Genomic DNA, 72,089 nt, shown 5'->3' with positions numbered 1-72,089 from the left:
CTTTTAGACAGTTCTAACTAGAACAGTTCTGATCTAGAACTGATTTGGTCAGTTCTACCTAGAACTGATTTAGACAGTTCTACCTAGAACTGATCCTGACAGTTCTACCCTAGAACAGTTTTAGACAGTTATACCTAGAAATGACCAAATCTTTGGTCAGTTCTACGACTAGAACAGTTCTACGGCTAGAACAGTTCTACGACTAAAATAGTTCTACGATTAGAACTCTACGGCTAGAATTGATTTAGTCAGTTCTATCCATAGACCAGTTTTAAGAACTCTCTGTCTTAAATATAAATAAGTCAAAAGAATATAATATATATTAAAAATTTCTCATTTTGCGTGTGTCTTTATTAACGATAATAATAACACTGAATGGTGACCAGTGAGATGCCCTAAGTGCAGTGACGTCATTTAGAACTGTTCTACAATCATGACAGGTTTGGTCATTTCTACGGCTAGAACTGATTTGTTCAGTTCTGCTGACAGTTCGGGCGCATTGCATTTGCGCCAATTTTTTTTTTTTTTACAAAATCCAATCTTTCATTTGCGCCACAAGGTTATATTTCATTTGCGCCAAAAAATAAAAACTGCTTTTGCGCCATTTTACAGGTAACTTTTAACGGAAAAGTTAAAAATATAAATCGTTTTATCATGAATAAATTTTTTTAGGGTATTCCCCCTTGATATCTAAGTAAGTTCATGCTCATTTCTTATACATGAAACTGAGAGTCACTTAGATATAAAACTATAAATATAAAATAAGTCTGTAATTTTTTTATTTTGACCACACATATAGTTTATCCAGTGTGCATGAGTACATCCGGGCCGTTGCTTACAAGTCTTGTGTCAGAACGAACTTTTGGTCTTACTCCAGTGTATAGTGCTTCCTTTTGGGTTTGATGATCTCGTTAATTTATAACAGAATTGTATTATGAAATATCTGTTATCAAGAACGTATCCGTGTATATTGCTTTCATTATGGTTACGATGACTGATTTCGGAGAAATATATTTTATGATGCAATCAAAATTTTTGTTTTGAGGTTATTATGAAAAGTCTCCTTTAAATATAACTATTTGTTTTACTAATTACCTGTATTAACCTGTATCATTGGCGCAAATGAAATGTTTTATTTTGGCGCAAATGAAATATGGTTTGTGGCGCAAATGGGTAGGGTAGGGTAGAACTTTTCTAGGTAGAACTGTTCTAGGACAGTTTAGAACAGTTCTATAACAGATTATTCTGACAGTTCTAATGAGAGGTTAAAAGTGATCTCCACTGTATGTCGAAAAAGGCTTTTTCCTTATTATATCCATGTAAGTTCACGAAGGTTTAACATTGGCCGTAAGATTTTGATGGTTTTTTTTTAATCAGGCCATAATACTACACAGATCACATAGAAATAGTCATGATATTACTTTTATTTAAGGAATGACTTCAATTTGGCACATCATATTACATATGACGAAGTATTGACTCTTTAAAAAGTATTCTTTATTTGATTTGGTCAATAATTCTTAACATGTTTTTGCATCATTTACTTTGGCCACCATACAAATTCAGAAAGTTTTGTGTCTAGGGATTCAATATCATCATTGGCAACAATTGGTTACAGAACATTTTGAATCCTAGGTTGCAGCCAAGGGTTTTCTCAAGCTTATAGGTCCGGAATTTTCCGAAATTCACAAAATCATCCTATTTTGACAAAATATAAAAAATGTGCTGATTTTGAAGCAAAGAATGCACTCTTATGAAGAGATGTCTTTTACCAAGAAAGTAAATCTTTTAAAAACAGATCCATGATTTTGAAATTTTACGATAAAGCTGAAATTCAGGGCTATATTTGGCCTAAAGTGATCATTGTCCTATGCCACCAAAATTGAAGTTTTCCTATGAAAATTACAAGAAAACAAAAATGGTGACCCCCATTTTGTATTTCATATTCCAAAATAACTCGGATCAAATTCAAAGTGTGCAAAATATTTTAGAAATAGGGAGATATGCCATTCGGTATCGTGTTACTTGTGCCATAAAATGTATTGTAAAATCCCGTGGCACATTCCATGCATCTATTTTATTGCCATCCAATGTTTTTTGGTTTATAATATATCTTAACCATTTCCAAAGAAACATTTTATTCTCATAATTCTGTGAGCATTCTTTTTAGACTTTTCTGCATGTATCATTAGAAACAATGGTATATGTCATTTAGACAGCAATCCAACGACACGAATAACTACTATACTCTTATAGGTCACAGCATATGGTTTTAGTTTTATATCATCACATGAAGGATTCTGGGTTCATGTGATAGTAAAATGTGTTTTACCTAAACAAATAAAATGCTTCGCTGGGCGCAGCTTGATACGACCGCAGAGGTCGAACCCTGAACAGTTGGGGCAAGTATGGACACAACATTCAAGCTTGATACAGCTCTGAATTTGGATTGTGATTAAATATTTGACACAGCATAGGTTTCTGACACAGAAAGAATGTGGTCTAAGAACTTGAATTTTTTCAATTTACCTATTATGGTCCAATGTCCAAAATCAAAATACATGGTTAGATTCAGCATATCAAAGAACCCCATATATTCAATTTTTGTTGAATTCAAACAAAGTTTAATTTTGGACCCCAACTTGAACAAACTTGAAAACTGGGCCCATAATCAAAAATCTAAACACATGTTTAGATTCAGCATATCAAAGAACCCCAAGAATTCAATTTTTGTTAAAATCAAACTAAGTTTAATTTTGGAACCTTTGGACCTTAATGTAGACCAATTTAAAAAACAGGACCCAAAATTAAAAATCTAAATACACGGTTCGATTTGGCATATCAAAGAACCCCAATAATTCAATTTTTGATGAAATCAAACAAAGTTTAATTTTGGACCCTTTTGACCTCAATATGAACCAATTTGATAGCAGGGTCCACAAATAAAAAATCTAAATTCATGGTTAGATTCAGCATATCAAAGAACCCTATATATTCAATTTTTGTTAAAATCAAACTAAGTTTAATTTTGGACCCTTTGGACCTTAATGTAGACCAATTTGAAAACGGAACCAAAAATTAAGAATCTAAATACATGGTTAGATTCGGCATATCAAACAACCCCAATAATTCAATTTTTGATGAAATCAAACAAAGTTAAATTTTGGACCCTTTGGACCTCAATGTGGACCAATTAAAAAACGGGTCCCAAAATCCAAAAACTTAATACACAGTTAGATTCAGCATATTAAAGAACCCCAAGAATTCAAGAATAAAACCCCATTGAAATTGATCAAGAAATAAGCAATTTATAAGAAGTATCTTCTTTTGCACAATACTGTGCAATTGAATATTTCTTGCTATTGCGCAATACTGTACAATTGACAATTTCTTACTATTGCGCAATATTGTGCTATTGGATATTTCTTGCTATTGCGCAATACTGTGCAATTGAAGATTTCTTGCTATTGCGCAATACTGTGCAATTGAAGATTTCTTGCTATTGTGCAATACTGTGCTATTGAAAATTTCTTGCTATTGCACAATACATATTATATAATAATTTACACATCCTGTTTGGTGTGTATCTCCTACCATATCATTATTATTTGCTTTTAAATATAAATAAAAAATAACCAACTTAAAATGGAAAATTTTAAAAGAAAAAAAAAGGAAAAAAAAAAAAGAAAAAAAATCCCCCCCCCAAATTTTTTGAACCCCCTTATGATTCATCACCCCCAAACTCAATCCCAGCCTTCCCTTTGTGGTATGGTACCTTGCAGTACAATTTCAGAGAGATCCATACACTTGAACACAAGTTATTGTCTGGAAACTAGAAAAATGCTTATTTTCGGCCCCTTTTGGGCCCCAAATTCCTAAACAATTAGGGCAATTACCCCCAAACTCAAACCCAGCTTTCCCTTTGTGATATGGAACCTTGTAGTACAATTTCAGAAATATCCAAACACTTACACACAAGTTATTGTCATGAAACTAGAAAAATGCTTGTTTTTTGCCCCTTTTTTGGCCCCTTATTCCTAAAATTTGGAGGCAATTACCCCCAAAATCAATTACAGCCTTCCCTTTGTGATATGGAACCTTGTGGTACAATGTCAGAGAGATCCATACACTTACACACAAGTTATTGTCTGGAAGTTACAAAAATGCTTGTTTTTGGCCCCTTTTTGGCCCCTAATTCCTTAACTGTTGGTACCATAACCCCCAAAATCAATCCCAGCCTTCCTATCATGGTATTGAACCTTATGGTAAAATTTCATGGAGATCCATTCACTTAAACTAAAGTTAGAGTGCGAAAACCAATGTGTCTTCGGACGACGCCGGACGACGCCGACGACGACGCCAACGTCATACCAATATACGACCAAAAAATTTTTAATTTTTGCGGTCGTATAAAAACCGCTTCATAAAAAATCAAGTGATACATTTTCAAGAAAAAAGCTACCGGTATTCATAAATTTTCTGGAAAATGTATTCTAGTTTAACCCAACCACATTCTGTATCTGCCTCTCCCAAGTCAGGAGCTTGTAATTCAGTGGTTGTCTTTTGTTGCTGTTACATATTTGTTTTTCGTTCATTATTTTGTACATAAATTAGGTCGTCAGTTTTCTCGTTTGAACATTTTTACATTTGTCATTTCGAGGCCTTTTCTAGCTGACTATGCGGTATGGGCTTTTCTCATTGTTGAAGGCCTTACGGTGACCTATTATAATAGTTGTTAATTTCTGTGTCATTTGGTATCTTGTGGAAGCGTTAAAGATGCTTAGTAAGCCAAAAACAACCAGTGCATAATATTGTTTTCAATGTTTTATAAAGAGAATGAACAAACAAAAAACAATAAATCACGAATCGATCTAGAAATTATGATATTTAGGAATAAAGAGGTAGAAATTGTAAATTCCATCACCAGGAAAGCGTCTACCGCGTTGTTTTGTCGGCGTAAATATAAAAAAGGAGGTGAGGGCGGGAGAAGATGGGAATCTGAGAGGTAAATTAATCCATTCTTTGGTGATTAATTCACGCAAAGCAATACGTTTTGTCATAAATAAAATAAAGATTGCTGACGTGCTATATAGTGCTATGTGCTATGATATTGCCACGTGCTAAACGCTCGAAACAAGTGGGCGTTCGTCAAACAATTCTTTAAGTTGGGTGGGAATAATTGACCAACATGGGAGGAGTCAGCAATTCAAATTACTGTTGAAACAGGTTAAGCGATAAAATTCCTCCATCAATCACTTACTTATTTCTAATAATTAGTTGTTTTGTTCATAGACGATAAATTAGAAGTGACTTACAATAAAAAATAGCGGTTAACCGATAAAAATAGCGATTAACCAATAAATTAATAGCGGTTAACCGATAAATTAATAGCGATTAACCGATAAAAATAGCGGTTAACCGATAAAAAATGCGGTTAACCGATAAAATTAGCTGTTAACCGACAAATATATAGCGGTTAACCGATAAAAATAGCGATTAACCGACATTGAATAGCGGTTTACCGATAAAAATAGCGGTTAACCGGTATATAAATAGCGGTTAATCGATAAAAATACCTTTTGAACCAAATGGTACACCATACCATGGTTGAACGGAGATAAGTTTTCAGTCGCCGTAATGCAATAAATGACCGTTCAGTAGTTGATGTAGTTACCGACACGATAATCTGTAAAGACTAAAGACTATCAGAATATCAGACTTTTTTTTTTTGTGAAAAAAATGTGCAAGCAAATGATTTTTTGTGTAAAGGCAGCTACGCGCCTGCCTTACTCTCTTAACATATTTAATGCGTTCAAAGTTGAATTAAAAACATACATTTGTAAATGGCTTCTATATATATAAATAATAAATAATCTTTATCTAAAAAGGATATCCTCATTTCTTAAAATTAATCCAGAGGTTCCTCAAATGATAATTACAAATTAAATAACTTGTCACCAGATTTTAACTTGAGCAACTTGACAGGTGCAAATAGGTGAGCTGGATCAACTTACCCCTAAGGAGCACCTGAAATCCCCTCCATTTATGGTAGGGTTCATGTTTTTTCTACAAGTAATGCCAAATTCTTTCAGTGGCTTTTTTGTCATGAAAGCTAAAACTTCATTAAAAATATATTAAATAGGCAATAATAGCAATTCTAAGTACAATTTTATTACCAGATTTTTGTAAGTCGGTAAGGTAATGCAAATATTACACTATCAAAAGAAATACATGATACACTGAAATATAGATTTTTCATCTTTGCTTATATCAAAATAAAGTTTTTTTGAGTCCTCTGAATCTTCCCAAGTATAAATGTCTAAATAATCACCCTGTACTGATTCTCCATAGTAGTGCAACTGAATGTTTGAAACACCATTTTTTATATTTTCCTCAAAATTCTTTAATATTCCTTCTTTGCTACAAAGATGTGCACTGTCAACTGCATATCGTGCATAACTTGTCCAATTTGCATGCTCATAGCCGTCTGTATATGTCCAAGTGACCTGAAATCTTTGACGACCTGTTTTTAATGGTCTTTTAAATTTGTCTATTATCAGTGATGATTTCTCTTTGGAAGATTCAGCATATTTTTCTTTCCACCAACTTGGTAATGGAGTTGGTTTTCTTGTTTCTGGATCAATATACACAACTTGATTTAAGTTTGACATTAATTCTGTGCTGTTTTCATCCAAGCTTACAGTTGTAAGAGCATTTAAAGAAGTGTTTCCTATATAACCACCTTGTACTTTTATAAACAAAGGATTATTCAGAATGGACATGTTGTATAATGCTTTTGAAAAAGTCAGTTGACTAGTTACAAGGAAAGTCATGTGATCTTTTGTTAAGTCTTTGAAGTCTCGAAAAGTGCTTCCAACATCATCTATTGCAACATGATGCATGTACACACGAGATGAAGAACATAAACTCATCATTTCCCATAACTTTGGTTTACCTATAAAACAAAGTGCTAAAATGTACTTTTGGTACATCGATCAAATCTATGCCATATATACAATCTGAATCATCTGACTATTAATTTAAGTATTTGGTTAATGCTGTTCACTGGAAAAAAGATAAGAGAGTTTGTGTCGATTCTAAAAAGATTTTGTAAAATGGTACTTTCATTATCACCTGTAAAGCAAAGATGCTAGAAAAAAATCATAGTTTTAAGGTACTGTAATTCAGAAATTAATGCATACATTTATCATTGCTGATTACTGGTAAAAATGTTAGAACTAATTTCAATTGCAAACATTTTGTAAAGGAAAATCACTACTAAAATTATGCATGCAAATTTTTATTATTGTTAACCTGATACTGTTGCATTTTTTGCAATAATAAAACTTTGTCCTCAAAAATCATCAAAATTGAAGTAGACCTATATTTTATTGTCCATGACACTGTATTTATTTTTCAAAAGATTTGGTCAAAAGGTAATTTATTTATCATCACAAAATTTAAAAAAGTTAACATTTTAATGTATTCAACTTAGGGGCATAACTCTTGAAGGGTAAAAAGTAAAATCACAAAAATACTGAACTCCGAGGAAAATTCAAAAAAGGAAAGTCCCTAATCAAATGGCAAAATCAAAAGCTCAAGCACATCAAACGAATGGATAACAACTGTCATATTCCTGACTTGGTAAATGACAAAGCCTGAAAACCATCAAATTCAAACTTGACCTGTATTTATAGTCCATAATATTGTGTTTAGGGGACGACCATTTGATATTCTGGTGGGGGCCAGGAGGATTTGTTTTGGATCGGTTATTTATTTTTGTGAACTAGAAGAAGAGATTATCTATTTTCTGCACTATTGAAGCATGATTTTTCATTTTCATTAAAACAAGGGACTGATTATTTATTTTCACAATTATATTTATAATATTTGAAAACACACAATTTTTAATTTTTTTTTTATTCCTAAATAGATAATAAATGTATAGTCAAATAATTATGTACCATTTAATCAGAATTAAATCTGTGGAAGTGAATTTTCTGAATTCCCAACTGCATTTATTGCATACGTACAAGGTATTAATGTGGGGCTGTAACTAAGCCTCTTTTAAAAGTAATGTCAAACATATTTGCCGAGCGGAGCGAGGCAAAAAAATTCGGCGAAGGTTTTGGGGGCCGCTGAAGGCCCCAAGAAGGTATCGAAAAATGATGCAAAATCGTGCATTCTGCGCGTTTCCCAGATCCTTTCTTAATCTGAAATGCAAGTTCTGTTAATTATTTTTTCGACAATATTTTTGTCTCAAAGCAAATAATATAGATTCAGTGTAAGACTTTTAGTTTTTAGGGACAACATCAAAAGACCAATATGTAGGATAAAGCAAAAAGTGTAATTCACAAACTTAAGTATGTGGCTGCTTTTTTTTTTATAGTGTTTTGGCTTGCAGAAATTTTTTTTAATATGCCTGTCAATTATGTGTTTTTTTTCTCAAATTAAGTTAAGAGGGGCTGATTATCATTGATAAACTATGTCAAGTAAGTTTCTATAACACATTTCAATTACAACTTGATGTAGTTCCTAACTGAGATACAATTTGAAATTCATGTAGTTTGTAAAATTAGATAAAAAGTCCTTAAATAAAATAAAACTCAAGTTTAAAAAAAATTACTAAATTACAAATGGAATGCAACACTAAGAGAATAAAGAAGGGCAATCAATGAACAAAAGACAAACCCTGGAACAGATAAAACACAAAACCACAAACATTATAGACAAATAACACTGAAAACTATAATTAAATGAGAAACATGGATCTTGAAAAACAGGGGCTATGTCAGAGGGTGAACAGAACTTGCTTCTTGCAAGGCATTCGAAGTAAAAACAATTTGATATGAAGACAAGCTTTTGTTTTTGAAATTTCCTACCTGAGGCATTTGCCTCAATTTAGTTACAGCCCTCTTATGAAAGTGAGGTAAATGTTCCTGAGTTAATATACCTCTAGTTAATTGAAACCCATTTTCAGACATTTCAAGTACATTGATATTTATACATTGTATTATAAAAGATTTGGGAAGTTTTTCCCGAAAAAAAAATATGAAAAAAGACGAATTTTGGAAGAATATGGTGCCATTTCATACTTTAGAATAGCATTTATAAAATGGCTTAAAAGACCTGCTGAGTTATTTATTTCAATACATTGTAGGTCAGGTCATTTATTTTCAAACTACCACAGAACAAACCATTCATTTTTGTTATTATCAAGGCTGGGTTATTTATTTTCAAAATCCTCCTGCCCCCCCTCCCCCCCCCCCCCCCCAGAATATCAAATGGTCGTCCCCTTATAAAGTTTCAAAAGATTTGGCCAAGCAGTATAAACATTATCAACTGGAAACCAATGGATAAACTAAATTAAAATTTTTAAATTTTTAAGAAACTAAGGTTTCGACTTCCTCAGACAAAGTTGACCTTAGATGGATTTGGCTATTATCTTTTTGTCCTTTTTGGTTCTTAAACATCATTGGCTTTGTGCATTCACGATGAAAGTAAATTCAGAAAAGTGCTTCAGACTCATTTTGTTTTCATTTTTTATTTGCATATTTTTACATATTTACCTGTTTTGTCATAATCTCTAAATTCAAGACCAGGGTGTCTCATAGTGGCTTCAACTTTCTTGTTATCAGCTGATAAAAGCTGCCAATCTGTACGCTCCATGAACTCTTTTGGTATTCTTCTGCCATAAAATAACATAAAAGTAAGTTGCAGTAAAAAAACATTATGTTAAATGTAAATGTACCAGTGCTTTAGCATGCACATTTTCAGAAAGAACAAAATTCAATCAAGTTGAAGTTTTAATTTGTATCCATACTCCCTCTTATTTGTTATATTTACAAGAAATCTACCCGGAAATTTGTGTTTAATTATAGCCAAGTCTGTAAAGATGTAAATATCAGTGAAAATACACCAACGTCATGTAATTGTAGTAATTCCGAATACACTTATGGCCCCATTTCCCATGATATAACAGGAGTTCAAGGTCATATGAACCCTGCTAGACAGAATGGTACACCTTACAATATTTCCATACACCATATTTACTTGACCTATTGCTTGTAGTATCTGAGATACATAATACAGACTTGACTATGAAAATTTAACCTTGAATACTGATCCATAAAATGAGGTTGAGGTGAACCCTGTCCGACCTGGGCCTACAATGTAATAGATAAAAGTATTAGTCCAAGGTCTGACTGACATGGAGACTTTGCAAGGTTCCCATATACCAAATATAGTTATCCTATTGCAATATACTCATAATAAGTGAGAAACTTCACGACAAAAAAATATACTTTTTTTCAAGCAGTCACTGAACCATGAATATGAGGTCAAGGACAATGGACATATGACAGCCGGAAACTACTTAATATAAAGTAGCTGCATACTACGTAGGCACTGGCTACAATTACCTTGAAACGTAACAATAACAAAAAAGTTATTGTTATGTTGGACACTAATTGCCAGAATGCTAGGTTGGGTTACGAACACCAAAATCAATTGCCTTCACAAATAGTTCTTGACTCTTATTTTTATGTTTTTTTTTCCAAATCAGACATGCTCTTGAATTGCATATTAAAAGCCGACCTGAAAATAACATCGGTAATCGACAGAAATGAAATAATAATAAAAGATGACATAAATTGCAGAGTGGAACTGTTGAGTGTGCAAAATCCACGTGCACATTGCGGCATCATTCGTTTGCCATGGCTACCAAAAACGCGAAGCTGCCATTGTCAATAAAATACACAAATTATCTGTATGCAATATCGTATCATTGAATTATTTATGAATAAAAGTTTTCAAGTTGTATTTCAATATACACAAAATGTAGTACATACATATGGGACGTTACTATATATATATTACAATAACACAACGTAACTATAGACAAAAATATTATTGTTACGTTCGTAATTAATAGACCACTTTCGAGTTCCTTGCATTTCCTTCAAAACTTTGGTTTTAATGAACATCATTCTTGCCTTTGGGGGTATCATCACTTCCTTCCCATGTTGAGCGAGCGGTTAAAAAAAAATGGTGCTATATATTGCACGAATTATTCGGCAAATTAAATTTATATAATTGATAATCAGCACTGCTGTCATTAGGGAATTGTGATTTAGTACATACAGAACATACATTATTTCTAGTTTATCCTGCATAATGACGATCACGAATTACGCTTGATGAACTTTAATAGTGCAGGGATACAGGCGATCCACTCTATCTGGTAAATGACATCATAAAGGTGCGCATAACTGACGAACTTTTCCAGTGAAGGACATAACTCGAAAGTGGTCTATTGGCTGGGGGGGGGGGGGGGGGGTGGGGGGGGGGGGGGGGGGGGGGGGGCTAGGATGAAAAATTTTGTCCTGCATTTTTTTTAAGCTGTAATCTCTGTCCTGCCTTTTTATTTTTCACTCTAATCGGTCCTGCCTTTTTTTTTTTAGTTTATCCTGACTTTTTTTTTTGCAAGTGTCTCATCCTACCTTTTTTTTTACTCAAAACTCCTGTCCTGCCTATTTTTTTCCAAATTTCATCCTAGCCCCCCCCCCCCCCACAAAAATCAAATGGTAGCTCCCTTATTAGACCAGGAACATATATATTGACGGGACTTGACACTACCTGATTGTAGTCGATTTTATCGTCGTGCCATAGTTAATAAAGATACGATACAGAAACGGACATGTGTTAAAAACGGACTCGCTATTATCCTAATAATTTCTGATATTATCAATAAAATGTCATTCAAACTAGTTTTATAGTGATGCTAGTGTATCAAACTTGTATTCTGTCACTTCAAATTTGTTAAAATCGCAAGCATTTCATCACAGAATTATGCAGAATGCAAACCAGGTAATAAAAAAATGGCGGCCATTGCCGCGATGATTTACAAATTCCCAAACTATTATAAAACACTTCACATCAAATAAATCAAACTTATTTTGGTAATTCTATATGACAAAATATATCTACTAAATGATAAAACTTGTATTTATTTACAATTAGAGTTATGTGGTTTATTTGTTGAGCAGTTCTGATAGTTTTTCAGTCAGACGCTACCAAAATCCGTAAATCTTGGGAAGTCTCGGGGAGTCCGAGATTTTATCAATTTTATACTGAAAAGCGTATCAGATTCATTTCCCGTTAGATATACTGTTCCCAGATTAGACCTACATGTACGTTTTCAACATGAGCATAGCCAGTGCCTACAAGGTTGAAGCATCCAGATCTCCCTTCTGAAATATAAAGCTTTATACAAACAGTTTCAACATGTAGAACCTGTGCACTTGAAAATGTGTTTTATTGAGCACAAGTGACTTATTGTCATTTCTTTTTTCTGTTGTCACCGAGTCCAGCTTGCCCTCCATAACTCTCAATGGTACAAGCTACCGGGTAGATTACATGTACCTGGGGACAATTGTGACAATGTCAGAGTTCTCAAATACGATAAAAGGGCTGGACTACGTATTGAATGATTGACTTTGTACTTGCATGATGGGTCTTACACTTTTTGCATAATTTTTCAACAGCGTAGACTTAAAGCCTCGATTTAAAATTAGGTACATTGGTAGTTTTTATACATCTTCCCAGAGACATATATATATATGTCTCTGATCTTCCTAACAATTTCATTTCCACAATAACTTACAGATAACCTGTAGAATTCTTCTTCATTATACTGTTTGAGAAACTTCGAAATGGTTGAGAGAACCTTCCAAACTTATAATATAGTTTGTCACAGAAAATGACCCCTTTCATCCTATTCATTTCTGTTATAAATATATATATTAGGTTGTTTCGACCCGTTTACCAGCTTCGGACCTGGATCTCACGGTTACAGTCAGGATTCTACTTCGTCAAAATTATCTCCCCATTACGCCACTAAATTGTTTTTAATTTGGTTTTCGTAAAAATCATAGGACTTCTGACAGTGTCTTTGTATTAAAATCATTAATAAATAAATATTTACATAAAAATAAAAAGAAAATATATGCATGCTTTGTAGATCTAAGGAAGGCCTTTGACTCCGTATGGAGAAAAGCCCTCCTTTATAAACTTTATAACCTAGGAGTTGGTAAATTTTTTTATAATATTATTAAACAACAATATGTTAACACTAAATCGTCTATCAAAGTGCAGAATCAGCACTCAGACTTTTTTGAAATATCAAGAGGGGTGAAACAAGGAGATTCTTTAAGCCCCTCTTTGTTTAATCTTTTTATAAATGATATTGAAAGTGAACTCTCAAAAAATGATAATTATCCTTTAAAATTAGTTTCTTCTGAGGTAAATTGTCTTATGTTTGCAGATGATCTACTTATACTTTCAGAAAATAAACAAGGTTTGCAAAATAGCTTAAATAATTTAGAAGAATATTGTGACACCTGGCAACTTACACTAAATGTTAACAAAACTAAAACTATGATTGTGCAAAACAAAAACATTAAATTAGAACAATCTTTTGTTAAATATAAAGATATAAATTTGATAAATGTTTCAGAATATAAATTTTTAGGTATTCTTATTAAATGTAATGGCAATTTTAATCATAGCTCTGAAGAACTAGTAAAAAAGGCGAAAAAGGTAATGTTTGCTATTAAATCCTATACTGGTTCTTTAAATAATATCCCTATTAAAGTAGCATGTAGTTTGTTTAATACTATGGTGGAACCAATTGCTACATATAATTCAGAGGTTACTTTTATGGATACATATATAACATTATATAGAGCTGTCCAGAGGGCAAATGTATCCCATAAAAAAATTGACTTTCTTGATTTTACTGATAAAACTTGTTTTGAAAAACTTCATTATCATTTTGTAAATATATTTTGGGAACACGAAAAAATGCATCAAATTTAGCAATTAGAAAAGAATTAAGTCGCTATCCATTTGAATTAAAAATAAAGGTCCAAAGTTTACTATATTTAACAAGACTTCTAAATAATTGTATAAATCCCTTATTATATGAGGCTTTCACTCTATCAAAGAATCTAGACTCAGCAGGATGTTACACATGGTTTACGTATATAAAAAACATTGCAAAGGAAGCAAATGTAGATTTTAAACATATTGAGGAGTGTAAGAATCTAAATCAAATAAAAACACTTAAAACTGAATTAAAAGTTAAACTCCTTAATCATTATGAAAAATTATATAAACATAAATTTGAGAAAATAGATAATAGCAGTAAACTTCTATTATATAAAACATTAAAACAAAGTAATAAAATAGAAACATATCTGAACTCTAATATATTTGAAAATAGACGTAATATCACTAAATTAAGATTAAGTGATCATAATTTATTAATAGAAAAAGGGAGACACCTAAAAATCCCTAGGGAAAACAGGTTGTGTCAGTCCTGCAATACAATTGAGGATGAAAAACATTTTCTTTTGTATTGCAGGAAAAACGCTTCCATTAGACCAGTTTTTATTGAAAAATTAACAAAGGCTAAAAGTAAAGAAAATTTTGATAGCCTCAATGAAAATGAAAAAATGATAAATATTCTTTGCCCATCAACACAAAAACAGGTAGAAAGCATAGGTTCCTTTATTAAAAAGTCATTGGCACTAAGGATAGGGGACTCATAATTGAATTTTGAACTATTTTCATTAGTTTGTTTAATATGATTATACATGCTTTTTTCTTGTCATTAAGTTAATGTTGTTTTTGTCACAAATCGTATAAGTTGGTTTATATGGCAATAAAAGTTTGATTTTATTTGATTTGATTTAATTTGCAATCGTGAAAGTGGAAGCCATTTTTAGATACGACTGCGCTGTCAATTTAGATTTGAAAACCAATACATTTATCCACAATGCTTCATTAAGACTCTTACATGACAGTTGTATTTTAAAAGACAAATATCTACTAGCTATTAAGCATCATCAAGTAATTGTATATCTAAATATACAATTCCTTGGCATCATTTAACGTACTTTTAGACCTTTTGTCAACGTAAAACAATTTTCTGATCGGTTGCAGGGACATATATTCAGACGTGATCACGTGACTTCCGGTCGGCATGGTCAAGATTTTTCTGCTCCTGCAAAAAGTCAAAAAAAGATAAGTTTTCTGTGTGTTTTTGTGAGTCAGTTGTCAAATAAGTCAAATATTCTCAGTAAATAAGTCATAAATAACTGTATATAAATGTAAATATGGATTAATTAGTGACGAATAGTGAAAAATCCTCTTTGAAAATTGTGCATTGACACTAGGCCTGTTGCCGCCATATTAGATTTTTTTTTTTTTTTTTAAATTGAAATTTTGAATATCCGAATTTTGACATTGCATAAACAATAGAAATTCATGTCATTGAACAAGTTAATAAAAGAATACAAAAGGGTTTATAACCTATTTAAAAGGCAGGGCCATTCAAGAGAAACCGTGCTTTTCACGGACAGCAAGGGGTTCAGTGTAGATAAAGTGGTCCCAGACAGCGTCCGTGGCAAGTTCCACATAGTAGCCAAGAGCGGAACTACAGCCACCACTGATGAACACTTAAAAAACCTCTTTGCAAAACTAGAAGAACTGAAACAAAAAGACCCAATCATTCTTATCTGGTTTGGAACTTGTGAGATTACCACAAAGGGAAAATACACATACCTAAGAAATTACCCCTATCAAAATATAGAGTCAATACTAACAGGCTATAGAGAACTAAGAGACAAGATACTTACAAGATTTAAATATGTCAAAATAATCTTTCTTGAATGCCCATATTATTCAATCTCCACATTTAATAAAACAATCAGAGAAGGGAAGAAAAATAAAGACATATTAGAACAAAACAACAATCAGAAAAAACCAACAAACTACTCCTTAGTAGTGAAACAGTATAGTGGTACCAGAATTGTAACAAAAAAGGAAAGAAACAAGAGGCACTACCCGGCATTAGTTATTGATAAGTCAAAAGGGTTTAGATCAGTAACACAAGCAAGTAGCATGGATAAAGAATTGTGCTACCAAGTAGACTACTACAATAGTCAATTAAAATTACTCAAGAAGTATAGAGCACCCAGATTTTCACAAGACCAAATAATATCGAACAAACCCAAAAACAAAACCAGGGTGAGGTACAGGAAAAACTATAAGTTATTGTCAGACGGCATCCATCCAAATAGATCACTAGCTAAATTATGGGTTTACAAAATGGTGGAGCTGTCCCTAGAAGTGTCTGAAACCTGTTAAGGAGGAGTGACTGAAATAGGGAAGCCCTGTTTCAGTTGCATAAAGTAAAAGGAAACTGTTATTATTATATATATATATAATAAACCCAGATAGGGAAGCCTTGTCTGGGCATATTAATTATTGGGGAGGCAAGACAGAATAGGGAAGCCCTGTTCTGTACATAACGAAGTGAAATATTGACTCTATAGATAGGTATTTCAGTTCCATAGACAAGGAAGCCTCGTCTTCAAATTTAAAGCAAAAAAGAATATTCTAACAGAGAAATAATAATTAAAAAAAAATTTTAAGTAATAGGGAAGCCCTATTACGTAGAGGTAAGCCTAGTTTTATTTAAAACGGGAACAGAAAACAAGGAAGCCTTGTCTTCTGAGTAAGGGAATGGAATATATACAACAAGGAGAAATAAAAACAAAGGAAGCCTTGTTTTTTTTAAGAAAAAGGTCAGTGCTAAAAATTTAGGAGGATAAGGAATCCTTGTCCTGAAAAATAAGTAAAGAGAGATAGTTATTGAGGAAACAGGGAAGCCCTATTTCTATCATTTGAGAGTGCAGTCTATGTCAAACGGATGGGGAAGCCTTGTCCCGAAATAAATTAAACACGTGATAGGGAAGCCCTGTCAAAATTAGGATAGTCTAGCTTCATTTGAAATCGAATTTTAGACAAGGATAGGGTAGCCTTGTCCTTTAAATCAAAATACAATTAGGATAGTCTAGCTTCGTCTGAAATTCAACAATCAAGGATAGGGAACCCCTGTTCTTTAAATAAAAGTAGAATAAAATAAAGAACTACAAATTAAATTGGTGTAAGGAAGCCTTATACAATTCCTCAGCCAGGTAAAAAAAAAAATAATAATAAAAAAAAAAAAAAATAGAGAAGCCCTATTTTTATTAATTAAGAAGTATGGCGTCAACCAGAAAAAACAGTACCACAGGCCCCAAATCGTCACAAAAAACAAGTCAAGATGAGGATGAAGCATGGACATGCGCAAAATGTACCAAAATCTTCAGGGAGCCAAAGGCTCAACTTATGGAATGCCAAAGGTGTAAGGAACATTTCTGCATAACCTGTCTAAAGAAAACAAAAGCGGAATACAGCATGCTATGTAAAACAGATGCAATGTGGTTTTGTGGGAAATGCAGAATAGTCATGGAACAACATGCAGTCACCGATATTGAAATAGAAAGAAGGTGCAAACAGATAATGGAGAGTTATGAGGAAAGAATTACATCACTTGAAAAAACAGTTGAAAATAAATGTGACGAGGATAAAGTCAAGGAGATTGTTAGAGAGGAAATAAAAAACTGCAATGACGATATGGTAAAAATGATGGTACAAGAGGAAGTTGGCAAAATAGAGGCACCAATCATAGAAGAAAGTTGTAATGAGGAAAAAGTAAAAGCCATAATAACAGAAGAAATAAGCAAGATACAAAAGCCAGACAATAAAGGAGATAGCGATTCCATAAACAATGAGGTGGATAAAGCAGCCAATCCTATAACAAGAAAGGAGACTGTAACAAATGTTCTTGAAGAAATTAATGAGAGAAAGTCAAGAGAAAATAACCTGATCGTCTTTGGGATCCCTGAAATAGATGACGAGAGCAAAGAAGTAAGAGATAACACTGACAAAGAAAAACTAAACGAGCTCTTTACAGACTGCAAAATAAAACTGGATAAGGAAAATTTGAAAATGGTTAAAAGACTTGGGAAATTTAACAAAGAAAAGCTAAATAGACCAATCCTAGTAAAATTACCTAGTGCAGAACCTAAGATTACCCTATTTAGAAACATCCATTATATAAAAACAAACCCAAAATACGAAAAAGTGGGAGTCAGTAACGACCTAACCCAAGCAGAAAGAGAGCAAGAAAAAAGATTGTGGGATCAAGCAAGAAGACAAACCGAAGAAGAGATTTCGGGGGACTACCATTTCAAAGTAAGGGGCCCACCTTGGGCAAGGAAGGTTGTCAAACTAAGGAAGCTAGACTCCTAAAAGATAAAAGAGGAAAAGAGAATGTAAATAATTTTAATGGTAAGAAGGTTTTTAAAAATGTAAAAACAGATAATTTTACAGTTTTACCCAAATTAAGCTGTATATACACAAATGCAGACCAGTTATTTAACAAGCTGCCTGAATTAACAGTAAGAACAAGAGACGATAAACCAAAAATAATTGGTATTACAGAGGTTAAACCTAAAAATAATCGGTACAAACCAGGAATTTCAGAATATTCTTTAGCCGATGTATCCGATTACAACATGTTTGGTAAAAACCTAGACGTTGACACAGGCAGAGGTCTTTTATTGTACATAGATAAACAACTGGACGCATCACAGGTCCAAATGAATACAGAATTTCAAGAAAACTTATTTATTAAGATTAATTTAAACCAGTCAGACCAGCTATTATTAGGCCTTATATATAGAACACCATCAAACAGATCACAGGAATACACTAAACAATTAAATACGCTTACCACTGAAGCTTGTAGTAAAGGCTACTCACATATCCTATTAATGGGAGATTATAATTTTCCTGAAATAAACTGGGACAGTTGGAATTCACCAGGTGAAAGTACAGAAAGTAATGAATACAAATTTTTAGAGAATCTACAAGAAAACTTCTTATTTCAACATGTTACAAGACCAACAAGATGGAGGGGTACCAATACACCCCATACCCTAGACCTGATTTTAACAAATGAGGAAAATATGATCTCAAATTTAGAATACCAAAGTCCACTGGGAAAAAGCGATCACTGCACTATGAAATTTGACTTTAGTTGCTATACAAATATTAAAAGTAAACCAAAAATAATTAAATTATTTAATAGAGGAAACTACATGAAAATAAAAGAAGAACTAGATAACATTAAATGGTCAGAATTACTACAAAAAGAAAATGATATAAACGAAAACTGGAGATCAGTTTTAAGTATAATTCAAGATATGGACAAAAAATATATACCAACAAAAGAAAGGAAACAAATCGGTAGAGGGAAAAACAATTTTCCAATGGATAAAAACACCATAGATAAAATTAAAAGGAAAAACATCCTCTCAAAAAAGATAACGCACAATAACGACCCAGATGTGAGGAAAGAATACAATAAGATAAGGAATCAAGTAAAAAGTAGAGTAAATAAGTTGAAGAGGGAATATGAGAAAAATCTGTCTGAAAAAGCTAAAGAAAACCCAAAAGCTATCTGGAGTTATATCAAGTCAAAAACTAAAACCAAAGAAGGAATTGGGGATTTACACCTGGATCCAGAAGACACAAAATCAGATAAAACGGAGGATAATAGCAAGAAGGCCAAATTACTAGTAGAATACTTTTCCAGCGTATTCACCAAGGAACCTGACGGAGTAGTGCCATCACCAACGCCGGTATTAGTAACTAATGAAATGTCAAATCAGAAAATAAAGGAAGAAGTAGTGCTGAAACACTTAAAAGCATTAAAAATAGATAAATCTCCAGGTATGGACAAACTACATCCTAGGCTGCTAAAAGAGATCGCTGAATCATTGGCAAATCCTTTATGTATTATATATAATCAATCACTTGAAAGTAAGACAGTACCTAACGATTGGAAAAATGCTATGATAAGTGCTATATTTAAAAAGGGTAATAAGTCACTAGCCAAAAATTATAGACCAGTCAGTTTGACATCTGTAGTATGCAAAATAATGGAGAAGATATTGCGTCAATTTATTATAGAGCATATGAAAAAGAACATCTTATTCTCTAAAAAGCAATACGGATTTATTGCAGGGAGGTCAACTGGTCTTCAATTATTAGAAGTGATTGATAAGTGGACAGAGGCATTAGATCAAGGTTTAGACATAGACTGCATATATACTGATTTTATGAAGGCCTTTGATAAGGTACCTCATAAAAGATTAATAGCCAAAATCAAAAATCTAGGTGTCAATGAAGATATAGTAGGGTGGATAACAAGCTTCTTAGAAGATAGGAAACAAAAGGTCATAGTGAATGGTGAAGAATCAGACTGGGCTAACGTTACATCTGGGATACCCCAAGGATCAGTACTAGGACCATTACTTTTTGTTTTATATATAAATGATCTTCCAGACCAAGTGGATTCTGATGCATACCAATTTGCGGATGATACCAAGATCTTTAGAATAATAAAAACCCAGAATGACAGACAAATTCTACAAGAAGACCTTAACAAGATGGAATCCTGGAGTGACAAATGGCTACTAAAATTTCACCCGGAAAAATGTAAATATATGAAAATATGTAAGAAATCTAATAGCACTGACCAACCATCAAATAATAGTCTTCTAAACCATCCAATAGCACAGGTTAAAGAGGAAAAAGATATAGGAGTCCTCATTGACTCAGAACTCACCTTTGAAAATCACATAATTGAAAAAGTGAACAAGGCCAACTCCATATTTGCAGTTCTTAGAAGAACATTTAAGTACTTGGGAATTGAGACATTCATGCCATTATACAAAACCATGGTTAGAACCCACCTAGATTATGCCAGCTCAGTCTGGTCCCCATACAGGAAAAAAGATATCGACAAAATAGAAGGTGTCCAAAGAAGAGTAACAAAACAATTACCAGGTCTCAAAGACATGAGCTACCCAGAGCGACTTAAAAAACTAGGCTTACCAACATTATCGTATAGGAGAATAAGAGGGGATATGATTGAAACCTTCAAAACAATGAATGGATACTACGACAAAGAAGTAAGCTCATTTTTAAGAACGGCAGACGATTCTCAACAAAGATTCAGTAGCAGGACCAACAGTAATAAAGTCATTCATCAAAGATTCCAAACCAATATCCGTAAACACTCTTTCTCTGTTAGAATTGCTAAAACCTGGAACAAACTACCAGATGAAATAACAAAGTCACCATCAATAAATGCATTTAAAAACCGATTAGACAAATTTTGGTCAGACGAAGAGATATACTATAATGACTACAGAGCAGAAATATCCGGAAGTCACGGACAAAGCAGTAATAGAAAAACATTAAATTACGAGTCTGGTGAAGAGGAACCTTGAGGGATCCTGTACTGGAAATCAACTAAAAGTAACTATAAGTAACTATAAGTAATATAATTTAAAAGAAAATCTACGCGACATATTTTAAGAACTAAAACATCATGTAATGTATGGTATTGGTCTGTCGTCGTCTTCATAACCTGTGATTGCTTTGGTGTACGGTAAAATATTTTAGCTAATGTTTATCATATGCACGGGAATTTTTACACAAGGATTTCTGGTCTTGATTACAGTAAATAGATTATTGACAAATACCACACAGGGAAAAAAACCTGATAGGGCAATGGCGGCAGTTTTCGACCACTTAACGGTAAATTCGATTATGACGTCAGAGAAAAAACAATGTCATCTTGACGTTACAAGTAAACATCTTTACATATTGGCCATTATTTTCGTCGAAGAAACGATACATATTTTTTTGATAATTGCATTAGTAATGACTATTTTAACATTATTAAATATTCGGGTATTTTCGAACATGGTCGGGTATTTTCGACCACGGTCGGGTATTTTCGACTACTTTATAATTTCCTTCCGTCATATCACTGATTACATTATATTATGGTTCGACCCCAGAATCAATTGGTCATCAAGTGTTAATTGATAACAATTTTGCCGTCGTAAGTGGAGATAAACGGCCATTTTACTTCTTAAAGTGATACCGTTTCGATATTCACACGAACATTACAAGTTTTGATCAGCGACTGATATTATTCAGGCAGTCCTTCAAAAAAAAAAATCCAATGTTGAGTTTCTGAAAATTTCGAAAGACCTGTTTGAAGCGGCTTTCAGAAGAAGAAATGAACGTCTACAACTGCTTGCACGGGGCTTGTGAATACTCGTGCGTATTTCAATTAATTGTCGTGATCTGTATTGATAAGATCACACTGATGACTAGTTTGTGTGCTCTTTATGTGAATAATTATAGTGTTGTACGTCGTGCTATTGTTCATTCAGTGTGCCCTACTAACGGTCCATATTTGATTGATAAAGAACACGAACTTGTACATGTATTGAACTCCATTTTTTGAAATGGGGATCGCGCCGGGGCACACTAGGTATACCATGGACATTATTTTTGTTTGTTTTAAGGCACTAAGGGGTCATCAAAATGAGTGATGTTCGATCTTGTCTTCCAAAATAAATGGGACAATGTCCTATTACAAATAAGACTGTCAAAATTAGGCTGATTATTATTGGATGCTAGGATTGAACTTGAAATAAAAAGACAGGACCAGCAATCATAGTAAAAACATCCTGCACGAGCAGATTACAAGATAGCTTCAAAGCGCATAAAAGTCTGGGTAGAACTTTCAACGGAAAAAATCTTGATCTAACACACATTATCCCTAGTCCTATAATATAAGCCTTTGTAGGTTCATATCGTCTTCATTCGACGTTTTTTATCGGAAATTTTTTTTACTATCAATGCCGAACCAGTAAAAAAAAATATCCGATAAAAAAAATCCAATGAAGACGATATGAACCTATGAAGGCTTATATTATAGGACTAACATTATCCCCCTCAACCAAATAAAAATAAAATAGTTTCTCTCTAAAGTTAATTTTCAATTGCTTCTGGTAAGTAATATATTAACTTGAAATTACGACAGATACATACAGATTATAACGTTTACGATATTTCAGAGTTTAACGTTGCCAAGCGCACAAATCCAAGCAGAATAGTCGATGACGTCATTGTTGTCCAATGAAAAATTAGTATGAAAAATTAAAGTACGGAAAATATATTTATAAAACTATTGACCGGGGTAATAGTCTTTGAAACTATTGACTGGCAAATAGTCTGTGGAATGAAATAGCACAACTATTTCATTCTTTTTTATATAGAAAAAACATACTGAGGTATAATAATATTTACTATTATATGTCTCTGTCGGTTGTCAGGGGGAATTTTCGAAAGTTTTAAAAGAAAACTAAAAATCTAATTAAATATTTTGAGGAAGGGCAGTCTTAATATTTTGTGGAAGGGCAGTCTAAATATTTCAGAGGTTGAAGAATTATTTCCCCACACATTTTTTTTTAAGTTATGCATTTTTAAGATCCACTTGTAAAGTCTGTCGTCTGGTACTTTTAGTAAAAAATTGTTATTCAAACACACCTACTCTGTTGTTATTACTCATTAGAAAGGTACATCATTTGGCCCATACAATGCGTATATTTCATTTTTTAGTACTGTGAGTGACTCTTAATGTAATTATATCCACCTGTAGCCTAAATATATAAAAATCAAAGTACTGAAGTACTGAGCATCGGATGACCGCAAGTTCTTGTGGATGGTCACAAGCACTTGTCTCAGAAAAAAAAATCACATCTGTATACCTGAAAGTGAGGTTAATGTACAGCGATATATTTTTTTCTGAGACAAGTTAGAGCGTGGATAATGAATATACGACAGGGAATTCAACGTCACCGTAATAATTATTATATTGTAGTGATACAAATCAGTAAACTCTGGTTTGTTGTTATATATTATATTAAGTTTGTATATAACAGTTACATGTACACAATATAATTTTCATCCATTTGTATATCATTCTATTTTACTATTCTAATAATAGTGCAGTTTAAGTGCATGGTGGACACTCTTTTGTAATAATATGATTTTTCTGATAGATTGGATTTGAGCAGGCATTCATATTTTCCCGCAAAACGTTCTTGAGATATTCTTCCGCATGCGTTAACACAATTTTTTTTGTACGTGTGCATAATATTATCAATGATTTTTTACTTATATATATATTTCTAACGACAAAACATTTTCATATTATTAATTTATGTTCTAAACAAACATGGATATTTTATGAGTATTCATTTAAGAAATGAATTTATAACAAGCGACAAGGAATGTTATTTTGCACTCGATAATGTCCGCGTATTTATAGATCGGTTACCAGTCAAACACGAAAGTTACGAAAGTAGAAATCTCGTCGACAACAATACATCGGAATGCCCTCACGGTCATCGCGATGTAATAATAGAATCTGAAGCGAGATGATGTATCAAATATGTTAACTTTAGAGCCTCCTCATGGGTTTTTTAATTATGTGATTACTTTGCCGTTTTTATAGTGATTATTTGATTACCAGACCAAATATTTCATGATTATTTGATTATCTTGTTAAAAAAAATAATTAATGATTATGTGATTATATTGGCAAAAAAATTGTGATTATGTGATTACTTGGACAGCCCCGTGAGGGGCCTAACTTTATACGTTTTCAAGACAAAACAGTCAACTCCAACACGCCTGAACAGAAAAGGTGTAGTCGATTTTCTCTTTTCGATGAGATTATTGCCCATTTTTAGGATTTTTTTTTCACAAAAAAACTGTCGTCGGGGGCAGAGAAGAAAATGAATGCTTTATAAAGATCATTCTTTTAACTTTCTGTGGAATTTTTTTCGGCGGAATTTATGCTTATGCACATGTATTTGTACCTACCACAATCGACTGGTATGTGTAAATTTGTCTTTAATTTAAAAGTTTACAAATATCTTGAAGTACCATACTATAATTTAAGTAAAAACACTTATATAAGATGCAAATAATCCTAAATTATGCACCTACATTAAACTTGTAAAGCCCATAGATGATAGAAACAGATGTAAACAATTCAAATATACCGACTTTGCCTTTTTAACTTTCTCTAATGAAGAGTTCCTCTTCTTTTCAAGTTGGTTAATTTCAACTGGATACCAGCCTGGTTACCTTTACCTATACTGTATTCGCCATCTACATCAGATGAACCACTCATAGTGGAACCACTGGCACTGTTGTCTTTTCAAATTTGTCAGTGTTTAGATTCTAGATGACTCCTTATGGATTTTTTATTGGTTGACACAATATGTGAATATCCTCGGAAAAAGTAAAATAACAAAAAATACCGAACTCCAAGGATAAATTTAAAACGGAAAGTCTCTAACTATAAAATCAGTGCACTTTATTTATTTCTCTTATTTAATTATCAATTATTGAGTTAACGATATCAAAACAAATACTCTGTACGCACAGGCAGCTTGTCTCTGAAAAAAATTTCCTATATACCTTAATTTAGCAGGTATATATAGGATACTTTTTTTCAGAGACAATGGCCTGTGTCTGTACACTGTACATATCCAACCAACACTATATCTACAAAATTACAGTTCCCATTTCTGAAGGGACTGCAACTTAAATGTCATCACATATGCATCTTGCCCATACCACATAACTGCTTCAATTAATTCAAAATCATAAACTGATGCACGCCTTTGGTGCAAACTATAACATAGTCCAGCACTAATCTTCTCAATTTGAACATGTTGTTGAGTTGACAAAAAATGAAAATTTGAACAGTCAATAATTAGTTGTAGCAGAGACATATAATATTATATGTCTCTGGTTGTAGCAAGTTTTCACTGTGCTCTCATGAAATAGTTCACCAAACACGTCCCACATATTATGTCCATAAGATAGCATATAAATTTGTCGATGAGCGGAGACCTAATTTCATCCTATGCTTTACATTTGATTATTAAAAGTGTTGACGATTTTCAGATTCATATTTACATAACTGACAGATTAGAATTACAGAAAGTCTGCTAAATTTTGCTCTGTCAGCAAGCTTGGATTTTATGTTATGTACATCATTTAACAGCAAAAGGCTCTGCATCCCCACTTGGGCACTAAATCAAATATTATGAGTCTTGGCAATAATTGTGTCATTAATATTAAATAGTTTTAAATATAAATAAGAAGATGTGGTATGAGTGCCAATGAGACAACTACCAATTCATTAAAGTTGAGTTTTCTTTCGCATCAGGTTTTAGTTTTCTAGCTAAAAGAAGTTAAAAGCGTTCAAGACCAACTTTTTCCATTTGTGTTTGCATGGAGGATTGTCTATTAAATCACAAGGAGATGGTAGTTCATACTTGTCAGCAATTTCCACAATTTTTATCAACCAGCTATTGGAGTCCTTTATTTTTTATGGCCAATTAATTACCTCCTGCATTTTGTGTGGCAGTCTATTCATTTTCATTCTCACTTCTGGAATATTGATTATTTGTAGTTCTTACAAGAAAAACATTTTCATTTAACTTTTATTAATTCAAAGATTTCATTCAGAGGAGCATTCAGGGGGCAGCGTAGAGGGATTGTCCCCCTTTTGATTGGAAAATATCTAATTTTTTACCATAAAATCGTCCAAAATTTTTTTGCCTCGTTACGATCGGCAGTAATGTAACTTTATAGAAAATATCGTTGCCTATTGTTAGTAGATTAGTTTCTATCAATCTAACTTAAGCAGAAAACTTAACACTGAAAATTGCTAATAAATTCAACGTCACTATACCATGTCCTAAGGGACAGGGCCTCAAAATAGTCCTCAAGCTGATATGTATTGATAGTAATACAACTTCATACACAATATCATTGATCTATCACAAGTAGATCCTAACAAACTAACTTAAGCAGAAAACTTAACATTGAAAATTGCTAACTAATTCAAAGTCACTAGACCATGACCTAGGAGACAGAACCTCAAAGTAGTCTTCAAACTGATATGCACTGATAGTAATGTAATTTTCTATTAAATATCAAAGAAATATCACAAGTAGTTCTTATCAAACTTAAACAGTCGCCGTCGCCGGAAAAGCAATCACTATGTCTAGCTTTCCACGACTTTCGTCGCAGGCGAGACGATAAAACCATTGTATATATATATACTAGTATATATATCTGACAATGCAAACAACCCAAAGCCAATGATTCCCTTTAAACTGGACCAAACACAAACTTTAACATATAAGCAATACAAACGTTTCAAAGTCAATGAACTATGATGAAGGAACAGGACCATAAAATCTCCATAAAAATTGGACGAGCAAATGCTAAAAGGATTGCATACCAATACGTTTCCACAGAAAAAGGTCTGATCTGATAAAAGATGTATTTAATAGTCTCATTTGTAACAACTCTTTATATGAAGAATATGTAGATGGTTTCTTGCAAAGCAAATTTTATTGCCAGCACCAACATATCCTATTTTTCAGTGATAGTTCCTCCCCTTTCCAACAATTTTTAACTAATTTGCAGAAGGTACATTTGTGATCTATTATTTATTATATCATCTTGAATATAGATATAAGAAGATGTGGTATGAGTGCCAATGAGACAACTCTCCATCCAAGTCACAATTTGTAAAAGTAAACCATTATAGGTCAAAGTACGGCCTTCAACACGGAGCCTTAGCTCACACCGAACAGCAAGCTATAAAGGGCCCCAAAAAAGACTAGTGTAAAACCATTCAAACAGGAAAACCAACGGTCTAATCTATATAAAAAACGAGAAAAGAGAAACACTTATGAACCACATCAACAAAAGACAACCACTGAACAACAGGTTCCTGACTTAAGACAGGTGCAAACATATGCAGCGGGTTTAAACGTTTTAATATGTATGAAACATTTGCCACAGTACAGTAAATAAGCAACGTCGGGGCAGCTGTATAGCTGAATATATGGTATAGGTTGGACTCATTGTTGAAAACCGTATCTTTGCTTAAATCTGCATTATTTGGACTCTGGTGGATAATTGTCTCATTGGCAATCATACCACATCTCTTTAATTTATTACAATTGATAAAATTCAACCAATCAAGTCTACTCGAGAGTCTCCTACCTGTAAACTTTGCTTTAAGTATTCGCTGATGTATGACATCTCCTTTATACCAATTTCTCCTTATGTCATGCATTGGCTATCTTCATACTTTTGACTCTGTAGATTCTTTATTTGATTTTATTTGATTGTCGCTATTAATCATTTCTTGCAAAACATAAAAACATGAATTAGGATTAACGAATAGGCATAACTTTTGAAAATATTCATATTAAACTAGGTAGTTTTGACAGTATAATAAAAATAAACACCTCGGGTCAATAATTTTTATAATGAATTTGCAATACAAATAATCAGTACAAAGAAAGATAACTCTGTTCATTTTAGATGACAATATTCAAAATACCGTACTCAAATATTTCCTACTTGAAAAGTGTGGTTTTTCATGTTTTGGACTTATAAAATTATGTATACAAAATTTAAACCGTAGGATATTTTGAACTCATCATAAATCATACATCTTAATATTTAACATATTAAGTTCTACCTAATATTCTACTGATAATTTATAACAACATTGTATTAGTACACAAATAAAGTAGAAAATGTTATTTGAAAAAAAATATTAATTTATGTCGGCCCCAATAAGACTCTTGTGGCATCCCTGGCATCCCTTTAAACATGGATTGCCAGAAGCTTGTATTAAAACCTGCTTTAACACACTTTTTTTCTAATATTTAAATAACTTTCTAAAAGTTTAAGAGAAGAGGCAAAGACACTATAGGATTTTAATTTTAGTAGAAGGAGGTCATGAGGTAGGCAATCAAAAGCTTTGGACAAGTCCATTAATATAGTTGCCACATATTTATTCTGATCTAAAGTCTTTTTTCCAGTCTTCAATTATTTTTAATGATTATGCTGTTTTACATCCGTATCCTTTTCGAAAAGCTGACAGAAAATGTGAAAAAAATGAGTTGAAATATTCAACAAATTTAGTTACTATAGACCTCTCAAACATTTTTGAAATCATTGGCAATATACTAACAAGTCTATAGCTACCTTTATCTAGAGTGGTTGATTTTTTATGCAGAGGTATGTATAACTTGTGCATTCTTTAGTTTGTCTGGGAAACAGCTGAATCAAATTATTTATTTATTAATTTAAAAATTGGATAGGATAATTAAGATTCAGATAGTTAATTTTGAAGAAATTCCATCTTTTCCTGTTGCATTTTTAATATTAATTTCATTGATTTTTTTTTTTATTTTACAAACTCAGAATTTACTGGGCTAAAATAAAGTTCTTCTTTTTCTGGTTTGTTTTCTTTAATTACTTTAATGCTTTGATGTGTTCATCAATAATTGTATGTATTGAGCCAATATATCTTTGGCAACATTTACAAAAACGTTATTGAAGATTTCGGCAACTTCCTTTTGATTATTATTTTGATTAATTATTTTGTTGTCTTCACCGATAAGAAAAGATCTTTTGAAAATTGTGAACCTTTATTGGTTAAGAAGGGCTTGACTGTTGGCCAAAAACGATTGCTGCTTGGTCCTCCAACACATCTTTCCATGAAATAGATTTTGGTGGATTTCTTTTGTTTTGGTAACCAAATTTCTTTGTTTTCTCTAAGATTCCCAATTTACTTTATTTTTATAATATTGATATTTTTTATATGCTTTTCTTTTTTTAATGCATTCCCTGCATAAGTTTGATTCATAAAAGGGGCGGTTTGTTGATGGCTTTTTTCCCCATAGGTATATGTTTGTCAATAACCTCCATGAAGTCTCAAATTTTTCACATATGCTGAATTAACATCTGGCGATTCTTCTATCATAGCGGTCTACTTACAATTTTGCCTTTTGTTGAAATATTTGTAGATATTGTTTTGCTTATCATTTTTAGATCTTGTCCTGCTGATCATTTTGCTATGAACAATTTATCTTTATCTATTATAGTTTTCAGAATTAAAAAGGAAAACACAAAAATTGGTAAAAATCATCAATTAGGGGCAATAACTCCTTTAAGGGATCGACCAACGATTTTGGCCTTGTCGTCTTATTAAAGTGTAATTTATGTCTTGAGTCAACTATACACCAAATACCAAATGACGTAGGTGTAAGCTACTATTGGTCATCATTCAATCTGCAGCAATGAGCAAACACAATACTCTATCGCAAGCTATAAAAGGCAACGACATGAACAAATGTTTAAAACAATTAAAACTAGAAACCTTTGTCTGATTTAGATTTATTGCAGGGCCATAATGCATCTTCCCCTGTAATGTTACACATATGTAAATTAATGTTGACTTGAATGACTTCAAAAATAAATTCGCTATTTGACAATGTCCTTTCTTTTAAATTTTCACAAAACTGGTTCAGCAACATCCAGCAAAATGCCATTATATAAATAACACATAGCTGAGAGGGTGATAGAGCAAATTGTTACCCCGAGAAAACATTGTCAACTGTTATTTAAATTATTATACTGAATGTTCTGTTATTACTGTCTATTGAATTTCAAATTCAAAGTAATAAACTATGTCGTCTTGTACATAACAATCATCCGTATTTATTAAAGCGCAAACTTGAGCAAGCGTCTCTGTGAAGGGTAATATAGTATTTGCCATGGAATAGAGTAAATTGTCTCCCTCGTATTAACCAATCAAAATCTGGCATTTTGACGTGAAGTATAATAATCAAATTTTGACCAATTGAGTCAACAGATTTTTACTTAAAGAACCGTAGTTCAAATCAGGCAAATAACTGACGTTTGTGTCATTCAAGTTTTATGCCCCCCCCCCTCCCCCCGTCGTAGGCAAAAGGGGCATTAAGTGCTACCTTTGACCGTCCGTCCCATTTTTGTTTCCGCACTCGAACTTAAAATTTCCTCATCCAAATTTTATGAAACTCATACGAAATGCTAAGAACTTAAACTCGCAGACAGAGTTCTTATTTGGGCAGTGAGTCACTTACTGTTCTAGAGTTATGCCCCTTTATAACTCGGAAAATTGCAATGTTTTAGTTTCCGAACTCCAACTTTAGTTTTCCTCATCTAAATTTCTGAAACTCATCATACACAAGGCTATAAAACAAAAATTGCAGTCACTTACCGTTCTAAAGTTAGGCCCGTTTATAACTCGGAAAATTGCATAGCTTGAGTGGGGGCATTCGTGTCCTTAGACAAATTCTTCTTTTATTAATAGTATGCAGTGGGTGCTTTTCTTATAAGAGGAATTTAAATCAACTATTAGAGTAAAGAGGGGGGCAAGGGGGGTTCCAATAACAGCAAAACAGCAAATTGATTTGGCTTATAACTGATAACAAGGAATTGAAAAGGGATAAAAACATATAACAGTAAATGAATAATTAAAATCAGTCGGGTCCAGGACAAATCCAGTATATATCTTATTATAATCCTTTGTAATGCATTCCATTTTCTATGAACATGTTTTTAGAGTTATATATCTAGAATTGGTTTACTCAATGTATGATAATATTTTTTTGTTATGGAATACTTTTTCAGCATTTATTTTTGTACTTTTAAAGAAGCGCACACATGCTTGTAATTTAAATAGTGAGTGTATTCTTAGAAAAGAATCACAGAGCTGAGTCTGTGTTCCTTATTATATAAAAGGTGTTTAGGTTAACTTGTCGTATTGAACTAGGATTTAATTGCCATCCTCATCAGGTATCCCTGGCCATATGTTTTCCTTTTTGTCGAGTCTGCGACTTTTGTCGCAAAAGCGAGACATAGTGATCACACATTCCGTCGGCGGCGTCGTCGTCAGGGGCATCCACAAATATTCACTCTGTGGTTAATGTTTTTAAAATTTGAATAACTTTCTTAAAATATCCTGGATTTCTACCAAACTTGGACAGAAGCTTGATTATAATCATAAAATAGTATCCAGAAGTAAATTTTGTACAAAAAAATAATCTTAATTTATCCGTATGTTACTTATAAATGGACTTAGTTTTTCTGCCAGTTTACATTACATTCACTCTGTGGTTAAAGTTTTTAAAATCTTAATAACTTTCTTAAACTATCCTGGATTTATACCAAACTTGCACCAAAGCTTGTTTATGATTAAAAGCTTGTTTCTAGAAGGAAATTTTGATAAAATTATTTCTTATATTTCCATATTTTACTTATGATTGTATAAATGGACTTTAATAAGTTTTTCTTTCAGTTAACATTACAGTCTGCAGTTAAAGTTTTTAAAACATTTATTATATTCATAAACCATCCTGGATTTTTACCAAACTTGGACAGAAGCTTCTTACAATCAAAAGATAGTATCTAGAGAAAATTTGTATGCCCCCGCCGTTGCGGAGGGGGCATTAAGTTTTACCCTTGTCCGTCTGTACATACGTCCGTACGTCCCAAAGTTGGTTTCCGTTCTCTAACTTCAGTTTGCCTCAACCAAATGTTATGAACCTTATACACAATGTTTATTACCACAAAACACAGATCAAGTTTGAATGTTGGTGGTGTCACTGTAACCGTTCTAAAGTTATGCCCTTTACAAACGAAAAAATTGCTGAATTTTTCGTTACCGTTCTCTAACTTTAGTTTGCCTCAACCAAATGCTATGAAACTTATACACAATGCTTATTACCACAAAATAAAGATCAAATATGAATTTTGGGGGCGTCACTTTAACCGTTCTAGAGTTATGCCCCTTTACAAATGAATAAGTGCTGAATTTTTTAGTTTCCGTTCTCTAACTTTAGTTTGCCTCAACCAAATGCAATGAAACATACACAATGCTCATTACCACAAAATACAGATCAAGTTTGAATATTGGGGGCGTCACTTTAACCGTTCTAGAGTTAACTTATGCCCCTTCACAAATGCAAAAATTGCTGAAATTTTTATTTCCTTTCTCTAACTTTAGTTTGCCTCAACCAAATGCTATGAAACTTGTACACAATGCTTATTACCACAGAATACAGATCAAGTTTGAATTTTGGGGTTGTCACTAAATTTTCTAGAGTTATGCCCCTTTACATATGGAAAAATTTCCGTTCTCCGAGTAAATTAAGTTTGCATCAACCAAATTTTATGAAACTTATACACAATACGTATTACCACAAAACTCAGATGTACAAATTTGGGTAGGGTCACTTTTACTGTTCTTCAGTTATGTCCCTTTTTAACTGTATATGATATGCAAGCGGGGCCATCATCTGTGTCCCATGGACACATTTCCCATTTATTTAATAACTTTTTACCCATTTTGTTGAGCCTGCGACTAACATCAAAAGTAGGCGAGACACTAGTTCTTGGTTCCGCGGAACCCTTACAAATGTTTGTAATATTTTAAAATAATTGTTCGAATTTAATATGCACATACAGGGAAACAAGGATCGTTATCCCTATACGTAAAAATCAAGATAATTCTAAATACATGTTCATAGAAAAAGGAATTTATTACAAAGGATAATAATAATATATACTGTAATGGTCCTGGACCCAACTAATATTAAAATGTTTATGTGATTAAATATAAGAAGATGTGGTATGAGTGCCAATGAGACAACTCTCCATCCAAGTCACAATTAGTAAAAGCAGAGACATATAGTACTATTATATGTCTCTGGTAAAAGTAAACCATTAATAAACGTCGAAGAACGGTCTTCAACACGGAGCCTTGGCTCACACCGAACAGCAAGCCTTAAAGGGCCTTTAAAATGACTAGTGTACTCAGTGTAAACCCATTCAAATGTCTATATGTTAATTGAATCCTTCTCCGAATACGGGACCACCATGTTACTAGTGGAAAGATCCCAATTCAATTTCTACTGAAGATTGGCTGTCAAAATGCTAACATTCCAATTTTCAATAACAGTTAACAGCAAATACATTCTCACAATAACAGATAACAAAAAAAACTAATCGTCCAATAACATCTAACAAGGAATAAGACAATAACAGCTAACAGCAAATATATTTTCAGAATAACAGATAACAAAGAATTAAATTGCCCCAAAACAGCATAACAGTTAAACCCCTTGCCCCCCTCAGTAAATTCTAATGAGATAAGTTATCATCTGTTAAACAGAAAAAAAATGTTTATGTAAAAAATCAAAGTCATTTAAAAAATTTAGGACTTGATAGAGGGCACTGATAACCAGGGAGGAAAAGGGGGCTGGTCAAAATAGTGAATTGTTAATGCCCACAATGGTCAATATTAGAAAATTTTATAGAGTTTTTGCGAGAAAAAAAAAGAAGAAAAAAAAATCAATAAAAAAAGGCTGTATGCCTTATATTCATCCCCACCCCATCCTGAATATGCCTTTTATTTGTCCAAAATACTTAACAATTGGCATATTCCAACTACAAATCATTATAATAGTGTCAGCAGATGAGCATCTGGATTACATCAGGTAATTTCAGTCCACAGGCATTTCAGGCATGCTTAAGAAAAACTTACATAACTTGAAAAAGAAAAAAGTGGGCACTTTGAAACCAGTAGCAAAAAACTTGAATGCTTACTCAATTTTATTTTTTAATTAACCATATAAACTTTAATATTAAGAATACAATATACATTATATTACTGTCAGTCCAGATTTGCGTATACATATGATACAAATGAGGTCTTATTCTTTAATATTTCCAATTCAAATTCCTTGACATTTTCCCGTTGCCACCGCAACAGATTACAAAAACATCATCACTGATAAAAATGTTTTTTATGATTGGCAACGGTATAACTTACCTTTGTATTTGAAACGAAAAAAAATTTTCTAGTCACACTTTTGCTCTAGGTGGCCTGCAAATGTGTTTATTTTTGGTACGCTCTTTGGATGTCCAGACACGGTTAAAAGGAAAATTTGTCTCTTATACATATTCTCTAGGACACGACACAGCAAATCATTTAAGAACATTTTAAACTGAATCTATTTTTTTTTTTTGCACATTCAAGGTCTGTACAGTATAAAGCTCAATGCTTATTGACATGGCCTCTTAAGATGATCGCTGGTTACTATAGTCAGAGACATATAATATTGTATTATATGTCTCTGCTATAGTGTCATCAGGAGGCTTTCCATTTTTAAATGAAAATACGCATTCCAGTACTTCATCCTCATTTACCATCTGTAGTGGGTCTTTTTTTTTTAGTAAATATTACATGCAATAAACATTTACTACAAATTAAGACCCACTACAAATGGTTTTCTCAATTCGCCCTCCACTTTCTGCTTCCTAGAGGTGTAGGGTAGCGGAATCTGTCGAGGTTTGCCAATTGATCAAGGAAGATTTCATATATTTTAGCCAATGATAAAAGAGAAGTTTTGTAGTCTTATAATAATTAGTATCTAGATATTGACATATGTCATATTTTCAGTGCAAAAGTATAGTTAGCATGCATTTTTCAACTGATATTTATAGTTTGTTCTTATGTTGTACTGTTACACCACTGTCCCAGGTTAGGGGGAGGGTTGGCTCCTTTAACCTAAACTAGTTTAACTCCGCCACATTCTGTATGTGCCTGTCCTAAGTCAGGAGCATGTAATTCAGTGGTTGTCGTTTGTTGTGAAACATGTTGGTTTTTTGTTCATTATTTTGTACATAAATTAGGCCGTTAGTTTTCTCGTTTGAATTCGTTTTACATTTGTCATTTCGGGCCTTTTATAGCTGACTATGCGGTATGTGCTTTGCTCATTGTTAAAGAAAAAAATTTGTGACCTATAGTTGTTAATTTGTGTGTCATTTGGTCTCCTGTGGAGAGTTGTCTCATTGGCAATAATCATACCACATCTTCTTATATTGTGTCCGCGGATACAGGACACGTATATGGCATCATTTAGTGTATGGGCTAAACTTTTATGGCCTTTGTCGATTGGGTGATACACGTAAAAACTATACTGAATTATTATCTATTCGAGATGGCATCTATCATTATTACCGTTACTAACTTGACTGCGTACATCAGGGCGACAAAGACATACAGCAAATGGAACGCAGCGGCAGAAACAGTTGAAGTGAATTTTGGAATAAATATGTTTTATAAATCCTTTTATTGATCATATGAAATCAGACATCTGAACAGAACACAAGATTTCGATATTAATAATTAAACCCATGCTCTTCGGTTTCTATGCGATAACCTGTTACTGTTACCTATTCTATACATTCCACCTTTATCAGATGAACCACTTCAGTCAAGCAATCTTCTTGAAGTGAACCCCTTATATTTTGAAATTTGAATTTTTGGCACTTCCATTTAATGTAGAATTCTTCATTATACACTTACATACACAAATGCACCGCCACCACACTATTATATATATATTCAAAGCCGGTATACAGGTATATACAAAGTCACATTTAAAATATAAAACTTGATCGACTCAGCAATTGTCATTTTCACCTTTATCACACTTATGACTCCTTTATTCTTCGTTAAAATATATCCAAAGAATATACATTAAAATCTGAAACTTTTTTAACACGTTACCATGACAAACGGACTTTTCGAACACAAACATTTGTGTTATCTTATATCTTTTTTAAGTTTCAAGGAAAGCAGCTGCTATAAATGGAGGAGGCTGCATGTATTAATTTTATCATGCTTCTCACTAACTGCAAAGTAAAATGCTGGGGTGTTTAACACCTATCATGGCATAATACCTTGAGGATTTGTATAGTAAGACCTTCTTACTATACAAATCCTTGATAATACTGAGCAGGAGAATATTGAAAAGAAAATTGAGTAAATCGAATTCATACCGAAAAAAAATTAAAAATCAACACTGTTAAAGTAGCCGAATTTAAACATGGCATGCCCTTAAATATACATGTACTTCCAAAGTAAGCTCTCGTTTGAGCATTGTGTGGTTAGATCCAACAAGCTACCCTATTGAAATAAATGTACAAGATGAAGATTATTATCATAATTATGTACTCTACAATCAAATTGCTACCCAAGGATCTGAAATAGCTACCTTACTAGAATAGAATTTTAAACCTCTTGATTTTTTTTATCAAATAATCTGTATCATATTCTGAGATTTCAACAAAGGATTTTTTACATCAAAATTCTAAATAATTCAATTTAAAGCCAAAAGATCATTTTGTTTATCTGACTTCATTATTTACAATTGTATGAAATTTGTTTACTCTCCTCTACTTTGCCACTTTCCATAAATCAAAAAAATTTTAAATCTGGGCCTTTCAATTAAAATTGTCCATACCATATAAAATTAAGGAGATGTGATATGATTGCCAAAGAGACAACTATCCACCAAAGTTCAAATGAAGTAAATGTATTTCATGTTAAATTTATATAATTTTCTGATACAAAAATCATTCAGAGTTAATTTGTGTATGAAGTGGATACAAGTATTCCCTTATTCCTATGTTTCTTTAATGATTTGGCCTTGAGTTTATGGTCCTTTACAACAAAACTGTATTGGCAGACGGACATGCAATATAGTTTTGATTATAATTTTTCTTAACAATTTTCTTGGAGTTTGGCACATTTTAATCATAAAATTATCTTTTCCCATGCAACATTTTAAGTAATATTTTGTAAAAATTGAAAATGAGTTGCCATTGCTATGGACAACATTTGGTAGCTAGGGGGCAATAACAATGTTTTTGCACAAAAATTGAGCAATGAATTTTATGCAATAGGAGCAAAAATCTAGATTTTGAACAAAGGCAGTAATCATTTTACACCCACTGCATGGTAGGATGACTATTAGGTACATCAAAAAAACAAAAGACGGGATATTTCTTAAATGATGTTTGCATCCTTCATAGAAATATTTTAGTCAAGGATTTGTATAGTAAGATACTATACAAATCCTTGTTTTAGTCAAGGAAAAATAACAAAATAAAATGCTCCACTGGGCACAGCTTGATACAACCTCAGAGGTCGAACCCTGAACAGTTTGGGCAAGTATGGACACTACATTCAAGCTTGATACACCTCTGAATTTTGATTGTGATTAAATATTTAACATAGCATAGGTTTCTGACACAGAATGAATGTTGTCAAAGAACTGAAAAGTTTGAAATTGGACTTTTACCTATTGGTCCAATATCCCAAATCTAAATACACAGTTAAATTCAGCATATCCAGAACCAAGAATTGGATTTATTTATTTATTAATGGACGATATTAGCTAAGTTTTTTAGGGGTTTGCTTCATAACAAAAATTGATATATATATATATATAGCATTCTGAAAATTAATTTATAAAGAATAGCAAACAAATCTACCACAAAGTTCTTCCAAAAAATTACAAATTAAATGAAAAAAACAATTTTCAAAATATTATTAATCATTAATACAATGTCTTTATAAAATCTATAAAACTTATAACTTTTATTATTTTTCAAAATATCTAGTAATGAACATTAAATTTCAAACTATATTTATACACAATTTCTTCTCTAAAAATAGAATTTATGCTGTACCTATTTTTAACCATGAATCTACTTACAATTGCAATACAGCTCTGATTTTAGATTGTGATTAAATATTTGACATAGCATAGGTTTCTGGCACAGAATGAATGTGGTCTAAAAACCTTAAAAAATTTGAAATTAAGATATTTATCTATTATGGTCCAATATCCAAAATCTAAATACATGTTTAGATTCAGCATATCAAAGAACCCATTGAATTCAATTTTTGTTAAAATCAAACTAAGTTTAATTTTGGTCCTTTAGACCTCAATGGTGACCAATTAAAAAACGGGGTCCAAAATCCAAAATCTAAATACACAGTTAGATTCAGCATATTAAAGAATCCCAAGAATCAAAGACTTTGAATTTTGTTTTGTTTTTGGCCCCTAATTCGTAAATGGTTTGGGCCATAGCCCCTAAAATCAATTCCAACCTTCCTTTTGAGGTGTGGAACCTTGTGGTACAATTTCATAATTATCCATACTCTTATACACAAGTTATTGTCCTGAAACAAGAAAATTGCTTGTTTTTGGCCCCTTTTTGTTCCCTAATTCCTAAACCGTTAGGACAAAAAACCCCAAAATCAAGCCTAACCTTCTTTTTGTGGTATGAAACCTTGTGGTACAATTTCATAGAGATCTTCACACTTATAATCAATTTATAGTCTGGAAACCAAATGTCTTCAGACAACAACAACGTCATAACATTTTACGACCGCAAAAATTTGCAGTCATATAAAATTCTTTTTGTCTTGAGGAACAACAAATAGATAAAAAAGTAAAACATTTATTATCATGTTATAAAAACAAGATAAAAATAGTAACATGTATAATATTTTGTTCAGATGAATGTAATATAAGGTGATTGCAGGGAATTGCAATTTGATATACCTTAGTTTATTCTATTAGGTCACCCTTGTATCCCTCACCTAATACTAGAAGCTACAAGGAGCCTGTATTGTGCACCATGAATAGGTTGCACAAATATCAATTGAAGGTAAACATCATTTAATTTTTAGAGTTAATTAAATTAGTTCCATATGTTTATGATTTGAATAACACTTGTAAAATGTCAACAATGTTAAATATTTATTGATGTTTGTGCATCCCAGTATCTACTCTATACACATATTAATGACTAACATAAACATATAAACCTTTAGGCAGTTGAATTGGCACCTAAAACAAAACAAAAACTTTTTCAGAAGCCCAACTGAAAGAATTATAACAGGGCTTTAACTATCCCCAGCCCCACCACCTTTGAAAAAAAAAAGGAAAATAAGACAGTCTTGGTACATTCACGCCAAAACTGCAAATGAGGAAAAATAAACATGTTTAATGCAATCATCTGAACCATTTAAGTAAGTAAGAGCAATTTTTTTTGGAACCCAGAAAATTGGGCTTGGGTAACTATTGAATTACCAGTCTAAGAAAGCAATTGGCCCATTATTCAGATTTTTTTTTAATGTTTTGTCAAATAATCTGGGTTTCAGAAATAGTGGAAGCATCGGTTGAAGGCAGTTGGGTTCATGAGCCATACTATGGTATCTTAGGAACAACAAACTTTCTATTACCCTAATAAGCAGTCAATAAGAGTATAGTGCGATATCTGAAGCAGAGTAGAAAACTTTAATTTTTAAAGTCAATACAAGTAACTTAAAACTATGACAATAATAACAAACAAGTACGTATACTTAAAGTCCAGTCTAAAAATATGCAGTTTGTATTTATTGCTCAAAATAAAACTATATACTGGAAATAAGATTAATGTTTACTGAAAACCATTAAAGATAAACATTAGTTTTAAACCCAAGGCTTACTAAAATCTTTCCATTTATGTTTTATTTATAGTAGTAGTTCCATGTTGGTTTGCAGGCATGTATATTAGAATTTACTTTGGAACTACACACCATACAGATTTTTGTTGTCAAGTTTAACTGCAATTTCACAAGTGGTATTAGATTTTATTCTAAAATTAAAAATAGTTTATGTTGTACAGCTCATACTTGCCCTTAAGATAAAGGAAGCTAAAAATGTTGATTAAATAATTTATCTGTCATTGTCTGTCCTATTCCAACTATTTTTGGAAGAAAAATATGATTTTTTTTCAGAAATACAATGAAATCATTTATCTGGATACAAAAACATGTCATATTTGTCTTAATTAGACATGAATCATCCCACGGATGCTTCCTTTCAGTAATAAATCCAGTGATGACTGTAACTAACCAACCTAGAGGTTGCCATTACTATAACTGTAAATAAAACTGGAGTAAAATAACAATTTTTATCATTTTTACTACAGTTGCACATTTAATCATTTTTACTACAGTTGCACATTCAATGAGGATCAAATATTGGTCATTCTTCTTGCTTGAAATCCTATCTGTAAGACTATAGTTACTCTAGTTTCATGTGATAAGCAAGTCAACAGTCCATTCTGGTACCATCTCACTTGATAATATGATTAAAATATATCTTAATTAACTTGTCTTAATTAAACAAAACATGGTCTGTATCTTCACAAAGGTGTTTTTACATTGTATATTGGATGAAGACATGTATATTATAAGAGACAGCCTTTCATGACTGAACATAGTTTTACATTATTGGGACTATAAAAGATAAAAATTTCACATGGATGCCATGCAAGCAATACTGATTCCTTGGAGTCAAAAACACCAGCCACAGCAATAGTTCACAAAGACTCTTGGTTATAAACTACAGAAATTTTAGTGCAAGTCAATCATAGTCTTGTTCAGCTTTGAAGATCTTGCAGTCCACAAACCATATTTGCAGGTAAAGCTTTATCTGGAAAAAATAAGCAACACAGTTTACTTTTGATATTACATTTTGAACCAAAACTAGTTTGAGATAAATGCACTGTTTGCTTGAACAATCTCTATGCTGACTATACTGTATGGCTTTTGCTAATTTTTGAAGGCTGTACGATGACCTATAGTTGCTTACATACAGATCATTTGGACGAGTTGTGTCATTGGCAAAAATACCACATCTCCTTAATTTTATAACAATAATATTTAGAATTAGGTAATCTACTGTAAAAATACCTTTTTCAGGGGTGTATTTATTTTCACTAATTTTGCAAAACTAAATACAAGCAAATACATATGCAGCTTACATGCATATCAAAACCATTGATTAAAAATGAACGTATACATCTGAACATGCATGTTTACCTTGTTTACCTTGTTTACCTTGCATAACCAAAATTGAACTGTGAAACTGTTAAAACGTCATCAGTGATACATACAGAAAACCAATTAAAAGGTAACAAATAATGCTCCAAAGCCTGAGACTACTATAACCAAGTAGTTTCAGCCCAAGCCAAATATGACAGCTTTTTTGTGTAACTTAACAACTTAATCAGATAATAACCTATAAAGAACAGATGACTGTTATAATGATTGAATAATCCTAGTTAATTTAATTTCGTATTGTTAATCAAATGAAGACCTAATTAATGAACATTTGAATATTTTAAGTCTGTTATTTAAGTTTTGATAGTTTTGGAGATACCACGAAATTAAATAAATGTGAATTCATCAGTGAAAAAAAATAAGTGCACACGAAAAAAGTACAAACCAGTATACAGTAACTCCACAAAAAAGGCCAAAGAAAAATATCAGATTATGGAAAACTTATGTACATTAATGTTATCATAATTTTGTTCAAAATTTATTTTTAGAATACTGTGGATTCATTTATTTTCGTGGGTACCAATTTTCGTGGATTGAGGAAAACTTCCATATTTGTGGATATTTGATTTCGTGGTTTTGCTTTAGTCAGCATATTTTTATATGAAACATTTGTAATTCGTTGAACATTTAAATTCGTGGTTTCCCTGTACCCACGAAATCCACGAAAATTGGTATCCAACAAATAATAATGAATCCACAGTATGCAGGGAAATTTATGGGGGTAAAATGGGATTAAAACCGTTATCAAGCTACAATGAACAAATCAAAAATAAAACATGTGAAAAAACCTGATATACTGTAGTTTTCCATAAAATTGGTCCTAAATCATCATGTACAGGCATTTATTAGGGGTCAGTTGATAGATGAGTCATATGAGTATGTTTGTAGATCTTGAATGGCTGATCCTTAATTATGTTTACACTTTCTGTCTATTTATTATACTTTTCAAGACAATAAATGAAGACGAAATGGTAAAAGATTTTCCCTAAGTGGCAATTACTCCTATAACAAATCTTCCTATTATTTTGGTAGAAATTGAAGAAGTAGATCTTGCCATTTGAGCATTTTTGCTCTCCTCTTATATCTATCAGTATCTTTAAACTTTTGAATAAATAAAAACAAAAATTGTATTTGTTGAAAACAATTTTCCATAAGACAAAATGATATAAATGTTTTCATTTAAATAAACAGTCTTACAAATAAAATTGCAATTTCATATAAAAACTTGTTAATTTCAGTAAAAATCAATACCAAATAATTGATAATCCTTGATGATTGGCCTTAAACTCTTACAATGTGAAAGCTGATAAAATCTTGATCCATTCCTATTTACTGTAAGGGTATTTCTTCTCAATAGAAAACAATGGCTGTGTCAAGAAAATATAATGTTGTGTCTTTCTTTGACTATAAAAGTGATTAACAATTAGGTGTCATAAAATTGTTTAAAACATTTAAGGTAGATTTACTGTTTATTGCCATCTTGGATTGTAAAATAGCAGTACACAATTGGTCTACTTCTTTGCTTGAATCTGCAAATTTTTTAGACAGATTGGCAATTAATGTGTAAGACTGTTTATCTAAATTAAGAAAAATAAGTAATTTATTGTATTATTTATACTATTTTTACAAATACTAAATATTTGTTTTTGTTTGAATAAATTTTTCAAATAAGACATTTGAGGGGAGATAACACTTATTAGTAATAGTAAAATTTTTATAAAGAAATATTAATGAAATTTTGATTTTTTACTTGTAGCAAGAAAACAAGTTTGGTGCATGGCTTCCAAAACAGTCGTATTGTCCGGACTTGACCGTTAAATCATATTTTTGACTTGATGTGCCGAGCCTGAAACGGACATATAACGATGGTTTGCCATTTTAACATAATTCAGAAAAAATTGAAGTTTATGCGATCTTTTTGACCTGACCTTTTGCCTTACACAACCACACATTTTCGGTTATAAAAGTGACATGATGAATAAGTACTATCAAAACAAACCCAACTTTAAAACCTTCTTATTACAATCAATGTTAATTAGTTGTCTGACAGCTAAAATTAATTTACCTGTTCAGGCAACAGGTAAACTATTTTGTACCGGACATTGATTGTCTATCTAAATTTCAGCAGTTTGTGTCTAATTAATTTAGTCAAAAAGATTTAGATTATCAGACAGGAATACCTATATAAATATGATTTGATAAAAATTTAAAAAGTAGTAATAAAGGTTTTAAGCGAAAAAATCTTCAGAACAACATTGTTTGAACTATACCCCGTTCACACTATGCCTTTTTAAACTGGGTTCGACTAGAATTAGTTAATCCGGGTAAAATTTAGGTCGTGTGAACGCCTTAACTTGGGGCGAATTCAGATTAAAATTACCCCTCATTTTAGGTGGAGTTTATGTGGGTCGAACCCGGGTTTATTACCTCGCTTCTATATGTGAACACAAAGTGAAGTTAATGTGAGGTTGTTGCTATGGTGACATATGACATTTGCTTAAATAGGTCTTCAATGTACAACGTAATTATTGTGTGACGTCACATATCGAATGACGTCATATTTTGACAGAGCTATACCGAAGTTACTGGGTCACGAACTATTACCATATTAAATAAGAGGCAGCAAGAGGGATATAAGTGTATTTAGCTATGCTGAAATACCTGCATAATGTCAAATGATGAAACCTATAAGATTTCCGTCGCATTTTTTTTTGGGGGGGAGGAATGGGTGCAATTTGGATAATTAATTTTGTGATTAAAAAAAAAGGTAAATATGTACAGTGGACAGAGGGGGGTTACAAATTTGGCGCTTAAATGTTGAGAGGGAAAATCTTTGTTAATGTACACAGATTTTAAGTATCGGTCTCTGGTCTGTGTTTTACCATTGTAAAGTCAACATCCTGTATTAGAAAAATGTACTTTTTAAAAATGAAAGTACAGTTTTTGACAGCGTAATTTTGCATAAATAAAGAGTTTAAGGCAGATATTAGTACGCTGATGTTGCACACTTCGAATGATGCACTGTCAATTTAACAGTTTACGTCAGAACATAGATTTATATCAAAAGTCAAGATTAATATTGTTTTTAAGTCAATCATTGTTTATATGATGCTCAGCTGATTACCATGACTGTCTTTTGTTACTAAGTCTTAAGAGATTAAAATTGGGAAAAAACAAAAAATGTCCGGCTGGCTTAACATTTTTTGGAAGCCTGGTTTGGTGACACCATTTTTTTCTTTTTTCTTTTCTTTAAGCATATTATAAACCTATATTCCCATATTTTATTTCAAAATTCTATCTCATAGATTTCTTTTTAGTCACATTTTTTTTTTTCATGAATTGGGCAATTTTGCATGACTTAAAGCTTGAAAAATAGCACTTTGACCCATTCTTTTTATTATATTTTTGAAAAAAAGCATGGCAAAGAATAAATGTGACTGAAAAACTTGAAATTGGACTTTTACCTATCATGACCCAATTTCCAAAATCTAAATACACGGTTAGATTCAGCATATCAAAGAATCCCAAGAATTCATTTTTTTTTAGTTCAAACAAAGTTTAATTTCGGACCCTTTGGATATCAATGTGGACCATTTTGATAAAGGGGCCCAAAATCCAAAATCTAAATACATTGTTAGATTCAGCATATCAAAGAACCACATATATTCAGTTTTTGTTGAAATCAAACAAAGTTTAATTTTGGATCCCGATTTAGACCAAATGAAAACTGAAATCAAAAATCTAAATACATGCTTAGATTCAGTTTAGCAAAGAACCACTTGAATTCATTTTTCCATAAAATCAAAATAAATTTAATTTTGGACTATGTGGACCAATTTGAAAACTGGTCCCAAAATCAAAAATTTAAAATACACAGTTAGATTCAGCATGCCAAAGAACCCAAAGAAGTCAATTTTTTTTTAAAATCAAACAAAGTATAATTTTGGACCCTTTGGGCCTTAATGTGGACCAATTTGAAAGAAGGCCCAAATTTGAAATCTAAATACATGCTTAGATTCAGCATATCAAAGAACACCAATAATTCAATTTTTGAAGAAATCAAACAAAGTTTTATTTTGGACCCTTTAAACCTTAATATGGATCAATTCAAAAACAGACCCAAAATCCAAATTAAAAATACCCAATTGAATTCAGCATTTTCAAGAACCTCAATGCAAGAATTCAAGACTTTGAATTAAACCCCATTGAAATTGCTAAAGAAATAAGCAATTTATACAAAGTATTACAAAAGAATTATTTTTGGCCCCTTTTAACTAAACCATTAAGGTCATAACCCCTAAAATCAATCCAAACTTTATTTTATGATATAACACCTTGTGGCACAATTAAATAGCAATAAATAGACTTATACTCAAGTTATTGTCCAGAAGCCAGAAAATCCTAGTTTTTTGGCCCCTAATTATTAAACAGATTGGACCATGACCCCCCAAAAATCAATCAAAACTATCCTTAATTATTAAACAGATTGGACCATGACCCCCCAAAAATCAATCAAAACTTTCCTTAAGTATGGAACCCTGTGGTAAAATTTCATAGAGATCTATACTCTTATACACAAATCATTGTCCTGAAACATGAAAAATGCTTGTTTTTGGCCCCTTTTTGGTCCCTAATTACTAAACAGCTACAACAATAACCCCCAAAAATAAATCCCAACCTTCCTATTGTTATATGGAACCTTGTGCTAAAATTTAAGAGATCCATGCACTTATACTCAAGTTATTGTCTGTGAACCAGACAAATAATTGTTTTTGTTAGGCCCTTTTTGGCCCATAATTCCTAATCAGCTATGACAATAACCCCCAAAATTAATCCCAACCTTCCTATTGTGGTGTGGAACCTTGTGCTAAAATTTAACTGAGATATATACACTTATACTCAAGTTATTGTCTTAAAACCAGACAAATAATTGTTTTAGGCCCCATTCTGGCCCCTAATAACAAAACAGCTACGACAATAACCCCAAAAATCAATCCCAACCCTCCTATTGTGGTATGGAACCTTGTGCTAAAGTTTCATACAGATCCATACACTTATACTAAAGTTATTGTCTGCGAACCAATTTATTTTCTATGAACCAGTAAAACTGACCTTTTTTGGCCCCTAATTACAAAACTGCTAAGACAATAGCCCCCAAAAATAATCCCAACCATCCTTTAGCAGTATGGAACCTTGTTCTAAAATTTCATAGAGATCCATGCACTTATACTCAAGTTATTGTCTGCAAACCAAAATGTCTTCAGACGCAGACGCAGACAACACCATAACATAATATGTACGCAAGTTGTATAAAAAAAATCTATCTGAAGAAATATATACCGATGATCCACCTTAAATCTATTGACTCACCCTGAAACTGCTGGACACTAAAGAACCAACAACTAATTAATAAATATTTTGACAAAAGTAAGTATAAAGCATGAATATTCATACCAATCTGTTTTGGATATGGAAGGTTGAGATTCTCCATAATGTTTTTGAACTCTGCTTTTGATTTAGTCAGTCTTGGATTCAATGTTTTTTCTTCTGCCACTGTAGTTACTGTTTGTCCTGACAAAATACCAATAAGAAGATTATGAACTATTAATGTATACATAGAGATCCAATGCAATGCATATAGAAGTAACAGAAGGGAATATTCTATTTAGTATTTATTTTCTTGTTCAAGCAAAACAATTGAATTCAGATTAGGACTGCTAAAACATGAAATTTACTTGAATTTATGAATTGATGTAATGAAATGCCAGAGGTTTTCCCCTCTTTTTTAAAGCAGGGGTATAATTATTTGATCTCATTTGTGGTAATAAGCATTGTGTATAAGTTTCATAACATTTGGTTGAGGTAAACTTAAGTTAGAGAACGGAATTGAAAAATGCCTTTGACTCAGTGACCTCAATATCAAAAGGGATCTTCCTCTTATTGTATGCCAACATATATCCAAGCAAGGTTGCAATCTGACATCATATTTGATTTAGAATCCGAAAACCCTTTTTCTGACAAAATTTTGGTACATCTTTATTAACTATGATCATGACCTTGCACCTCAAAATCAATAGGGATCTTCCTCTCATTATATGAGGGTCTGGATGGGGTGGGAGGTCCTTCGTTTCTGCATTCTTTAAATTTTTAGGCCATTTTTCTCTATTCTTTATACTTTAGCAACCATTCTCTTTTCTTTATTTTTTTGGTCTATTCTTTATTTCTTTGGTCCTTTATTCTATATTTTCCCCATTATTCTCTATTCTGTAAACCCCATCCAAACCCTCTTATATGTGACCATATATCCAAATAAGGTTGCAATCTGATATATATATATATTTGAGGCAGCATCCTGAAATCAAAATGAATGACAAACTGACTGTGTATGATAAATCATATAGATATGATAAATCACCAATGTACAACTACAGTCTACAATTAAGCAGATCTTGCAATTCAAAAGCTTCTACAATACCTGTATAATCATGTGCTGGAAACAGGCGAAAGTTAGATGGAAGGCTAAAAATCTGTTTATGAACTGATTCATACAGTGTCTCGGAATTTCCTAAAATATTAAAAACAATAGACGTTGTGTTTCACCAATATAAATGCGATGAGCTTCGCATAAACTTTGAGCGATAGGATTAACTAACATGCTATATATTCATCCATCAAAATGTAGGGTTTTTATTTTTTTCTTCAAATAATTGTTGAAAGATCTAAAGGAGCTTCTACTCATGATTAATAAAAAGTCTATATGAATTTAGTGAAATTAATTAAATTTTCAAATAAATTTACACAATGTGATTTGTTCTCTTCAAACTTTTTGCATCTGATATCAAGATAGGTAAATGAAACATATCTTGATGTCAGAAGTTATTGTATGTCATATCGTTTTTTCGATATTTGGTGTAATTTTCGATTTTCTGTTACATTTATTCACAACTTTTAAAAAGTAGAGACAATTTAGAGCTTGATATATTGTATAAAGACCTGTCAATTGTTGAAGACTGTATGTCAAGGGCTTTATCAGCAGCTAGGTATAGCTCATTTGCATATAATTTGCATGCTTTTGCAAAATATAAAATTCACACACAGAAATGTCTCACTACTTTACTAGTCATGATTAGACTTATAAATGTTGAAAGTCTGTAATATGAAGGTTTTATTACAAGAATCATATAAACTTAACATTATCAATGATCCATAATAATGAGGTCAAGGTTAGTTGAACCATACCAGACATTAATGTACACCTTAAAATCATACCATACACCAAATATAGTTAGCCTATTGCTTATATAGCATCTGAGAAACAGACCTTGTTACATTACAAAAACTGAACATTGACCAATGAACCATGAAAATGAGGTCAAGATCAGAAGAACCCTGCCAGACATCATGTTAACAATGCAATCATTCAATACACCTGGCATGATAACATAACATTGACCAATGAATCATTGACATGAAGTCAAGGTCAGATGAACCCTGTAAGACAAGACATGTACACCTTACAATGATTCTGTACACCTAATATAGAGGCCCTACTGCTTATGCATGGTATCTGAGAAATAGAATCAAACCACAAAAACTTACCATTGTCAAATGAACCATGAAAAAAAGGTCACAGTCAGATGAAACCTGCAAGACAGACATGTACACCATACAACAAATACAGCTGATCTATTGTTTATACTATCTATCTGCGAAACAGACCAAACCACACAAGCCAGTCAGACATGTACACCTTACAATCATTCCATACACCAAGTATAGTCAACCTATTACTTATGGCGAGTAAAAACCATGTATTTCTGAAGAAAAAACTCAGCATGGTAAGCGTAAATAGTGTGTGGACTTAAATAAAAAAATGAGAATCATCCACATCCAATGCATGGTCATATTTCAAACAAAATGCTGATTCAATAAATGCTGTCCCAAGCAATGCACATATTTTATCTGTCCAAGGGCATAAACTAAAATTTTTTTGTTGATCTATACAACTTTTTATAAATATTGTCGAGAAATGAAGCCTTTAGAGCACTCACCATGCAATTTTCATATAATAATTATTTCCAAGGGGCATAAATCTTTTAAAATTTATTGATCAGCACTGATTTTTCGAACTTGACTGAGACATTGCTAATATAAACCCTTGATATAAATTTTTTTATAAATATCTGGCAAGGATTGTAAACGTCAGAGTGCTAACAGTGCAGTTTTCTATAGAATTTACATTTCTAAGGGACATAACTCCTGAAAAAATATTTTATCAGGGCTGATTTTCGAACTTGCTGATATAAATCTTCGATATAAGTTTCATATCAATTCTTTAAGAAATGTAGGCTATAGAGTGCTTACAATGCAATTTTCCATATAATTAGTATTTCCAAGTAGCATTAATCTTTTAAAAATAGTTGATTGGCACTGATTTTTTAACTTGTCTGAGACATTGCTGATATAACCTTTGATGTAAATTTCATAAAAATCTGGCTAGAATTGTACATGTGAGAGCACTTACAGTGCAATTCAACAGAAATTAAAAATTTCCAAGGGGAATAACTCCTTAAAAAGTAGTTGATTGGCATTGATTTTTGAACTTGTCCGAGACATTACTAAATAAACCTTTTATACAAGTTTGATAAAAGTATGACAAGAATTGTACATATGAGAGTGCTTACAATGCAGTTTTCCATATAATTAATATTTCCAAGGGGCATAACTCTTCAAAAAATTGTTGATCAGCACTGATTTTTGAAACAGTCCAAGACATTGCTAATATATATATCTTTGATATAAGATTGATAAAATTCTTGCAAGAATTGTACACTTGAGAGTGCTTACAAGAGTGGATGTACGGACTGAAACCTGGTATTTCTATGTCAAAAATTGTGAAATGGAAATTTAGGAGTACAGGTCGTACAAGTATCAGTGACATGAACAAAACAGAATGATCTAGGAGAGACTATTATAATAACCTTCAATACGTCGCATCATAAAGAATGGCAGATTTTGTCTTTGAATATCAACTTTAATACTGGTTAACTGGTTAGGTAAAAATGTTTGATTGACAAAACTTTTTTTTACCATTTTAAATTACAAACTGTTCAAGCTTTGACAAAGCACAAGCATTGGACAATGTTTATTTAAGATTGAGTGTAAGGTTGAGATGTGTCACATGGTGTGTTACATGTTTCTCCTGTCATATTGACCTTTGACCACAAGCCTTGAAATTATTTAAGAATTAAGCTCTTCCCTAGATAAGCATTGGTAATGGTATCAAACTGGTTTATATTTACATAAACTGTGATCATTTGTTAAAGTGATAAAATCAGACATTAAATAAAAGAAGAATGTGTCCATTGGACACAGATACCCCGCTTGTAAATATGCAAGAGTCAATGTTCTAATCCAAACATACTGACATTTTGTTTTCTTTGAAACTTAATGACATTTATTTCTGTTATTGAATGTGCAAAACAGCAAATTTGGCAATTTTTTCCACAACACAAGAACGATGAAAGTGAAGCCACCCAAATTTGAATTTGATCTGTGTTTGGTGGTAATAAGCATTGTGTACAAGTTTTATAACCTTTGGTTGTTGCAAAGTAAAGAGTGTGGAAACGGCAAATTCAGCAGTTTTTTTCATTTATAAAGGACATAACTCAAGAACCATGAAAGTGAAGCCACTCAAATTTGAACTTGGACGGTGCTTGGTGGTAATAAGCATTGTGTATAAGTTTCATAACATTTGGTTGAGGGAAATTAAAAATAGAGAACAGAAACTAACTTTGGACGTACAGATGGACGGACGTACCGACGTACAGATGGACAAGGGTAAAACTTAAAGCCCCCACGGCCCTGGCAGGGGCATAAAAACTCTAAATTACTTGAAACTTGTTGTTTACAATAAGTGAAACCAAATTTCACCCGTGCCAGGTGCAAATAAATGTATCCCACAATGAGAAGACAATCAGCACTGAGGCAATGTTTTCTTTTCATACTTTGTTGCCAAAAATAGTTTTCCATAGCAATTAATGTCATAAAAATGTAACCAATTCTGTATTTGTCATGAATATGCATCAAGGTATGGTGTTCTTATTAGAATCAAGGAAACAGTGGAATATAATAACAGTTAAAGTGTACAGTACTTAGGTAAATTTAAAACCAAAAGGCATGGCACTGGTTTTTTACAACCTTTTTGGTATATCATGTCATGTCATGATTTCTCATTGCCAAAAGTTGACTACTATGATTTATTAATTAGTTGTTAGCCTAACAACACTTTTGAACAAACGGGCCCAGGAAGCCAAAAAAGGAACATATAAATTTATTTTTTAGACTTTTACATATATTTTCTCTTCATGCTCAACTTGCTGGTTAGCAGCAAAAGAATTATAATGATTCACATCAGCCAGAGGCTTGTTTCAAATTGTAAGATAATAAGAATTAAATTTCTAAAACATCTGGCAACCACAAATATTTTCTAAAATTTGTACAAACCTTCCTGAAAATCTGTTCTCCCACAACCTCTTACTAAAAGGGCATCACCAGTGAATGCCATTCCTTTGTCATGCCATACATAGGTTAAGCAACCTGCAACAGTTTATAATTATATTTTTAAAAACAAGTGTTCATGTAACTTAGAAATTTATTTAAATAAATTTTGAGTAGAAGAAATACAGCTGGTTCACATCTTTATTTATTTCTATTTATATATTATAAACAGGCTATTATTTAAACTTGGAATTATTTTTAATTATGGAATTTGCATAATTTCTTGTGCTTGAAATTTTTAATAAATTCCATGTTTATTCTGTATTATAATGTTTTGAGCGGTGCATAACACTTTCCATACAATGTATTTTGTATAGATAGTGTTGTGCGCCGCACAGTACATTCTATTGAAAATGTGCATTCTTCTTTGTAATAGAAAGTGTTGTGCGCCGCACAGAACATTAAAATACAGAATAAACATGGAATTTATTAAAATTTTCAAGCACAAGAAATTATGCAAATTCCATAATTATAAATAATTCCAAGTTGAAATAATAGCCTGTTTATAGTTTTTAAGATATTAGGCAATAACGCAAAACATTGATAAAAATTGTCATTAAAGGGCAATAACTCTAATAAGTAGTCCCTATATCGACTTATTTGTAGATCTTGTCTTGCTGATCATTTTTTAATTTAAAAGTTTTTGTCTATCTATTAAATTTTATGAGATAATAGGCACAAAAAAAAGTTTAAAATATTTGAAATCAAGCAAAAATATTCTACTTTTGTAATAATATGAGTAATAATAAACTAAGATCACATTAGTTTGTTCATTTAAATGAAAATTTTTATTAGTAAGTTGCATTCCTGCATTGAAATTTGCTGACCTAATTAAAATTCTAGACCTATTGTGTTCTGCTATTTTACAATACAAGATGGTGGAAGACACCTATACCACCCTAAGTTATATATAATTCAAACACTTTAAACCAAACATTTATTCCTTATTATAATACTGACACTGACCATACATAATTTGAACCTTCTTATTCAACATATTCTTGTTTAAACAAACAATTTATTATTTGCCATGTATAATTTAGCATACACTTCAAAGTAAATTGTAAAATTATGACTATTTACTAGTCTTAATATTTCTTACAAAATTTGGTAGACTCTTACTAAATAAACGCACCATTTGTATGACCAGGTGTGCTTCTTACTTCTAAATGAAAAGATCCAAAGTCAATCTTGTCACCATCAGATAACTTGACATCTGCCTTTGCATTGCTGACATTAGATATCATACTTTCACATGTTGGAAGTTTCTTTTTAAGTTCTCCAGATCCTGTCACGTGGTCTGCATGAACATGAGTATTTACTGGGAAAATATCACAATATTACCTGTAGAGTTAGGTTTACCTTAATTCACATACACACACAGAAAATTAACTTGCCCTTCCAAAACAAATATTTCATTTTCCTAAAGAAAAATGTTTTATAAAATCATATAATTCTGAAATATGACATAGGAACCATAAAGGTAGTATGAACCAGTGTTGCTCACCTGGATCTATGCGCATCTTTAACACTGGCCTCTCTCTAACATTAAAGACTAGAATATAATTCATGAGTCATGACATATAATTTTTGTTGATCTTTTTGTTTCGTTGATCATTTTTGCTGTTTACATTTTCTCCCAATTTACAATAAATTTTGCCCAAATTGCAAAAAAAAAATGTGAAAAAAATCCTCATTTAAGGGCAATAACTCCTAAAGGAATCATCTAATGATTTGGTCACATTGGCATTTTTGTAGATCTTCTATGGCTGTTCATTTTGCTGTTCACAACTTCTATATCTATAATAACTTTTGAAATAATTGGCAAAATTTATAAAAAAAATAACTCTAAAATTGCCTTTTATGGGCATACGATACAGAAAAGATCCTCATCGATTTTTCCTTCAGATTTTGACACATAGTCAATTTTGATATACACTATCGAAATATGAAAAGAAAAATATACCTCCATGTCCATGACTTACTTTTCGAGATATATTTCAGCTTGAAATATGCATGTTTTGTGTAAAAATACAATCTCATTTAAAGTACTTTTTTTGATTTTTACAGTTATTCTCCATCTTCAATAGTTTCGACTAAAAAGGGTCAAAATCCTCATTCAAGGGCTAGGATTGGAATGACAATTGAGGTCATGTTTAATTATTTGTAGATTTCATATTGCTTATCATTTTTGTATTTAAAAGTTTCTTTCTATCTACTTATATAATAAACAAGGAATTGTTTGAATCTGGAATAATTTTGAATTCTGGAAAATTGATTATGGTAGAAATGTATGATGAAAACTAACCGTGCATGGCTAAGGTTAGTTAGTTCATACTGAAATATCAGTGAAAGTAAAATTAACCTTAGCCATGCGTGCATGGCTAACCCTGTTTAGTTGGGTTAGTTTTCACCATACTTTTTATATCAATTTTCCAGAATTCAAAATGATTCAAGATTCAAATAATTCCTTGTTTATACAGTTTCTGCAAAAAAAACACACCAGGGAAAACATGATTTATTTATTACTAGTAGTTAGAACTGGATTTAAACTAGCTTTCAGTAACTGTGAGTACTCTTAGATCTTAAGATTGTTCCTTTGTTAGTTATTTTTGTGCCTCATGCCAATCTGATAATAGTATAGCCATTTCAAACCGATTTTAAAAGTTTGTTCATACTCTGCTGTAACACCACTGTCCCAGATTAAAAGGAAAGTATGAGTACTCAAAACATGTTTAAATGTGCCTAGCCCCAAGTCAGTGGTTGTAGTTGGTTGCTGTCTGTAATATTTTTTTGTTTTTGTTTATTGTTGTATCATTAATCAGGCTGTTGGTTATCTCATTTGTCAATGAATTGATTCACACTTTGTCATGATCTGGATCCAAATTATTGTCCCATAAACCAGTTATGTCTGTTTGGGTTTCTCAAACAATTTTGTCAATATGATTAAATTTTCAAACAACTATTATACAAGTGGGAGGTTTAGCTAGCTACAAAATCAGCTTTAACACACCATTTTTTTTTTGGAAAATGTCTGTACCAAGTGAGGAATATGACAGCGGTTATCCATTCGTTCCCTTGGTTGATATACATGAAGTTGAGTATTTGGTTTTGTCAGTTTTCATGCACTTCCTCTTTTTTAGTTTACTTCAGAATTCGTTTTTTGTTTTGTTTGTTAATACTTTTTTTGATATGTTTCAGTTTCTCTTTATCTAATTAGGTTTCCGCAAAAAACACACAAAATGTTAAAAATTGACATTGAAGGGCAATAACTCCTATAAATGCCAACTGATGATTTCGACCATTTTAATTTATTTGTAGAACTTATTTTGATGACTAACTTTAAACAGTTTCACTCGATCTACTAATTTTTTTCAAAATGTACAAAAATTGGTAAAAACAAATCATTCAAATACTTCAGAAGAGAAGATTTTTAAAAAGTTAACTGACGATGGACACCAAGTGCTAGAAAAACCTCACACTTGTCCACTTGGCAAGATGAGCTAAAATTCAAAACATTGTATTTTTATCCATAATACAAAATAGACAGGGCTTGACTTTACATCTACAGCTCTGGCCTTGCGGTCATAAAACTTTCCAGCACGATAATCATACTCAGACTCAGAATTCAACCAATGAAAATACTGGATTTGTCATTTCGAGCACAAATTTTGTACTCCAAGTACTGAGTAAAGTTTTATGACCGAGGGCCCAGGAAGTTAAAATCTACAGTGCTTGACTTTATATTTTCTCAGTTAAGACTTTACATCTCCAGAGCTAGACTTTACATCACCTCCGCTAGATTTTACATCTCCAGCGCTACCCTTTATATCTTCAGAACCCCAAGTTTTATTGGGGAATAGAAATATTGTCACTCTTGGTCTTTTTCCGACTGGCAGTAAAACCTTTGCCAAAATTTTGTTGTGTGGGATTGACAAATTCGCAGCCACGTCTTTAGAATGGGGACGTTAAATCTGATGCCTCATGTAGAGAGAGTGCCATGCTCTTGCACGTTAAGAGCCCTGCAACAATTTTTTGAGGGGTCAGTAGGTGGCCTGTTGTAAGGCTTAATTTGTGTCACTATCCAATTTACCCTCACTTTCCAGCAGCAGTCAAAATTTATCGCCCTTCATCCTACCTTTTTGTATTTATTTTAAATATGTTCTTGTACTGAATATGCATGAACTACTTGCCACTGGATGTTAAGTAACCAACAATCAATTAATTATTTAAATCTTAAGTGCTAGATTTTACATCTCGTTTGCTAGAATTTAAAAATCACAACTCTCTAGTATCTGTATTAGACCAAACAGGGCTACGTACAAAAGTAGTTATGTCAAAACTTGACACAAGATAAAATGACAAAAATTATACAGAAGGTTCATGAATTTTGACTGTCGTATCTGATTGACACTTAGTTGGTTGAAAGTTGAATTCAACAGAAGATCTCAATATTGTTCCAGAATATCATAACATTTTAAAATTCCACAAAATTTATTAATGATTTCAATACACATTTATATCAAATCTATTAAAATTGAAAAAAGGTCCGATTAACCGGTTAGCGTTTTTGGTATTAGATATTTGGTCCATCCGACGGTTAACTGGTTAATCGTTGACAACACTATTTATAACATATTAAGCTTAATAAAAATATTTTTGTAAAGAAATAGAAAAAAACATTTATTATATGTTTATATTGATTTAGAAGAATACCAATATACTGATATATATGTTAATTTTATTGATGATCTTACTGTCATTTATTCAATAAGGGAACGACCATTTAACTTCAAGAGGGGGGTTATGGTTTTTTCCTAAAAAAATATTCTGATCCCCATTTTCATGAAAAAAAATGTTGTGGTCAAGCAGACTTTCTGAATCCAGATTTTCCCCATACCTTATAGTGTTAAATTTTGAAAAAAATAATTTGATTGATAGCATTGAAAAACTAAAAACAAATTCTGACTCATAACCCCCCCCCCCCCCCCCCCCCCCTTTAAAGTTAAATGTCAAAGCTAACTTACTCTGCTGGCCACACTTACCTCTGGGAGAAAAATCATCCCGATGTCATTTTATATTACATTGGTCTAAGTAATAGACAAGACAAGCTTTGATTTAGTTTTTATAGCATGACATTCTCCTATTTAACAAAAAAATTCCAAGACTGACAATAAATTGATGAAAAGTCGACCTATCCCATTTATATTTTTTATATCTTATACCAGAAAGCTAAACAGGAAGGCCAAGTAAAGTTTTTTTTATCACTTAACCATTTGGTTGAGATTTGAAGGTTTAACAGGCATGTCATTAGAAATCTGGACCGACTATTTTCTGCTATCTTATTATCCTAGATGGCGGAGGACCCCTATACTACCTTTCAATGCCAAATTTTGAAATATGTGATGTTTGTCAGAGGGAAATATATATCAACCTACTGAAAACCATCTAAGTCACCAGACCATAATCATGACAGATGACCCAGATGTTTTATTTGTTGTCACAACAATCCCATCTTCCTTTATGACCTTATCCAATTTTACTTTTTATGAGCAACATGACAGGTGACACTAGTGAAGTACTCCCATTTTTTGGTGGGGTCTAGTATTTGGTTTTTGACTGCTCCCTCATATTTATAAAAATGAAACATAAAACAGATTTTACAGATTTCTTTGACTAATGGTTTGCCTCTTATACAATAAATAAGCAATAAGATTTAACAATTTGTATCATTATACCACACCAAGATACAGAAATTGGGTATCATAGTCATACCTGCATATTTGAGTTCAAGTCCGAAATCTTTGATGATTCTTGCATCTCTCTCTACCATCTCTATAACTGGATCAATAATGATAGCTTCCTTGGTGACTGGGTCACCCAAGATATAAGAATATGTAAAGGACTTGTAGTCTAAAAGCTGAAAAAAAATGTGTATTTTTTTTTAATATATATTCATATGAAAAAAAAATTAACATAAAAATAGGAAGTTCACATTCATTGGCATTAGTTGAATTTTAGGACTTCAATTATTTTGTTATAAGGTCAAATATGTCAAAACTAATTGTGTTTTACCACATAAATTACTCTCAGTACAGACAAAACAGTGCAACTGGAAAAGTTTTTAAGCTTTTTAAAGACCTAGATAATAAAGTTAAATGCATTTGTGTAAATAAAAACTTTCCTGGATTTTGATGTGCCATTTTGTCATTGCTACAAAAGATGTCAATTTATATATCTAAGTCCTGCCAAGCCTTAATTCTTTTCCACTTACACAGATTTATCTGTAAATAAATTTCATGGAGTAAACACAGCATTTTTTCACCTAAGGTTTAATGATTAACCTAAAGTTTACCTCATACATTTGTCAATTTGTCATACTAAACAAGGAACAGGTCAGCTTAAGGACAACTGGTGTCCATAGGAATACCAGCGGACTGTTATAATCTCCATCAAACAAAGAAAATATATATGTTCTCAATAAAAAAAATTAGCATCTTTGATAAGTCAGTTTCAGAGTACTTTTTATCGGAGCATTTGTCTTAAAATGTATGACTTCATAATACAAAGATATTTATATCTAAGGAAGCGATCCTTTCACTTGAAACTTGAAAAGTTTGACTAATTCTTTCAGTCTTTAAATTTCAAATAAGAAATGCTAGTGTTGAGGTTGGAGAAGTCCAAAGATAATTACTGGGTATTGCAGAAGAACAGGAATTTTGATTGTATTTATTCCAACAGATCTTCACAATTATTCCTAGAATCAACGACTGATCGACACATTATCCATATAGAAGGAAGCTTGAAAGTAACCATGAAGCCCTCTTTTGAGTGCTGATAGAACATAGATGTTTTTTGCAAATAGGGTTCATGGAGCTTTTGGCAAATCCAGTTATTAGGTTGCTTGTAAGGACACTTACCAGTATGTAAGTTGAGTATCCAGTGGAAGATCCATGTCTTCATCTTTGACTGAAATTCCAAAGGAACATAAAACAGACCTATGATTGTGAAGGATTCCTCTTAAACAAGAGTAATTGGCTCATATGTAAAACTAGATTATCTTTTACTAACACATGGATGACCTCCCATAAAAAAACTACATGAAAAATGCTGGTCACTTTGACTTAAATGTTGACCACCATTGTACTTTACAAATAGACTTTGGTGCTGAAATATTGATACAATACTGTACCTTAAGTTTCTTACAAATTGAGCACAGGATCCTAAAACAAAACTCACCAAAGTCACCCTGGTGTGAAATGTGTCATAGTTACCAAACTGATGTTCTGCTATAGTGTTGCACTATACATTAGGACTGCAAGGGAAACTTAAATATCACTGACTTAAATGCATAAAACATTGTATTGCCATAAGTCATTGTAAGTTTGAATGTTCTTGAGAAATGGAATGTACAAAAGAAAAACTCCCCATTAGTTACTCAAATGAGATATTGGCGGGAAAAAATACCAAAATGTTGCTGACCCATCTTGAAACAAGTCAAGATTGCTGACCCAACCAATTCCCAAAACTGCCCGTCAGAAGTCCGAGCAATTTTGGGTTATGTCCCCAACCAGTCCTAAAATCAGGAAGTTGGAAGTCAGAGCAATCTCAGACTATCTTGTAATATGATGATGATAGTAATGTTTTATCATATAAATATGTGGCTATCTGTATCAAAGAATTCTGAGAAATGGACCAATATGTAAAACTTACTTACAATAAAATGATTGTTGTTTCAAACAAGAGTTCTGTAGATGTCAAATATCCCAGACATGCTATCATAGGTTTCTAATAAATGAATTCAACAAAACAAAATATAATAAAATGCTCCGCTGGGCACAGCTTGATATGACCGCTGAGGTCGAACAGTGAACAGTTGGGGCAAGTATGGACACTACATTCAAGCTTGATACAGCTCTGGATTTGGATTGTGATTAAATATTTGACACAGCTTAGGTTTTTGACAAAGAATGAATGTGGTCAAAGAGCAGAAAATTTTGAAATTGGACTTTTAACTATTCATGCTATTACGGTCCAATATTCAAAATCTAAATACATGATTAGATTCAGCATATCAAAGAACCCCATATATTCAATTTTTGTTGAAATCAAACAAAGTTTTATTTTGGACCCCGATTTTAAAAATCTACCGGTAAATACATGTTTAGATTGAGTATATCAAAGAACCCCTTGAATTCATTTTTTGATAAAATCAAAATAAGTTTAATTTTGGACTATGTAGACCAATTTGAAAACCGGTCCCAAAATCAATCAAATTACTGAAGTACTGAACATCAGATGACCGCAAGTTCTTGTGGATGGTCACAAGCACTTGTCTCAGAAAAAAATCACACATCTCTATACCTGAAAGTGAGGTTAATGTACAGAGATATATTTTTTTCAGAGACAAGTTCGTGCCTGGATGATGAATAAATGACAGGGAATTCAACCTCACCATAATAATTATTATATTGTAGTGATACAAATCAGTATACTCTGCATGGTTTGCTGTTATATATTATATTAATATTTGTATATAACAGTTATAGGTATATATAATTTTCATCCATTTGTATATCATTCAATTCTACTATTCTAATAATAGTGCAGTGCAAGTGCATGGTGCACACTGTTCTGTAATAATTCGATTTTTCTAATAGATTGGATTTGAGTTGGCATTCATATTTTCCCGCAAAACGTTCTTGAGATATTCTTCTGCATGCGTTTAACACAATTTTTCTGTACGTGTGCATAGATATTAATGATTTTTTTACTTATATATATATTTCTAACAACAAAACATTTTCATATTATTAATTTATGTTCTAAAAAAAATATTTTTATGAGTATTCATTGAAGAAATGTATTTATAACAAGCGATAAGGAATGTTATTTTGCACTCGATAATGTCCGCGTATTTATAGATCGGTTACCAGTCAAAAGCGAAAGTTACGTAAGTAGAATCTCAACAATACATCGGAATGCCCTCACGGTCATCGCGATGTAAAAATCTTAATACACGGTTAGATTCAGCATATAATAAAATGCTCTGCAGGGCGCAGCTTGATACGACCGCAGAGGTCGAACCCTGAACAGTTAGGGCAAGTATGGACACAACATTCAAACTTGATACAGCTCTGAATTTGGATTGTGATTAAATATTTGACACAGCATAGGTTTCTGACACAGAATGAATGTGGTCTAAGAACTTAAAAATTTTAAATTGGACATTCACCTATTATGGTCCAATATCCAAAATCTAAATACATGGTTAGATTCAGCATATCAAAGAACCCCTAGAATTCAATTTTTGATGAAATCAAACAAAGTTTAATTTTGGACCCTTTTGACCTCAATGTGGACAAAGTTCATAACGGGGCCCAAAAATCTAAATACATGGTTAGATTCAGCATATCAAAGAACCCCATATATTCAATTTTTGTTGAAATCAAACAAAGTTTAATTTTGGACCCCGATTTGGACCAACTTGAAAACTGGGCCCTTAATCAAAAATCTAAATACATGTTTAGATTCAGCATATCAAAGAACACTAAAAATTCAATTTTTGTTAAAATCAAACTAAGTTTAATTTTGGACCCTTTGGACCTTAATGTAGACCAATTTGAAAACGGAACCAAAAATTAAGAATCTAAATACACGGTTAGATTCGGCATATCAAAGAACCCCAATAATTTAATTTTTGATGAAATCAAACAAAGTTAAATTTTGGACCCTTTGGACCTCAATGAGGACCAACTTAAAAACGGGGCCCAAAATCCAAAAACTTAATACACGGTTATATTCAGCATATTAAAGAACCCCAAGAATTCAAGAATAAAACCCCATTGAAATTGATCAAGAAATAAGCAATTTATAAGAAGTATCTTCTTTTGCACAATACTGTGCAATTGAATATTTCTTGCTATTGCGCAATACTGTACAATTGACAATTTCTTGCTATTGCGCAATATTGTGCTATTGGATATTTCTTGCTATTGCGCAATACTGTGCAATTGAAGATTTCTTGCTATTGCGCAATACTGTGCAATTGAAGATTTCTTGCTATTGTGCAATACTGTGCAATTGAAAATTTCTTGCTATTGCACAATACTTATTATATAAAAATTTACACATCCTGTTTGGTGTGTATCTCCTACCATATCATTATTATTTGCTTTTAAATATAAATCAGAAATAACCAAATTAAAATGGAAAATTTTAAAAGAAAAAAAAAAGGAAAAAAAGAAAAAAAAAGAAAAAAAAAAAATCCCCCCCCCCAAATTTTTTGAACCCCCTTATGATTCATCACCCCCAAACTCAACCCCAGCCTTCCCTTTGTGGTATGGTACCTTGCAGTACAATTTCAGAGAGATCCATACACTTGAACACAAGTTATTGTCTTGAAACTAGAAAAATGCTTATTTTTGGCCCCTTTTTGGCCCCCAATTCCTAAACGTTTCAGGCAATTACCCCCGAACTCAATTCCAGCTTTCCCTTTGTGATATGAAACCTTGTAGTACAATTTAAGAAATATCCAAACACTTACACACAAGTTATTGTCATGAAACTAGAAAAATGCTTGTTTTTTGCCCCTTTTTTGGCCCCTAATTCCTAAAATTTTGAGGCAATTACCCCCAAAATCAATTACAGCCTTCCCTTTGTGATATGGAACCTTGTGGTACAATGTCAGAGAGATCCATACACTTACACACAAGTAATTGTCTGAAAGTTACAAAAATGCTTATTTTTGGCCCCTTTTTGACCCCTTATTCCTTAACTGTTGGTACCATAACCCCCAAAATCAATCCCAACCTTCCTTTCGTGGTATTGAACCTTATGGTAAAATTTCATGGAGATCCATTCACTTAAACTAAAGTTAGAGTGCGAAAACCAATGTGTTTTCGGACGACACCGGACGACGCCAGACGACGACGACAACGACGACGACGCCAACGTCATACCAATATACGACCAAAATTTTTTTAATTTTTGCGGTCGTATAAAAAAAACCCAAGAATTCATTTTTTTTTTAATCAAACAAAATTTAATTTTGGACCCTTTGGGCCTGAATGTGGACCAATTTGCTTTCTGTTTCTCTCTTTCTATTATATCTCAACCTGTTATAGTTTTTATAAAAAAAAACACAGAATATAACAAAAAAATTGTCATTTATGGGCAATAACTCCTATAAGTCGTTTACTGAAGATCTCTTGAATGATTTGTAGATCTTGTCCTGACTAGCTGATCATTTTTGCTCTTCAAAGATTCTCTCCATTTATGAAAGTATTCAAGATTAAAGCCAAAAATGTACAAAAAATATGGGTAAAAATCATCACAGTCAATTGAAGATTTCAGCCATGTAGATTTCTTTATAGATCTAGTTTTGCAGGTAATGTTTTGTTATTAAAGGTTTCTCTCTATTTATAATTGTTTTCAAAAACCAATAAATAACATTTAAGGGTCATAACTCCAATAAGCAGTCGTCTAACTATTTTGATAAAAATCAAGACTAAATTTATATGAAGATTTTAACAATCTGAGCATTTTTTCCCATGTTAGATTTGCTCTATCTATCTATCATGCTTATTTGAAGAAGACAGCATTATATATTGGGACATGTAACTAAGAATATTTTTCAATATCATTGGCCTCACAAAATTAAATATTATTAGGGGCACTCCTCTGTTCAGACATTGGTCTACTATCTATCTAACACCCCTTAGGATTTTGATATTGATAAGAATAATACAAGTAATAGCTTTTCTAAAAAGCTAGCCGTCTTTAGCTGATGAAAGTGGAAAATGTATTCGCTTTGTAGTTTAATTCATTCAGAATAGCCATGTATATAAATCATGATAAATTGTAGTGGATTACAAAACTTATAAAAGGCTTATACATTTTTTTAGATTTACCAAAATCTTTTTTGGGGGAATGTATTAACACTGGAAAAGGAGGGGTAATGTCTTAATCATCTGTGTTTGTAGCAACCTTTTGAACATATTTTTTTTATTTCAGTTTTTTCTGATAGATGGACTTAAGTCTTTTTCAGTTAACATTTACAGTCTGGTATTAAACTTTTTTGGACATTTTTAAACCTTCATGGATTGTTATGAAACTTTGACATAAGTTAATCTTCAAGACCAGGAAAAAGCATCTAAAGAAAAAGTTTGAAATTTTTTTAAAATTCTTTATACTGATAAATGGACCCACTTTTTAAGTCAACATTACACTATACACTGATAGAAGCAATCGCAGGGGAGACACAGTGTTCCGCGGAACCCCTTACGAATTGTTTGCTATTAAGATATTTTTATGCCCCTGCAACTAAAAGTTGGGGCATATTGTTTTACCCCTGTCTGTCCGTCTCATTATGGATATATAGTTATTCCACATAACTCCTCCTACAGTTTGAATGCTTAAGGAAGTTTTCACTTTGCTGGTTAATTGTCTCCCAGACACAATTATATCTCAAAGAAAGTCCTACATTGACTTTGTTATAATACAGTTACTTCAGAGTGGAGTGCGGGGGCATCACTTTGACTAGTTTTACGTGTATTCACAACTAGGCTACATATTATAGCTAGACTTGAGAGGTTAAAGAACTTAAAATATTGTAATGACATGTCCATTGTAAAAGACCGTATGTTGAACTTAATTGCTTAAAATATGCTAGCATACATGTATAATTGCTTTTATCGTCTGAGAGTAGTTTCGTTTTATTCTCCCTTTGGAGCCTTTTCTAGTCTTCTGTTCTTCAACGTGTGCTATCTTGATAGGAAAAGCTAGGGAGAGCTAGACAACGTCCAACCCAGCCCACACCTGGATCCCCTAAAAATCTTGGGGTATGTGGAATTATTATAATGAGTGGAAGGGATGAGCCGCTGGTCGAGAAATTTTAGTGATATATATAACAAGGTGGATGATTGTGAATCTGAAACTAATCAGATGTCGATATTTTTTTACAGATGCAATTAAAATTACTGCCATAAATGCTTAAGACATTTGCCAAAACTATTCATCTCCCGTTGAAATAATGTAACAATGATAGCTATATGTAAGTATAATTATTGTAAAAAAATATGATAGTTAGGGTATGTCCTTTTGTTATTCAAGATATATGAAAAGAGTGGGGTATTGGATGTCTCAGCTAGTCACCCCTACCATAAAAAGGTCGAAGTGCCGCCACCCCCTGAGATGAAATAAAGGTTCCATTGTAAACTAATTTTAATTGACAAAAAAATGATTTGGATATCTCCGTTTTCAATGTTTTTTCTGTCTTTTGATTATTTTACTAAGAATTAATATCTATAACCTAAGAAAAAAGCATGAGCGGTGTTTTCCTATGTTATCATGTGTAAAATGTACGTAACTTGGCAGTGAGCGATTGGATTGAATGTGAAATAATCACGTGTGTGTTTACAAAATTTTAGGAGTTTCGGTTATTTATAGATAAGTGTTACCTGTGTACTGATATGCATAATTGGTAACCAGGCAAAATCTAATTGCTAAAGTAAAGAGTTCAAATCCTACACTTTACGTGATTAACAGACATTTACTACGTTATGATTGTCCCAACCAATCAACGAACTTCACTATTATAGAGTCAGTAATTATCTTCCAATCAGATAGTAAGAAGCATTCAGCCCGCAGACTGTGCATCGTTCAACTCTTAAGACCGTGACCGTCTCCTCGGAGACGGTAATGACATTGAAGAGGACTTTTAGGGTGGCATAGGGTAATTTTCATTTCCATAATTTTATTATTTAGTTCAACAGTTATTCTGGTGTCCAAGCTTTGAGAATTTGTCCTTTTCTTAAAATATATTATTCAAATATTTTAATTTTAGATGGTAAAAAGGTGCACTACTTTTACATTCTTCTTTTTTCACAACAATTTATCTGTAACCAGAGAGCATGATTCTTATGAGAAAATCATATTGTCTCCACCGGGACCTCTGTGTTACTAGGCAGCACTAACCGATTGAGCTAAAGAAGTACTTTCTTAGCTCAACCGCTTACAGCTGACTAAGTCTCTACTAATGAAAGGAAGCAATCCTGTCACATATTAATAATTTTTATATTGTTAGATAGAGGACATTTCATAGGGTGGCATAGTAGTTTTTTTAAGTGTTTTCCCAAAGAAAGCATTGAAAAATACATGTTTCTAAGAATTTCAGTTGATGATTTCTTGTAAAAAAAATGTGTTTATTCTTTTTTAAAAACTTTGATTTCCGGTTTTAAATATTCAAATAACACACAAATATATATATATATATATACATATATATACTGTAAAAGAGGCAATGAAACTGAAAAATAAATATTTAAATTTTATTGCATTTTGATGAGATTAGACCAGGTAATTAACATGTTAAAATTATGCAATTTTGCTTATTGCCTCAAATGAACCATTGGTACACCTAGTTGTGAAACAAGTATTAACTACAGATCAAGATAGCTTTGATTTTAAAGTAAAAAAAATCACTTGCATTCTTTGGTTTATACAGTATGTACAGGTTCTATTTTTTTCATCTATTCTGTTAACAAAATCCATAATTATCCATCTTTGGAACATTATTTATAGAATATTCCTATGAAGTGCTGAGCTAAAGTTACAAGCAAATAAGTATCTCAGGGGACACTGGAAAAACAATTTATTGTTATCAAGTACAAAGGAGAATCTAAATTTTGGATTATCATTTTACAAGAGAAGATAATTTACATGAGAGATTACCCTGTCATCAAGACAAAGATTTTACAAGAGAAGATAATTTACATGAGAGATTACCCTGTCATCAAGACAATTAAAGATTGAAGATTGAAGTTATTGTTGATTACGACTAGAAGTTTTAAAGCCTTCAATGTTTTCAGAAGTGGATTCAGGGGGATGGCCTAGGGGATCCTGACCCCCCTTATGGAGCTACATATATGATTAATGCACAGACTTTTTCCATGTTTCCTAGTTAGCCCCCTCCCCCCTTTTTTCTAAATCATTGATTAGTCCCAGTCTAAACTGTCATTGGCAATTTTATTGGTAAGGACACTGGTCAGGGCAAATTTGATGTTTGTCAGGTCAGTTTCTTTTTACCAGTTTATTAATAACATCCGTCAGATGATCTAGATGCAAATCCATGATTTTGAAAAAGTGGGCCCCTTGTTACTAAGTTAGCCAACGTTTGGACTGATGCTTGTAAAAAGTATATATGCATTTATCATATATGTAGTTCCATAAGGGGGGTCGCCCCACCCCACCCCCCCCCCCCCCCAAAAAAAATCCACCTCTGAGATCATTGGATATCAGTGTACCCACATTTCATTTATAGGGACGAACGTGATTTGTGGGCGAACGGACCAGGATTTTATCGGAAAACCGTTGCTGTTGTGTATAATAATTTATGGTCCTTGTCGTCAAATCTGCATATACAAAAAAATACCAGAGCCACGGTTCCACATAACAAAGTGGAACAAACGTTTATCAACAGACTTTATAAATCGAAAGCGCCTTTAATCTGTAGACAAGAAATTTTACCTGTGTACGGAAATCGTGGCGAGCAAGTGTTTTACCTCACCTGTCTGAAAATAAAATTTTGGTCCTTTCCTGCAAAATCAGACATGGTTCTGCGGATACAAGAACTAATCCGTTTCCTCTCAAAAATTGATGACCGTTGCCAACATTGATTCTTCTTAGACCACGTCTCGTGCTTCTTCCCGCTAACCAGGTCTTGTACATGAGAAATTGACCTAAGGTTGCAATAGGGTTCGTTTATAACTTTGAACAACTTGTATACTACAGATCTCGTCTGTAAGAGTATTGCCATTTAATTTCTATTGTTTGCCTTTCAATAGCATTCGGTGATATTGTCGTTTATGTTATGAGGAGATACGTGATCTCTTTATAAATATATATCTATTTACGTTTTCAGCGCATGGGCATACGTTCATGTCAGTCATGTTTTAATGTTGTTTTCGCCATTTCTGATGCAATTGTTGTTAGTTATTTAGGACCAAGTAGAATTGTATGTCAGCATGTTGATGTGAGACATCTAACTGGAAGTGTTTAACGACCTTGACTGGATGTACATCCCTCGCACGGTCGGTAAATGTGAGACATCTTTGAATGATGGGAGTTCAAATAACTTTTCCTGAAATTTCCCGTAGGTGTGTCCTTTAAGAGCCAATGAAAATTCTTTCTGGAATCCAACTTTAGTTAAGGTGTATATCTAGGACTAATGATCACTAATAGCTGGGACTATTATCCTAGTATTAGTATAATAGTCCCAGCTAATAGATAATTCAATGTATTTATAAGTCCAAGAAATATATTGAGCATAAATGGATGCATGGTTTTATGAATTATGATCAATTATAATATTATACAATCTTGAGGCAACGTTTATTAAAACACATTCAGCATACCATTCACTAGATGAAGAGCCGCTAAAGTTATACTTTTAATCTTTTCTTTCTAAAAATGTTGTTCTTACCCCTATTAAGAACACCATTCTATTCTTTTCGGCGCCTCTTCAGCTGGAAATTCTCAGATATACCGTGCATATATAGTAGATAGGTCGACCTTCCCATGATTAGAAACAAGTGTCTGTGGCTTTAGTGTTGCGTTATGTACAGACTTGAAGTAAGAGAGAGACTTTCCTATAATTATGTCAATTATGGACAACTGAAAAAATTAAAAAGCAAATAGCACTTTCAAAAAGACATCACAATTTCTGTCCATAAATCATGATAATTCATCTGCAATGACCATTCACTATAATTTACCATTACAGGGGCATTAGCTGTCATTTCAAGTTCACCGATTTGACCCAGATTATCATACCTTAATTAATAACCTACCACAAATTATATATAGATAAAAAAATGTATCAGCATCCTGTTTCGTGCGTATAAAAACCTTACGTACACATCACTTGTCCGTCCAGTCGTCGAATACTCTTCCCCTGTATGGGATCCGTACAAAAAGCAACACATCACTCAGGTTGAGCAGGTACAGCGTAAGGCAGCCAGGTTTGTCTTCAATGATTATAAAGACAGATCACCTGGAGCAGTTTCAAATTTAATTAAATCATTGGAATGGGAAAATTTAGAAATAAGAAGGAAAAAAGCTAGATTAACTATGCTATATAAAATAAATTGGGGGTTAGTGGAAGTTCCTAAGGACAATTTAACAATATCTGATAGACGTACTAGGGGGAAACATAAATTTTGGCAAATATCAACAAATAAAGATTTCTATCAATTTTCTTTTTATCCTCGCACTATTTCGGACTGGAACTCACTACCTGAAGCAATAGGTATGTCTGACACCCTGGAATCCTTCAAAAGTGGCATATCCACTCTAACATTTGAAGGAGCCACAACAACTTATTAATCTACAAAGCCACTGTACATAATGTATATATGTTATTGTTAATGATTTTTCTTTGTCATATTATTTTTAAATTAAGTCCATATGTACATAGCACACAAGTTCCGGGAAGTTTTACACTCCTACCTAGGAGTCTACTCCCGTATTCGGAAGAAGAAGATTTTAGAATAGCCTGCTATCTTATTATCCATAGAGTTGACCTCTGAAGACGGCCGATGGTCATGTCACCCGATTAAAACATAAATATAAATAGACAGCCAAACACGTGCCATCGTATAATGATGATTTTTCTGGGTCTGTTTGATTTGATTCATGTCATAAATACCAATCATTGTTTGTGTGGTACGGATGAGTTATGGTTATTCCATGGAAGTATATTATATACTTCCATGGTTATTCCTAGTGGCTCCCTTTTAAATCAGGTTGACATTATTTTCTTTTAAACGAATTAACATGTTGACCACATGCTGAACACATGCGCAACCTATCTCCAGCTAAGGGTTGGCCATTGGTGGTCTAAGTAGTTCATCTACAGTATCACTATCCTGTCAAAACTTAGGTTGTGAATTCGAACTCCACAATTGACTATAGGATTGCAAGCTTTCCTGTCAAATGTCGATGGTTTGCATTTTACCTGCAAATAATAGCAACAAATAAAATAATAGACAAGGAAAACACGACGGTACCCTACCGGGATGTACTTCTCCGATATTGACCCACCAGAACTTTGGTTTCTTTCTTCGATTCTGGTACTACATCAAACAGTGGAATAAGATTTAGGTTCAGACTGAGACTACTATAACACATGTGTTATAGTAGTCTCAGATAAAGCTAGTTAAAAATAGTCAGTCTTTCAGTTTAATTTACGATACAGTGAACCATATGCTATAAATATACCCATCTGCTGGAGGACAAACTTAAACTGGTATCTTATTTTATACATTTAGGGCATGTAGATATACCCGTTATCATTAGTGAATGACATGTATCAATTTCGACTTTGTTACTGGATATGACAAAGTTGAACTCAACTGTGCTTATCAGTGGTTTAATATATAGGGTGGATAAATAATGTATGTCTAAACATAGTTAACAAAACTTTAGACTCGACATAAGTTTAAATTCTGGGACACGTTCTTGCCTGTGTTCACTATTGCTCTTGTAACGAGAAATTTTGTTTGTCATTTATGAATAACCTATAAAGTTTGATGATACAAATATGTGGTTTAATCAATACAGCCCAGATCATATCTTGGAACCCTCCGCTTTTAGGAAGAAATCTATATCTGTGTATAGAAATAAAGACTTCTTCCTCACATTCATGGTCTCCTACGAAAACATGAATTTGGTCAACATTATTGTATCCAAGGAGCTACTGAAATACTTCAGGACCTCCATAATTCGAACTGAATTCAGGATATCCACAAAACATTGAAGATCTCCTGAAATAATTCGGGATATCATGAAATCGAATTATGGAGGTCCTCAAGATTTATGGATATCTTTAATTCGAATTATGGAGGTCCTGAAATATTTCAGGAGCACCTTAAATACATTTATGTTGACTTAATCCGGGCCTCATAGCTTTACTCTAAACATTGTTTATCAATTAAACTTGAACTTTCCGTAGCTACAATGAAAATGTATATCTCTTTGACTATTAAACTTTTCATCGTCAATTCAAACTATAGTCTGGTGTAATCCTATTCACATCCCTTTACTTGCTTGTGGCGTATTCTCTCGCTACAGCACATATATCTAATTCACTACTGGTGGGCTAGGTCCTTTTTCAGTTGAGTTCATTGATTGTTTACTTTGTGCAAGGCAAATATACTAGTCATTAAAAGAAACGATACAAGGCAATGTTTTTTCCATATATAATGAAATTGGATACACTGTACCAAGGTAAATAATTGCCCAATTGGTCTAATATTTGCAGATTGTTATTTTCTTTTCAAAACCATTGATTTAAGGCAAATACGCGAATTTTTTGTTGTTGCAATTTTTGTTATTTCAAAAATCGTATTTTCACCCAAAAATTCAAAAATCGATATTAGAACTTAAAACTTTAAACGTGAACATGGTCTGCTTAAAATTTTGAATGCCTTTGCAGATATTTGAATACTTAATTCTCATCTTCGAAATTAAGTGCCGACTTTTGTCATCATTTTCCGCAAAATAAATTTGACCCCTGTGTTCAATAACACGTTATTTTCTCACTTTCCAATTTGGTCAGATTCTTTTAATCATATGCATTTGCTTTGCAAACGAATGTTTTTCATTGGATAATTTAACAGTTTTTCCTATTTATTATATTTTATAATAAATTAGAGTTCAAACTTGTGTATCGTTACTTTTGTTGACTAGTATATGTCGAGAACCCCATAATGCTTTTTGAAAATCAGGTAACTGAACATGTTGATTTAGTAAGACATGCCGACGAACATTCAGGATGATATAGATATAAGAAGATGTGGTATGAGTGCCAATGAGACAACTCTCCATCCAAGTCAAAATTTATAAAAGTAAACCATTATAGGTCAAAGTACGGTCTTCAACACGGAGCCTTGGCTCACACCGAACAGCAAGCTATAAAGGGCCCCAAAAATTACTAGTGTAAAACCAT

At 32.4% G+C, this 72,089-nt stretch overlaps 2 protein-coding genes across 5 annotated transcripts; both read right to left on the bottom strand.

Moving 5' to 3' along the window:
* Window positions 1-6,149: 6,149 nt before the first annotated feature.
* LOC127701174 (uncharacterized) lies at window positions 6,150-12,789 on the bottom strand. Of its 2 annotated transcripts, none has more exons than XM_052205001.1 (3): window positions 12,665-12,789; window positions 9,570-9,688; window positions 6,150-6,955 (listed from the first exon to the last, which is right to left on the bottom strand). In XM_052205001.1, the coding sequence occupies exons 1-3, from the start codon at window positions 12,781-12,783 to the stop codon at window positions 6,219-6,221; spliced, it is 975 nt and encodes a 324-aa protein (XP_052060961.1). In that variant the 5' UTR covers window positions 12,784-12,789; the 3' UTR covers window positions 6,150-6,218. The 2 variants fall into 2 exon arrangements, with proteins under 2 accessions (XP_052060961.1, XP_052060962.1); XM_052205002.1 differs by lacking the exon at window positions 12,665-12,789 and adding an exon at window positions 12,190-12,597.
* A 26,282-nt stretch (window positions 12,790-39,071) lies between these two features.
* Window positions 39,072-68,252, bottom strand: LOC127701178 (persulfide dioxygenase ETHE1, mitochondrial-like). Of its 3 annotated transcripts, XM_052205009.1 has the most exons (8): window positions 67,650-67,784; window positions 59,002-59,050; window positions 57,857-58,001; window positions 53,217-53,402; window positions 52,028-52,120; window positions 47,997-48,086; window positions 46,976-47,092; window positions 39,072-41,111 (listed from the first exon to the last, which is right to left on the bottom strand). In XM_052205009.1, exons 3-8 carry the CDS (start codon window positions 57,912-57,914, stop codon window positions 41,059-41,061), a joined length of 597 nt encoding a protein of 198 aa, XP_052060969.1. In that variant the 5' UTR covers window positions 57,915-58,001; window positions 59,002-59,050; window positions 67,650-67,784; the 3' UTR covers window positions 39,072-41,058. The 3 variants fall into 3 exon arrangements, with proteins under 3 accessions (XP_052060969.1, XP_052060966.1, XP_052060968.1); XM_052205006.1 differs by lacking the exon at window positions 59,002-59,050 and having other exon boundaries at window positions 67,650-68,252; XM_052205008.1 differs by lacking the exons at window positions 59,002-59,050; window positions 67,650-67,784 and adding an exon at window positions 67,996-68,251.
* Between the last annotated feature and the right edge of the window lie 3,837 nt (window positions 68,253-72,089).

The sequence above is a fragment of the Mytilus californianus genome, unplaced genomic scaffold (assembly GCF_021869535.1).
Source record: "Mytilus californianus isolate M0D057914Y unplaced genomic scaffold, xbMytCali1.0.p SCAF_5, whole genome shotgun sequence".
NCBI lineage: Eukaryota > Metazoa > Mollusca > Bivalvia > Mytilida > Mytilidae > Mytilus > Mytilus californianus.
Note: the sequence above shows the minus strand (reverse complement) of the source record. Positions and strands in the feature narration are given on the sequence as shown.

What these genes read in the sequence shown, in the direction of transcription:
- LOC127701174 (XM_052205001.1), bottom strand. Translation starts at nt 12,783, where the DNA reads ATGAATAGGATGAAAGGGGTCATTTTCTGTGACAAACTATATTATAAG. An exon ending in AAGAATTCTACAGGTTATCT is followed by an intron (nt 9,689 to 12,664) that starts GTAAGTTATTGT and finishes ATTTTATGGCAG; the next exon opens with AAGAATACCAAAAGAGTTCA. An exon ending in TAGAGATTATGACAAAACAG is followed by an intron (nt 6,956 to 9,569) that starts GTAAATATGTAA and finishes TTTGTTTTATAG; the next exon opens with GTAAACCAAAGTTATGGGAA.
- LOC127701178 (XM_052205006.1), bottom strand. Translation starts at nt 67,898, where the DNA reads ATGGCAATACTCTTACAGACGAGATCTGTAGTATACAAGTTGTTCAAA. An exon ending in GAGAACAGATTTTCAGGAAG is followed by an intron (nt 48,087 to 52,027) that starts GTTTGTACAAAT and finishes TTAATATTTTAG; the next exon opens with GAAATTCCGAGACACTGTAT. An exon ending in TCCATATCCAAAACAGATTG is followed by an intron (nt 41,112 to 46,975) that starts GTATGAATATTC and finishes TATTTTTTCCAG; the next exon opens with ATAAAGCTTTACCTGCAAAT.